At 47.5% G+C, this 64,487-nt stretch overlaps 2 protein-coding genes across 3 annotated transcripts; one reads left to right on the top strand and one right to left on the bottom strand.

Annotated features, from left to right (window-relative positions):
* Positions 1-5,080: 5,080 nt before the first annotated feature.
* Positions 5,081-14,810, bottom strand: GABARAPL2 (GABA type A receptor associated protein like 2). The gene is made up of 4 exons (XM_040409679.1): positions 14,686-14,810; positions 8,032-8,087; positions 7,500-7,672; positions 5,081-5,574 (listed from the first exon to the last, which is right to left on the bottom strand). The coding sequence occupies exons 1-4, from the start codon at positions 14,717-14,719 to the stop codon at positions 5,484-5,486; spliced, it is 354 nt and encodes a 117-aa protein (XP_040265613.1). The 5' UTR covers positions 14,720-14,810; the 3' UTR covers positions 5,081-5,483.
* A 3,858-nt stretch (positions 14,811-18,668) lies between these two features.
* Positions 18,669-33,819, top strand: TMEM231 (transmembrane protein 231). Of its 2 annotated transcripts, none has more exons than XM_040409677.1 (8): positions 18,669-18,745; positions 21,021-21,244; positions 21,329-21,495; positions 22,343-22,471; positions 26,082-26,225; positions 28,623-28,704; positions 30,938-31,043; positions 32,740-33,819. In XM_040409677.1, the coding sequence occupies exons 2-8, from the start codon at positions 21,106-21,108 to the stop codon at positions 32,909-32,911; spliced, it is 939 nt and encodes a 312-aa protein (XP_040265611.1). In that variant the 5' UTR covers positions 18,669-18,745; positions 21,021-21,105; the 3' UTR covers positions 32,912-33,819. The 2 variants fall into 2 exon arrangements, with proteins under 2 accessions (XP_040265611.1, XP_040265612.1); XM_040409678.1 differs by having other exon boundaries at positions 18,688-18,745; positions 21,024-21,244.
* The last annotated feature ends 30,668 nt before the right edge of the window (positions 33,820-64,487 follow it).

The raw sequence follows: 64,487 nt of genomic DNA, 5'->3' as shown, positions 1-64,487 counted from the left end.
CCGGCAGAGATCGCAGATTTGTTAGCAGAGGTGTCCAAAAGGGGGTTCAACGCTAAGTTCATATCTCCACCCACTATCAATAGACCTGAGGCAAAAATGGAAATCTTGTGAAGAATCTTGGATAGCCATTTGGGGGTATGGCTATTGGGGGCATATAGGTTGCAAAGGGTAACTTCAACGCCTCCCAAGGTACCCTTTAGAAGAAGAAATCTGCCTTCAGGGTCTGCTAATTCCGCTGTTACACATAGGGGGACATCTTTATGAATTCCGATGCTAACCCCTCTAGTAGCCGCAGAGGAATTACACGCGTGATACCAATGCTGAAAGGAGGAGCGTGCCAGGCTGGGAACCTGACCACTCCTGAAATGAGTCTCCTGCAGCATAGCTATCTGCGTCCTATTCGCCCTCAGCAATTGGAAGATGCGGCTCCTCTTAATAGGATTATTACCTCCGTTAACATTAAAGGTGGTCACATTAAGTTTTAGGTCAGACATCTATGATTTTAAAACTAGATCGCGGGCTGTCTGAAGTTTGCTCTATGATCCAACAAAAAATACAAACAAAAATCAACAGGAGCCTATTGGAACTTAGGCCCCGCTTAAGCGCATACCAGGTATACACACAGTCATGTGGGTTGGGGAGAACAACCATATGTAGCCTGATCTGCCCAAGCCTCGTGATCCAAGCCTGTGACAGAAAGAAGGCAAATGAACCAACATCATCATTGGAATAGTGAACAAGGAAAATACCAGAACATTTTGTTTGCAGGTCCTGATGGACTGCAAAAGGAAGACCGGAGCTGCAGGGTGCAAGGAATATGTGGAAAGTAAGGAAGGGAAGAAAGGGAAGAGGGCTGGAGGGGGTGGGGGGAGGGAGGGGGGGGGGAAGGAAAACACAGCTAGAATCAGACTAACTTAAAACAAGAGCAGCCGGTCACATTAGGTATCTGAAAAACAGGCACATCTAGGTGCCACATTCAGTAAAGTGAAAAAACATAAAATGGCTTATAGCTAAATCAATCATTAGCGTCCATCCTAGAGGGGCCTCCGTTTCTTCTGCTTCTTAACTGTAGACCATTTCGACGGGATCTGCAACGGTGGCAAATCTTCCTCTAATGGGATCGGCAACCATGAGGACAGGACCATAGGCTCCAGATTAAGTGGCATCCAAATCTGTCGGAGATCCTCTGGCGTGCGAATCGTAAAACGCTTATTCCCATGAGTGATGAGGAGGCCAAAGGGAAATAACCAGCGATAAGCAATTTTTGAGGAGCGCAGCGTGTCCGTGAGGGGTTTTAACTGCCGCCTCTTTTGCAGAGTAGAAGAGGCAATGTCCTGATATATCTGGACCTTTGAGCCCAGCAGTTGGATTTCTCCCATCGATCTGGCTTTCTGTAATATGGCCTCAGTATCTCTGAAGCTAAGTAGCCCGCAAATGACATCTCTGGGGTTTTCAGAGGGTGAGGGTTTTGCGCGCAGGGCTCTGTGGACTCTCTCCACTACCACGCTATTAGCCCTGTCAGAGCCGAGCAGAAGCTCAAAAAGGGACCCCATGACTTTAAATAAATCTTCAGTATCTGCAGATTCTGAAAAGTTCCTGATTCTCAGGTTTCTCCTTCGGCTCCTGTTCTCCTGGTCTTCCAGGAGCAGAAGGGAGTTATTTATTGCCGTGCGATGAGTGTCCAGAGTGACCCTAACTGCAGTATTAAATGTTAGCAGTGCGTCTTGGTTTTGCTCCAGGGTCTCCACTCTATCTCCAATATGGCGGACCTCCGCCTTGATGACCGTCAGGTCGGCAGCTATAGGGGCCAGAGCCTCGTCCAGATAGCTCCTAGTAAGGGTTGCAGGATCGCTCACCTCAGGGTGTAAGGGTTCCCTTGCATCAGTGGCGCCTGAGACCGGAGATTCAGAGCGAGGGAGCGGCGCTTCTTTCAGCTGAGGCGCCATCTTGGCAGCGCGCCCAGCCTGCTGCTGGGACTGACGGCTCACAAACTTCTCCATGCTCTGATGTGAGCTCTCCGAGGAAGGTGCCGTGTAGTCCAGAGAGTTCTTCGGCTGTATTTTCACCATACCGATGTGTTGGTGTGCAGGTAAATAGGCTTAGAAGAGGCTCGGTGGCGGGAGCTCAGCTCTCAAGCTTCCACCATCTAACGCGGTCAGGCTCCGCCCGTCTATGAGGAGGTTCTTGATGGGGTCACTTACTAATAATGTGAGGCACATGGAAATCTAAATTGATTAAAAACATATGTCTCATATTAAGAGTAACCCCGTCAACTACCTCGTCACATAATGGACACCGTGAGGCAAATGATGGGTTTATTTACCGTTAATTTGAGGCACAAGGTTTGGTCAATTTGGACCTCCATGTGCCTCACATTAAAGAGGTATTCTGGTTGTTTGAAGTTATCCCCTACCCACATGATAGGGGATAACTATTAGATTGGAAGGGGGTCCTACCGCTGAGACCCCCACCGATCACTAGAGTGGGGGCCCTGTACCCTCTGCAGCCCCCCCTGAAATGAATGGAGCTGGCCAGTCAGGCATGCGTGGGGACTGTCCATTAATTTCTATGGGAATTACAGAGATAAGGTGAACGCTGTACTCGGAACTCCCATAGAAATGAATGGAGCGGCCACGTGCATGTGCGGCCGGCCTCAACGTTCATTGCAGGGGGCACAGGACCCCATGTTGTCCATTATGTGAGGAGGTACATGGTTTTCAGTTTGGACCTCCATGTGCCCCATCACAATGAAATTCAATCAAAAAGGGAGAAACGCTGCTTGAATCAGTCACTGCCTCGTGTGTGAAGTGGATTGATCCAAGACGGGCAAAAACCTTCCAAAAATAAAGTTGTATTTACATGACTTTTCCATGGTTGGTCAGTCAAAGCTTTTATTTTTATTTTTTTAAATACAGTTATACTGAAAACCTCATTTGATTATACTGACAAATGGGCAAAAACAATTCTTCTGCACAATAAAGTCTATCTGTGTACATCTATGATGATCGCCTCATGTGTTCTCTTAACTCCTCCCACACACGTGACATCACCACAGGTCCTGTACCCACAATGTGCTGCCCTTGGGGAAGGCGATGTCAGTGAGGGGTGGGGCTTCTCTGGAGAAGGGCGGGGCTTCCTTTGCGCCGGACCTGCCAGGCTGCTGATACTGCACTCCAGACTAGAAAAAGACCATGCGTAAAAATATGCACGACTCTCTTTTTTTTTTTTTCCCCAGCAAGTAATATTGTCTGTGCAGGCGTCTGACGTTTGTACAGGCGTTACTGCGACCTCGGCCCCGGATATGAGCCGTGTATAATGTGATGTAGTTACTTTCTCTACATGATAAATGCCATTTGCTGTAGTGAGAGGACCCCTTTAACAGCACTTCAGAATAACGTCTCTCACATATCATGACTAGAGATGAGCAAATTTCAAAATATTAAATTCGTTCACGCTTCGTTTACTGGTAAAAGGTGAATTGCGTTATGGATTCCGTTACCACTGATCATAACGCAATTGTATTACGGAATGCCTTTAGAGGCATCCCATTATAATAAAAGTCTATGGGCTGCAAAACGGATCCGTCCTGTTTCCGTTATGCAGGGGAGTCCTCTCCTGATCCAGAGTCCTCTCCTGCATAACAGAAACGGGACGGATCTGTTTTGCAGCCCATAGACTTCTATTATGATGGAATGAATAACGCAATTCTGCTTTTACCAGTAAATGAAGCGTGAACAGAATTTCATAACCTGAAATCCACTCCTCTCTAATCATGACCATAGAAACCTCCCTGCCCGGTGGTCACAGCAGTCCGCAGCTTGTGCCACATATCCTGTGCAGTGTACGTTCTGTCATCCCCAGTTGATACCCCATTAGGGACATGTCACCACTGTGCACACCGCATCTGACTGATCATAAGATACTCGCCGAGTCATTGAAGTAATGTACTGAACGGTTTTATTTTTCTGAGTGTAAATGTGGATGTTACATACTGGGAATTACTGATACAATGTCAATCACTAATCAGTTGTGTTTTACAGCTATGGCCCCTTTCACACGGGCGACAATTCCGCGCGGGTGCAATGCGTGAGGTGAACGCATTGCACCCGCACTGAATCCGGACCCATTCACTTCAATGGGGTTGTGTACATGAGCGGTGATTTTCACGCATCACTTGTGCGTTGCGTGAAAATTGCAGCAAGCTGTAGATTGTGCGTTTTTCACGCAACGCAGGCCCCATAGAAGTGAATTGGGCTACGTGAAAATCGCAAGCAAGTGCGGATGCGGTGCGATTTTCACACATGGTTGCTAGGTGACTATCGGGATGGGGGAAAATAATAGCATTCTTAATACAGAATGCATAGTAAAATGTCCATTGAGGGGTTAAAAATAATAAACTAATTTAACTCCCCTCATCCACTTCATTGCGTAGCGGATCTCCTCCTTCAGGACCTGGCTAAAGGACCTTTGATGATGTCACTGAGCTCATCACATGCTCCATCACCATGGTGATGGACCATGTGATGAGTGCAGTGACGTCATCAAAGGTCCTTTAGCCAGGTCCTGAAGGAGGAGATCCGCTACGCAATGAAGTGGATGAGGGGAGTTAAATTAGTTTATTATTTTTAACCCCTCAATGGACATTTTACTATGCATTTTGTATTAAGAATGCTATTATTTTCCCTTATAACCATCATGTTATAAGGGAAAATAATACAATCTACACAACACCTAACCCAAACCTGAACCTCTGAAGAAGTCCGGGTTCGGGTACCAAACATGGCGATTTTTCTCACGCGGAAAAATCACACATTTTTCCGCAACGCACCCCATCTTGTCCGGCCCTCACACGCGACGCCCGTGTGAAAGAGGCCTAAGGGTCCATTCACACGTCCGTAGTGTATGCGGCTCCGCAATACACCCAGCCAGCACACAATTGCGGATAAGAATAGGACATGTTCTATTTTTTTCCGGAGCCGCGGACCGGAAGATCGGGTGCGCGCTCTGGAAATGCAGATAGCACACTGTGTGCTATCCGCATCCATTCCTGCCCCATAGAGAATAATTGGGTGCGCAATTTGCGGAACGGATGCGGACCCATTCCACGGACGTGTGAATGGACCCTAAATGTCAGCAAATTACATCATGTCTTCAAAATAATAAAAAAAAAATTCCATATGTATGATGAATGCTACTGGTGTGGTCACTGAACCCCACCTTCTATAGCTGTACTATTATTTAACCCCTTCATTGATGCCCACTACAATGCCAGTGCCTTTGGCAGGAAAAGTTGGTTCTTCACAAAGCACGAGAAATAAATTACGTTAAATAACTAGACTAAGACATAGATGAAGGACAAAACGTAGGTAAGTAAAAGAAAAGAACGCATCCAGTTAGTGTGCATCGGCCCTATAGGGTGGAGACGTATGCATCGTGTTAAAACCACCAACGGTATTTACAAGATTCACAAGTGGTCATTATAGCTAAACGCCAAACGTGTTCTCTCCGCTGTACGCCACGTACAAAAAGCCGTCTTCGTCTTTTTCTTTCTCGTACAGCTGTCCCATGGTTAGGCTGGAGGAGAGAGAAGGGGGACAATTAGTGGCCCAGAAAATTCACGCTTCACAATGTCAGAATTTCCGTTCCTTTGTGTTAGTGTTAACTGGTGTGTTCCTTAAATGGAGCGTTTAATACTGATGACCTGTCCTCAGGATCTGATCGGGGGGGGTCTGACTCCTGGTCCCCCTGCTGATCAGCTGTTTAAAGAGACCGTGGCCTCTTCCTAGTTCAGTCACATGGTCTGGGCACAGCTCAGCCCCACAGAAAGGAATGGGGCTTAGCTGCTAGACATCCCTTTTACCAATTCAAGACCAGGCGCTTTTTTTCTATATTTTTTCGGTGATACACAGGGCTTTTTTAAATTTTTTGCATCGAGGATTCGTTTGTGTCATGTGACCACGGAGCGGGAGTGAAGTGCTTGCTATTACTTACGCTCTGTGGTCACCCGCTGGCCCGCCCCGCACTTTCTTCCTGACACATAGTCAGGTCATAGTGCACATAAGCGCGCACTATGACCCGATGCTGTGTGACGTCAGGGCGACAGTGCAGCACGCGGAGAAGATGGAGCTGTGGAGCGGCGCCCCTACAGGAAAGGTAAGTACTGTCGCTGGGGACATGGCTAGGAGGGGGAGATGGTGGCACTAGGTGGCAGCCTGATGGCACTGGGGGAGCGGAGCTGGTGCACTTGGGCTGATTGCACAGGGGGGGAAGGGTGTTGGGGACTGATGGCAGGGGGTCTGATGAGTTTTTATAAATGAAAATAGTCTATTAATTAATTTTTTCTTATTAGATTACTCGATTAATCGTAAAAAATAATCGTTTACTGCAGCCCTAATTCATACACACACATTGGACATTACTGCTTGGATAGTGTCAGACCCTCTACTTAAAGAGGACCTTTCACTAGATTAAAAAATCTAAACTGACTATACAGACATGGAGAGCGGCGCCCAGGGATCCCCCTGCACTTACTATTATCTCTGGGTACCGCTCCATTCGCCGGTATAGCCTCCGGTATCTTCATATGTTAGGCTCCACCCAGTGGAACCTGCCGGCGTCTCTTTTTCTCCTATGCTGTAGCGCTGACCAATCGCAGCGCTCCGCTCATAGCCTGAGAGAAAAAAAAACTCAGGCTATAAGCTGAGCGCTGCGATTGGCCAGCGCTACAGCCTGGGAGAAGGAGACGCCGGCAGGTTCCACTGGGTGGAGCCTAACATGTGAAGATACCGGAGCCTATACCGGGAGAACGGAGCAGCGCCCAGAGATAATAGTGAGTGCAGGGGGGTCCCTGGGCGCCGCTCTCCATGTCTGTATACTTAGTTTAGATTTTTTAATCTAGTGAAAGGTCCTCCTTAACAACCAACACAGCACTTATCGCAGTAATTCATAGCTGACGGCCGAGGGGTGGAATTTTGCTGCAATCCAGCTGTGGATTTGCTGCAGACTTCACCCTGTGCATCGCATAGCGTGGTATCGGCAGCATAAACTGACACGCTGGGGATAGAAAAAGATCTTTTGTTGCAGCCTGTGGACGGGATTTGATAAAATTCCACCCACTTTGCTAGTACTATAAAACAGGCATTTGCTGCAGGCACGTGGAGGTGTCCGCACACTGCACCGTACCACGTGGAGGTGTCCGCACACTACACCGTACCACGTGGAGGTGTCCGCACACTACACCGTACCACGTGGAGGTGTCCGCACACTACACCGTACCACGTGGAGGTGTCCGCACACTACACCGTACCACGTGGAGGTGTCCGCACACTACACCGTACCACGTGGAGGTGTCCGCACACTACACCGTACCACGTGGAGGTGTCCGCACACTACACCGTACCACGTGGAGGTGTCCGCACACTACACCGTACCACGTGGAGGTGTCCGCACACTACACCGTACCACGTGGAGGTGTCCGCACACTACACCGCACCACTCACCTGGATTGAGGCACAGTCTTATCTACGAACAAGAAGATGGCTTTTTCTGAAGGCAGCTGGATGCGTTTTCTGATGATCCACATAAACTGAGCCACGGTGATATCAGAAGGGACCAAGTATTTTCGCTTGTCGATATCCACAATTTGTGAACCGGACACTTTCTCCACGATGACCTGGGACGTGGGGAAGGCTTATTAGTACTGTGGATATGGGGAGGATGCTGACCGCTACCATTACAGAGACCTCATCGCTGGAAACTGCCGGATTCCTGGTAAAGCTGGCGTCGCCTCAAAAAACAGAACGGACACCAACGGCTCCGGACAGACAACACTGCCTATAATGGGGTCTGTGTGGTTTCCATTAGGGTGTCCATCCTTCTGCGGACTATATCGCGCTGGACTGCGGGATTTTGCCTGTGACTATAACCCCCCCCAGTGTGCAGAGCTGAGCGGCTAATACAATCTGTATACGGCTCCATGTCGTCTCCGCTCTAATACAAAGAGCAGTAAATAATTGAGTGAGGAGAACTTACCGGAACACGGTCTGGATATTTGGCTCGGATTTTCGCCGACTCCACGCATCTGTGTTCTGAGAAAAGAATGAAAATCAGATATAAAAGGAGAGTGAAGATAATGAGCAGGAGATGACAGTGATGTCACCCGAGCCCTGAAAACAGGTGGGCGAGAAGAACCTGTGGAGCAACCGGTGACACAAAGGATTCTTTATGACGGAGACGGGTGTGATACAGGGCGCAGGTCCCGGAATGGAAGATATCGGATGTACGGGCCGCCGCCAAGCTTTCCCAGACAAACTGCAAATCCACAGCAGCTATCCCTGAGAAAACCCACTGTGTGAACATGTCCTTAGGATGGTGGACGAGCTGGGAGCTGCATTGCCCGACACAGCAGCTGGCTGTACACCACCTAATGCCAACCTGCGGCCCTCCAGCTGTTGCAAAACTCCCAGCATGCCCAGACTGCGTACAGCTATCAGCCTACAGCATGGTGGGAATTGTAGTTTTACAACAGCTGGAGAGCCGCAGGTCGGCCATCCTGGATCTAACGTGTATGGCCGTGTCCGGACTCTCCGACTGCAGATGTCGGGGGAGAGAAAGATCGCACTGTTGGATTTCAACATGGCCAATCCTGTTATCTGTCAGTGACTTTCACCCGCTTTACCTATCACAGGTAACGTGTTCGACAGCTGTCTAATGTGTATGGCCACTAATTGACAGCAGGTGAGGGGTGTCGGGGGGTAAGACAATGTCCGTTTTATGTTGCCGTGAACTCATCTCGGCTTCCTCTCCTCAGCCACATGATAGAACTCTGCTTCAGGCTGATTTTATTCTTAAAGGCAATGAGATGAGCATTCATTTTGATTATAATGTCATTAGATAAGGCCTCATGCACACGACAGTTGTTGTGTTCCGTTCCGCAAAATGGGGTTCCGTTGTTCCGTGATCAGTTTCCGTTTTTGTTTCCGTGTGTCTTCCTTTATTTTTAGAGGATCACCAGACATGAAGGAAAGTAAAAAAAAGTCTAAGTCAAGTTTGCCATGCAAATGATAGGAAAAAAACGGACGCGGACGACAATCTTGTGTGCCTCCGTGTTTTTTTACAGTCCCATTGACTTGAATAGGCCCGCAAACCGTTTTCCATGAAAAAAATAGGACAGGTTATATTTTTTTGACGGACTGGAACCACGGACGCGGATGACAAACGGTGCATTAGCCGAGTTTTCAACGCACCCATTGAAAGTCAATATATCCGCAGAAAATCCCGAAAAATGGAATAAAACAACGGTCGTGTGCATGAGGCCTAATATTGTATACGTAAGAAAATGCACAACGGGGGTCCGGCCGTCCTCCGCCTCCTGGACAGCGAATACCTCGCTTACTATTTTTTATTTTTGTGTGACTGTTTTTTAATCTCCAGAACCTTTTAATATGTCCTATTGGTGCATAAGGGAATCACAGAGTCCGGTCCTGATTGAGGGACCACCATAAGCCCCTCACACACGGTGGACTTCAGCTGTCAAATAGCTACGGTGCCAAGAGCCGGACGCCCCCAGTGAAGGCCATCAAACTTGGAATACCCCTTTAAGTTCTCCACAATACTGTAGACGCTTGACCCAGAACTAAGCTCTACCGTAATAACTGCCTCTGACCCGTAATAGCCCGAGGACTCCCCCCTCTATTTACTGCCTCTCATCTAAACCGCGGGGGCGCAGGGTGGGGGCTCTGCTGCTAGTGACCTGATACCATAAGCATGTGACAGTATTACTAGAAGGTAGTAAAATACTCTGGGGCGCACCATATAATCCATCCTGATCTACCAGGAGCACTTGTTTATCACACGACAGCTTTAAAATCTATAAAGATAAGATAAGAATAAAGGCCTGTCAGGTCTGCTACCAGAGAGCAGCGGTGACGGGAGCGGCTGATCTCACCGAAGAAAGACTGCTTCTTACCCCTAGTCGTATAGAAAGCCTGCGAGTCCTCCCCCCCCCCGTCATATAGAAAGCCTGTGATTCCTGCCCCCCCCCCCCCCCCCCGTCGTATAGAAAGCCTGTGATTCCTGCCCCCCCCGTCATATAGAAAGCCTGTGATTACTGCCCCCCCCCCCCCGTCGTATAGAAAGCCTGCGAGTCCTGCCCCCCCCCCCCCGTCATATAGAAAGCCTGTGATTCCTGCCTCCCCCCCGTCATATAGAAAGCCTGTGATTCCTGCCCCCCCCCGTCATATAGAAAGCCTGCGAGTCCCGCCCCCCCCGTCATATAGAAAGCCTGTGATTCCTCCCCCCCGTCATATAGAAAGCCTGTGATTCCTCCCCCCCGTCATATAGAAAGCCTGCGAGTCCCGCCCCCCCCGTCATATAGAAAGCCTGTGATTCCTCCCCCCCGTCATATAGAAAGCCTGTGATTCCTCCCCCCCGTCATATAGAAAGCCTGCGAGTCCCGCCCCCCCCGTCATATAGAAAGCCTGTGATTCCTCCCCCCCCCCCCGTCGTATAGAAAGCCTGTGATTCCTGCCCCCCCCGTCATATAGAAAGCCTGTGATTCCTGCCCCCCCGTCGTATAGAAAGCCTGCGAGTCCTGCCCCCCCCCCCCCGTCATATAGAAAGCCTGTGATTCCTGCTCCCCCCCACGTCATATAGAAAGCCTGTGATTCCTGCCCCCCCCCCGTCATATAGAAAGCCTGCGAGTCCTGCCCCCCCCCGTCATATAGAAAGCCTGTGATTCCTGCCCCCCCCCGTCATATAGAAAGCCTGTGAGTCCTGCCCCCCCCCGTCATATAGAAAGCCTGTGATTCCTGCCCCCCCCCCCCGTCATATAGAAAACCTGTGATTCCTGCCCCCCCCCCGTCATATAGAAAGCCTGTGAGTCCTGCCCCCCCCCGTCATATAGAAAGCCTGTGATTCCTGCCCCCCCCCCCCGTCATATAGAAAACCTGTGATTCCTGCTCCCCCCCCCGTCATATAGAAAGCCTGCGAGTCCCGCCCCCCCCCCCGTCATATAGAAAGCCTGTGATTCCTGCCCCCCCGTCATATAGAAAGCCTGTGATTCCTGCCCCCCCCCGTCATATAGAAAGCCTGTGATTCCTGCCCCCCCGTCATATAGAAAGCCTGTGATTCCTGCCCCCCCCCGTCATATAGAAAGCCTGTGATTCCTGCCCCCCCCGTCATATAGAAAGCCTGTGATTCCTGCCCCCCCCCGTCATATAGAAAGCCTGTGATTCCTGCCCCCCCCCCGTCATATAGAAAGCCTGTGATTCCTGCCCCCCCCCCCCCCCGTCATATAGAAAGCCTGTGATTCCTGCCCCCCCATCATATAGAAAGCCTGTGATTCCTGCCCCCCCCGTCATATAGAAAGCCTGTGATTCCTGCCCCCCCGTCATATAGAAAGCCTGTGATTCCTGCTCCCCCCCCCCCCTCATATAGAAAGCCTGTGATTCCTGCCCCCCCGTCATATACAAAGCCTGTGATTCCTGCCCCCCGTCATATAGAAAGCCTGTGATTCCTGCCCCCCCCCCGTCATATAGAAAGCCTGTGATTCCTGCCCCCCCCCCGTCATATAGAAAGCCTGTGATTCCTGCCCCCCCGTCATATAGAAAGCCTCTGATTCCTGCCCCCCCCCCCGTCGTATAGAAAGCCTGTGATTCCTGCCCCCCCGTCATATAGAAAGCCTGTGATTCCTGCCCCCCCCCCCCCCGTCGTATAGAAAGCCTGTGATTCCTGCCCCCCCCCCCGTCATATAGAAAGCCTGTGATTCCTGCCCCCCCCCCCGTCGTATAGAAAGCCTGTGATTCCTGCTCCCCCCCCCCGTCGTATAGAAAGCCTGTGATTCCTGCCCCCCCCCCGTCATATAGAAAGCCTGTGATTCCTGCCCCCCCCCCGTCATATAGAAAGCCTGTGATTCCTGCCCCTCCCGTCATATAGAAAGCCTGTGAGTCCTGTTTCCCCCCCCCCCCCCAAATTTTGTAGCAAGTGGCCTTTCTGCACCGCCCTCACCACTTTCTGATAAGAGGGCTAGACCAGCCTTTTCTACAGACCCATCTCCCCCCCTAGTGTAGCCGGACCCACTGTGGGACTTACCTGATCACCACCCCTGGGTTACAGCTCCATCGCTGTCCTGCAGGTTCCGGGTCTCCCTGCGTCAACATCCAGTTTGACACTGGCCACACAGATCACGTGTCACCCATGCATCAGCGAGACCCGGTGACATTATGCATGGGTGACACCTCTGCAGCCAATTACGTGACCAGCATTAAACCAGATGCTGGAGCGAGGACCTGAAGATCAGGTAGGATTACCACTGCGGGTCCTGCCACCCTGTGGGGGGCCTATAGAAAGGATCCCGGGGTGAACAACCCTATTCAAATCTACTGCAGCACCTTTAAAGGGGTTTTCTGAGGACAGGTCATCAGTATCTGATCGGCTGTGAGATCACATATGGTGGAGGGGGTAACGTATAGCGGGGGATGGGCAGCACATCATACAGCTGTGAGATCACATAGTGGAGGGGTAATGTATAGCGGGGGATGGGCAGCACATCATACAGCTGTGAGATCACATAGTGGAGGGGTAATGTATAGCGGGGGATGGGCAGCACATCATACAGCTGTGAGATCACATAGTGGAGGGGTAATGTATAGCGGGGGATGGGCAGCACATCATACAGCTGTGAGATCACATAGTGGAGGGGTAATGTATAGCAGGGGATGGGCAGCACATCATACAGCTGTGAGATCACATAGTGGAGGGGTAATGTATAGCGGGGGATGGGCAGCACATCATACAGCTGTGAGATCACATAGTGGAGGGGTAATGTATAGCAGGGGATGGGCAGCACATCATACAGCTGTGAGATCACATAGTGGAGGGGTAACGTATAGCGGGGGATGGGCAGCACATCATACAGCTGTGAGATCACATATAGTGGAGGGGTAATGTATAGCGGGGGATGGGCAGCACATCATACAGCTGTGAGATCACATAGTGGAGGGGTAATGTATAGCGGGGGATGGGCAGCACATCATACAGCTGTGAGATCACATAGTGGAGGGGTAACGTATAGCGGGGGATGGGCAGCACATCATACAGCTGTGAGATCACATATAGTGGAGGGGTAATGTATAGCGGGGGATGGGCAGCACATCATACAGCTGTGAGATCACATAGTGGAGGGGTAATGTATAGCGGGGGATGGGCAGCACATCATACAGCTGTGAGATCACATATGGTGGAGGGGGTAACGTATAGCGGGGGATGGGCAGCACATCATACAGCTGTGAGATCACATAGTGGAGGGGTAATGTATAGCGGGTGATGGGCAGCACATCATACAGCTGTGAGATCACATATGGTGGAGGGGGTAACGTATAGCGGGGGATGGGCAGCACATCATACAGCTGTGAGATCACATAGTGGAGGGGTAACGTATAGCGGGGGATGGGCAGCACATCATACAGCTGTGAGATCACATATAGTGGAGGGGTAATGTATAGCGGGGGATGGGCAGCACATCATACAGCTGTGAGATCACATATGGTGGAGGGGGTAACGTATAGCGGGGGATGGGCAGCACATCATACAGCTGTGAGATCACATAGTGGAGGGGTAATGTATAGCGGGGGGTGGGCAGCACATCATACAGCTGTGAGATCACATATAGTGGAGGGGTAATGTATAGCGGGGGATGGGCAGCACATCATACAGCTGTGAGATCACATATAGTGGAGGGGGTAACGTATAGCGGGGGATGGGCAGCACATACCCCCTCCACTATGTGATCTCACAGCTGTAACATATAGCGGGGGATGGGCAGCACATCATACAGCTGTGAGATCACATATAGTGGAGGGGTAATGTATAGCGGGGGATGGGCAGCACATCATACAGCTGTGAGATCACATATAGTGGAGGGGGTAACGTATAGCGGGGGATGGGCAGCACATACCCCCTCCACTATGTGATCTCACAGCTGTAACATATAGCGGGGGATGGGCAGCACATCATACAGCTGTGAGATCACATATAGTGGAGGGGTAATGTATAGCGGGGGATGGGCAGCACATCATACAGCTGTGAGATCACATCTAGTGGAGGGGGTAATGTATAGCGGGTGATGGGCAGCACATCATACAGCTGTGAGATCACATATAGTGGAGGGGGTAACATATAGCTGCCCCCCCCCCCCCCCCCATATATTTAGGAGATGGTCGACCCCTTTGAAGATGACAACTCTGGGTTTTATTTACTGGGAGTTGTAGTACTTCACAGAGGTCATTATAGTACTGTCAGGATACATATCGTGATTGGTGGTATACAGGAAGCACTCTCATATTTTCCATATAACTAGTGGTTTTACACTATCGTGATGAGAGATAGGGAAGACTATTGCGATATGTCACGATATAGTACATAGTGAAAGGAGGGGAGTCATTATGTGGCAAAGCAAAGAGGATGGAGGTGGGGAGAACTAGGACAGCAGGTGATGACAGGATATCGCGATACGACACGATATATAGGGGGGCTGGAGGGCAGACACACCGATGTGTAGGGGGATGGGAGCTTGTGGTAACGTGAAAGGCAGAGCTTACAGGAGAGGATAGGGCGGTATAGAGCGTATATGATGAGGCACGACTATCGTGACATGACACGGGCCCGGCCTCCCCCGGCCCCTCTCACCCAGTGCGTGGTCTTCCTTGAACATCCACTTCATGTTACCGAGCGGTGACAGCGACGACAACAACAACCGGGCGGGGCCTCCCTCTGACGTCACTTCCGGAGCACACCGCTTCCTGACTCCACCCACACATAAAGACGAAAAGTGGGCGGGGCGAACTGTCAGTTACTGCGTGACGTAGAGCGCCGATGACGTCATCCTGCAACAGAGGCTGTAAATACAGTCACGTCCTTAGTTTACATTGATCCTGTGTTATTCCGACACCTCGGCAGGAATGTTTGTTTGTTTTTTAAGGTTTTTATGCAATTAAAAAAAAGTCCAATGCACAGTTCCTCGCCATTACAAAACTGTTGCTTGTCAGTGAATAGCAACACATTTCGTTTACATTTTGAAGCTTGCGACCTCTGATCCTCAGCTGTGTCATGTGACCAGCACTCAGACTTTCCAAATAATGCCTCCTTAACACATCAGTGTTTGGTCAGTGATTTCTACCGGATGTCTGTGGAGGCTCCACTCCTGGTTCTGGCTCACAATCACTGACCCAGCATCTTATGTGTGGACCTATGTATTCCTATGGGAGCCTCAATGTCAGTCTCATCGGGATGAATAGAGAAGTAACCGACTTGGGAGATCAGAGAGTCGGTCACATGACACAGCTGAGGATCAGAAGGGAGGTTATAACCTAGATACAGCCCCTGGTAAGGAGATCACCTTCACTGCAGATTACATCATGGACCTTTCTAACAGGTCAGGGAATAACATTCTTTAAACAGCCCAAATCAGTACTTTCACACCCAACCCGGGAGATTATCCCCAGAACGCTCGCCCCCAGTAAGCCCACATCTGTGCACACCCTCAGGTCATCTAACCCGGGGCGGACTGGGAACGTACAGTCACCCTGCAATAAGAAGTAAGTCGTTCCATGTTGTAGGCGGTCCATAGTAAAGGAAGGTGGGGCCAGCAATACCGTAGTACAGCACAAAGTACCGCCCACGCAGAACCAGATACCACAGTGCAGCACAATATACCGCCCCAGCAGAACCAGATACCACAGTGCAGCACAATATACTGCCCCAGCAGAACCAGATACCACAGTGCAGCACAATATACCGCCCCAGCAGAACCAGATACCACAGTGCAGCACAATATACTGCCCCAGCAGAACCAGATACCACAGTGCAGCACAATATACCGCCCCGGCAGAACCAAATACCACAGTGCAGCACAAAATACTGCCCCAGCAGCACAATATACCGCCCCAGCAGAACCAGATACCACAGTGCAGCACAATATACCGCCCCAGCAGAACCAAATACCACAGTGCAGCACAATATACTGCCCCAGCAGAACCAAATACCACAGTGCAGCACAAAATACTGCCCCAGCAGAACCAGATACCACAGTGCAGCACAATATACTGCCCCAGCAGAACCAGATACCACAGTGCAGCACAATATACTGCCCCGGCAGAACCAAATACCACAGTGCAGCACAATATACTGCCCCAGCAGAACCAGATACCACAGTGCAGCACAATATACCGCCCCAGCAGAACCAGATACCACAATGCAGCACAATATACTGCCCCAGCAGAACCAGATACCACAGTGCAGCACAATATACCGCCCCAGCAGAACCAGATACCACAATGCAGCACAATATACTGCCCGAGCAGAACCAGATACCACAGGGCAGCACAATATACCGCCCCAGCAGAACCATATACCACAGTGCAGCACAATATACCGCCCCAGCAGAACCATATACCACAGTGCAGCACAATATACCGCCCCAGCAGAACCATATACCACAGTGCAGCACAATATACCGCCCCAGCAGAACCAGATACCACAGTGCAGCACAATATACCGCCCGAGCAGAACCAGATACCACAGTGCAGCACAATATACCGCCCCAGCAGAACCAGATACCACAGTGCAGCACAATATACCGCCCCAGCAGAACCAGATACCACAGTGCAGCACAATATACTGCCCCAGCAGAACCAAATACCACAGTGCAGCACAATATACCGCCCCAGCAGAACCAGATACCACAGTGCAGCACAATATACTGCCGCTCCTGCTGCAGTATTCAACTGTATCACAGTCCTGAGGAATTCAGGAGGGCCGGTCAGGTGCATAAGTACTTCATGCCCCTACTATTAACTAAAGGGGTTGTCTGGGTTTCCGAGCTGAACCAGAACATACCTCCATATTCACCCCGGCAGCCCTCCTGACTTGAGCATCTGAGCAGTTCATGCTCCAATGTCCTCCTTTGCCTTGCGCTGAATAGTGCAGGGCAAAGGCATTTTCTGGAGTTCTGGTGACGTACCGGGCTCTCCATGGGGCTGCCAGGCGGAGGCCTCCGCCCAGCAGTGAGCCCTGTGACGTCACTGGTACTGATGGGCGGGCTTTAGCGCTGCCCTTTCCTGTAAAACAGCTGGGGCAGCGCTAAAGCCCGCCCATCAGAGCTGGTGACGTCACCGAACACACTGCCCGGCAGTGTGTTATTGTAAATACAAGAGCCCGTACCCTGCGCGATCCAGCATGAAATGCTCCGATGCTAACATCAGGGGGGCTGTCTGGGTGATGCGAGGAGGGTTTGGGTGGGCATCGGCCCACTGGGAGATTTCCCTGTGGGGTTTGACCAGTCCACCCCTGTTCACACCTCGGTGGGACATGGACATGTGCAGCTCATGTTCTCCATGGACATGTCCCACCGTTTGCTTTTTGTTTGCTTTTTTTCAAGCCTGTGATAAACAGATGAGACATGGATGTAAAAAAACTGACATAACATGGGAGCGGTCCATTCACAGATGGAAAACAACATAGGCTTATGTATAAGGCTACATTCACACTGGCGTGTTGGCTTTCCGTTTGTGAGATCCGTTCAGGCCTCAGCGGTCCAAAACGGATCAGTTTTGCCCTAATGCATTCTGAATGGAAAAGGATCCGCTCAGAATGCATCAGTTTGCCTCCGTTCCGTCTCCATTCCGCTCTGGAGGCGGCCTGCAGCGTTCTGGTGTCCGCCTGACGAAACTGAGCCAAACGAATCCATCCTGACACACAATGTAAGTCAATAGGGAAGGATCCGTTTTCTATGACACAATCTGGCACAATAGAAAACGGATCCGTCATGGCTATGTTAAAGATAATACAAACGGATCCGTTCTGAACGGATGCAGACGGTCGTATTATCTGAACGGATCCGCACAAAACGCGAGTGTGAAAGTAGAGTAAGGCCTCATGCACACGACCAGATTTTTTTTTCTGCATTTTTTGGGGATCGGATGCAGACCCTTTCATTTCAATAGGGCTGCAAAATATGAGGACACCGAGTGCTGTCCACATCTGTATGGCCGTCCCGTAAAAAATAGAGCACGTCCCATTCTGGTCCGTTTTGCAGACAAGTATAGGAATTTTGACAATGGAGTCCGCGGAAAGTGTGGGATGCACATGGTTGGTATCCGTATTTTACAGATCGTGGACTGCAAAATACATACGGTCATGTGCACTAGGCCTAAGGCCTCAATCTGCGCGGCGCCCCTCGGCTGTAGGTGGGGCGCTTTCTCTGGCCTAGCAGTATCATCGGCTCCTTTTTAGGCTTAATTGATGTTCTAAGTGAAAGGTAAATGGTAAATGGCGTCTGAGGGCCCGGATGTAAGCTGTGCGGTCACCGTTACAGCTGTATTGTCCCCCTGGCAGGCGCAATGTCATCGCACAAGCTATGAGGCCATGTCATGTATGGGGGGCACTGACCCAGTGTGTGCTGTACTGCTCTGATATTTACCATACAGGAACGTCTGTGGCCCTCCAGCTGATGTGGGACTACAACTCCCAGCATTACTGACAACTGGTGAGCCACAGAGTCCTAGTCACTGACGTACAAGATCACACATCTGTGCCTATAATGTTACAGGGATACAGGCTGCCCACGATCACGTGCCCGGAAAACGCTTCTGGTGTGCTGCTTGTCATTACCTAGCATTTCCGGTTCATGGCGTCCGTTGCTATGGAGACACCAGAAGGGAGACCGCGCGTTTAGAGGCTCCTGTCTGAGGTAATCGCGGGTCCCGGGGTCCTCAGCTCCCGGTGCGGAACGGCGGCAGCCGCGGGGAGATGGAGGGGGGTATATATATATATAGAGGGACACAGGAGGGGGGTATATATAGAGGGACACAGGAGGGGGGGGAGTATATATAGAGGGACACAGGAGGGGGGCGAGTATATATAGAGGGACACAGGAGGGGGGAGTATATATAGGGGTACACAGGAGGGGGGAGTATATATAGAGGGACACAGGAGGGGGGAGTATATATAGAGGGACACAGGAGGGGGGAGTATATATAGGGGTACACAGGAGGGGGGAGTATATATAGGGGGACACAGGAGGGGGGAGTATATATAGGGGTACACAGGAGGGGGGAGTATATATAGAGGGACACAGGAGGGGGGTATATATAGAGGGACACAGGAGGGGGGGGAGTATATATAGAGGGACACAGGAGGGGGGCGAGTATATATAGAGGGACACAGGAGGGGGGCGTATATATAGGGGGACACAGGAGGGGGGAGTATATATAGGGGTACACAGGAGGGGGGAGTATATATAGAGGGACACAGGAGGGGGGAGTATATATAGAGGGACACAGGAGGGGGGAGTATATATAGGGGTACACAGGAGGGGGGAGTATATATAGAGGGACACAGGAGGGGGGGAGTATATATAGAGGGACACAGGAGGGGGGAGTATATATAGAGGGACACAGGAGGGGGGAGTATATACAGAGGTACACAGGAGGGGGGTATATATACAGAGGTACACAGGTGGGGGTATATATATATATATATATATAGAGGTACACAGGTGGGGGTATATATATATAGAGGTACACAGGAGGGGGTATATATATATATATATATAGGTACACAGGAGGGGGTATATATAGAGGTACACAGGAGGGGGTATATATAGAGGTACACAGGAGGGGGTATATATAGAGGTACACAGGAGGGGGTATATATAGAGGTACACAGGAGGGGGTATATATAGAGGTACACAGGAGGGGGGTATATATATATATATATATAGGTACACAGGAGGGGGTATATATAGAGGTACACAGGAGGGGGTATATATAGAGGTACACAGGAGGGGGTATATATAGAGGTACACAGGAGGGGGTATATATATATATATATATATATATATATAGGTACACAGGAGGGGGTATATATAGAGGTACACAGGAGGGGGGGAGTATATATAGAGGTACACAGGAGGGGGTATATATAGAGGTACACAGGAGGGGGTATATATACAGAGGTACACAGGTGGGGGTATATATATATATATATAGAGGTACACAGGTGGGGGTATATATATATAGGTACACAGGAGGGGGTATATATAGAGGTACACAGGAGGGGGTATATATATATATAGAGGTACACAGGAGGGGGTATATATATATAGGTACACAGGAGGGGGTATATATATATATAGAGGTACACAGGTGGGGGTATATATATATAGGTACACAGGAGGGGGTATATATAGAGGTACACAGGAGGGGGTATATATATATATAGGTACACAGGAGGGGGTATATATAGAGGTACACAGGAGGGGGTATATATACAGAGGTACACAGGAGGGGGGTATATATACAGAGGTACACAGGAGGGGGTATATATATATATATAGGTACACAGGAGGGGGTATATATATATATAGGTACACAGGAGGGGGTATATATATATATAGGTACACAGGAGGGGGTATATATAGAGGTACACTGGAGGGGGTATATATACAGAGGTACACAGGAGGGGGGTATATATACAGAGGTACACAGGTGGGGGTATATATATATATATATAGAGGTACGCAGGAGGGGATATATATATATGTACACAGGAGGGGGTATATATATATATATAGGTACACAGGAGGGGGTATATATATAGGTACACAGGAGGGGGTATATATATAGGTACACAGGAGGGGGTATATATATAGGTACACAGGAGGGGGTATATATATAGGTACACAGGAGGGGGTATATATAGAGGTACACAGGAGGGGGGTATATATATAGAGGTACACAGGAGGGGGTAAATACTGAGGTACGCAGGAGGGGGTATGTAGAGGAGGGGTACATGTAATAATGTAATTAAGAGACACCATATTTTTGGGGGAGTTTAGAGTATTTTCTCTACTTCCAGTTCTCCCATTATACCAGTTCTCCCATTATACCAGTTCTCCCATTATACCAGTTCTCCCATTATACCAGTTCTCCCATTATACCAGTTCTCCCATTATACCTGTACAGCAGGATCCATGTAAAGAGCAGCAGAGCGTTCGGACACGGCAACGAATTAACCCTTTGAAGGCGCGGACTCCCCGGCATCTCCACCATGGCGATCTATGAGGTCTACTCTCACCCGCTGCTGGTTAGATACAGAAGCAGCCTGTGCTCCAGAGCCTCGCTCTTCCTCCTGGTGGTGCTGGTGCTCACCTATATCCCCCCGCTCTTAGTTGCTTACCGCAGCCAGGGTGAGGCGCCCCCCTCTTACTACCTTCTATCAGTTTTAGCACCTTTTCTTTCTTTCTTTTAATCCATTTATCCATTTCTTCCAGGTTTTTGGTTGAAACAAAGCTCTTATGAAGAACAGCCCGATGTCCGTTTCCGCTATGAGGCGTTGCTGATCGCCCTCACCGGCAGCAGCGGGGGTTATGTCGCCTGGAGCACATTTCAAGGATTCAACAGCTTAGTGGGGGAGCGGCTCCGGATACCCCGAGTCTCAGTATGTGGCGTGTTCTGTAGTCTAAGGGCGCATTCACACGTCCGTAGTGCATGGCGGATCTGCAATAGAACTGCCTGTTCTTGTCTGCAATAAGAATAGGACATGTTCTATTTTTTTCCAGAGCGCGGACCGGAAGATCCGGGGCGCGCTCCGGAAATGAGGATGCACACAGCACACTGTGTGCTGTCCGCATCCATTCCGCCCCCATATAGAATGAATGGGTCCGCACCTGTTCCACACAATTGCGGACATGTGAATGGAGCCTAAGGGCGCGTTCACACACCCAAGCTGTGTTTTATGGATCCGCAAAACACGGATACCAGCCGCATGTGTTCCGCGGAATTTTGCGGAAAGCACAGGGCAAGCGCTATATAGAAAATGCGTATTCTTGTCCACGATCATGGTTAAGAATAGGACACGCTCAGGGGGAGACTGGTGTAAAGCAGAACTGGCTTAGCTGCCCCTAGCAACCGGTCCAAAGGGGCTCTGAAAAATGTAAGGTGGAATCTGATTGGTTGCTCGGGGCAGCTAAGCCAGTTTTACAGTTTCCTGCCATGATGTGTATACAGTTCCTAGGCCAACCTATGTGTTTCCATGGTTACAAACGACAAACCCTGTGTAGTGTGATCCTGCACCCCCTCTTCTATCATTGACAGGCATTAGGTCTGCGCTGGAGCTGTAGACCTAAAACGGTAGATAAGGAGGGGCCAGTCCAGGGACCGTACTGTACGGAGGGGCCAGTCCAGGGACCGTACTGTACGGCATGAATGGGAACAGAGCCTTATTTTACCTTGTTAACGGTTTGGTCCGGTCACATAGTAACGGGACTTTTATCTACGACTTGCAGGTTCGAGAAGAAGATAAAAACCAAGATGGAAAGATGGATCAGTTGAGTTTCCAGGTGGAGCTCCCGTTACTACCTGTGGAGGATGTGTACGGCGTCCAGCTTCTTCTCACCTTCTCCTACCAGCTGTATGTAAGTGCGGAGGACGTGCCGGGCGCTATGACGATAATCAATTACCCAATGACATCAATACTTAAAGGGGTTGTTCATCTTTGGTGTGCTGTTTTGCCACGTGATCCAAGTCAAACAGGATGCTGAGGACCTGGAATGAATCTGCGGCGGGGAGCAGGTAAGTACGCTTCTCTCCGCAAATCCGGCCACCTGGAGGGCTTTGGCAGAAAGGCTCCCCAAAGATGAACAATCCCTTTAAAGGATATGCTAACCAAATGTACATTCCCTATTAAGACCTACTAGGGTGGACTGGGAACTTAAAGTGGCCCTGGGAAAAAAAAGTACAAGTGGCCAGATATTGTAGGCGGGTCCAAACTGATAGAAGGTGGGGCAACACAAGTAGGCGGAGCCAGCAATACCACAGTGCAGCACAATATACCGCCCCAGCAGAACCAGATACCTCAGGGCAGCACAATATACCGCGCCAGCAGAACCAGATACCACAGTGCAGCACAATATACTGCCCCAGCAGAACCAGATACCACAGTGCAGCACAATATACTGCCCCAGCAGAACCAAATACCACAGTGCAGCACAATATACTGCCCCTGCAGAACCAGATACCACAGTGCAGCACAATATACTGCCCCAGCAGAACCAGATACCACAGTGCAGCACAATATACCGCCCCAGCAGAACCAGATACCACAGTGCAGCACAATATACTGCCCCAGCAGAACCAGATACCACAGTGCAGCACAATATACCGCCCCAGCAGAACCAGATACCACAGTGCAGCAGAATATACTGCCCCAGCAGAACCAAATACCACAGTGCAGCACAATATACTGCCCCAGCAGAACCAGATACCACAGTGCAGCACAATATACCGCCCCAGCAGAACCAAATACCACAGTGCAGCACAATATACTGCCCCAGCAGAACCAGATACCACAGTGCAGCACAATATACTGCCCCAGCAGAACCAGATACCACAGTGCAGCACAATATACTGCCCCAGCAGAACCAGATACCACAGTGCAGCACAATATACCGCCCCAGCAGAACCAGATACCTCAGGGCAGCACAATATACCGCGCCAGCAGAACCAGATACCACAGTGCAGCACAATATACTGCCCCAGCAGAACCAGATACCACAGTGCAGCACAATATACTGCCCCAGCAGAACCAAATACCACAGTGCAGCACAATATACTGCCCCTGCAGAACCAGATACCACAGTGCAGCACAATATACTGCCCCAGCAGAACCAGATACCACAGTGCAGCACAATATACCGCCCCAGCAGAACCAGATACCACAGTGCAGCACAATATACTGCCCCAGCAGAACCAGATACCACAGTGCAGCACAATATACCGCCCCAGCAGAACCAGATACCACAGTGCAGCAGAATATACTGCCCCAGCAGAACCAAATACCACAGTGCAGCACAATATACTGCCCCAGCAGAACCAGATACCACAGTGCAGCACAATATACCGCCCCAGCAGAACCAAATACCACAGTGCAGCACAATATACTGCCCCAGCAGAACCAGATACCACAGTGCAGCACAATATACTGCCCCAGCAGAACCAGATACCACAGTGCAGCACAATATACTGCCCCAGCAGAACCAGATACCACAGTGCAGCACAATATACTGCCCCAGCAGAACCAGATACCACAGTGCAGCACAATATACTGCCCCAGCAGAACCAGATACCACAGTGCAGCACAATATACTGCCCCAGCAGAACCAGATACCACAGTGCAGCACAAAATACTGCCCCAGCAGAACCAAATACCTCCCCAGAAGACGCCCCTCTAATGGTCAGAACCACCAACTATCCTCAGGGTGGCAATACAGTTGAATTCAGAAGTTGGGGGGGGGGCACCTGTAGCTGCCATCTAGGTACAGACCATTACTTACATTGCTGGTGGCCAAGAGGAGGGCTCAGGTGGCCCCTGGGCATGGGCCCACCGGGAAGTTTCCCTGTAGAGTCTATGGCCGGTCTGCACCTGAAGACCTATATCGGTATTATCAACCCAAAGGTGACTAGAAAAGCAGGAGGGGAGGGGGGTGGTCTTTCACAGACTGACAGATATGCCTTAAAGAGGATGTGCAATGGTGTAATATTGATGGCCTATCCTGAGGACAGGTGGTGGGGGTCCGATATCCAGGACCCCACTGCTCAGCTGATTGGAGGGGTCGTGGTGCACATGCAATCGCCACTTCTTTTTCAAAGTTTACTTGCGCAGTGTAATTACTACTGCACTGCTGCTACAGAGGAGATGCCATACAGGTAAACTCTGAAGCTGATCGGCAGTGGTGCCGATCTGACATTACGCCACTTGCACAACCCCTGTAAAGGATAGATCGTCAATGTGTTGGTCTCAGAAAACCACTTTGACTTAAAGGGATTGTCCACTTTCTGGTTACTGTTGACCAATGTATTTGTAAGATGATTATATGGCACTTACTAATATACCCTTTATTCTGTGCCGTTTCTATATTTCATAAGGTATGCCCCCTTGTTGGGCAAATCTTCTGTGCTGTCCGCATAGAGGTCCTGTCCGTACCGTGGCCACTGATGGAAGGTCATGTGACCAGGCAGATCACCTCCACGTGATGTCTCCTCCATTCAAACACACCGCACCTTCACTAAACTCCCAACCGAACAAGTAGGGATGGCGGCAGGTTCAGTGTATCTGAATGGAGGTGATCTGGTCACATGACCCTCCATCAGCGGCCATCTTATGAACGGCACAAAACCCTTACTAAACAAGGGGGCATACCTCATGAAATATAGAAAATGGTGCAGAATTTCAACAAAGGCCGTATTAGTAAGCGTCGTATAATCATCTTCCAAACACATTGGTCAACAGTAACCAGAAAGTGGACAACCCCTTTAAGTCCAGAAATTGGTATAGTTTATAGCACACATCTAGATTTGCTTGCTGGCACCTGGACGGTCAAAAGGTGCAGCAAATGTATTCATTTATTTAAATTTGCTGCACTGTACTCACTATAGTTTAAGACTGGAGTGTGGAATCCTAGCAAGTTCCCCGCAGCGTGTTTCCATGGTTACAGACTACAAACAACCCTGTGTAGTCTGATCCTGCAGTGATGTGTTACGCTCTTCCATCTGCCTTCTCTTCTACTGTCTATAGCAGGGGTCAGCAGCCTCTGGTGAATCTACAACTCCCAGCAGCAGTTCCAAGAACAACCAAGTAAGTGTACATGCTGGGAGTTGTAGCTGGAGGCGCAGTGGTTCCTGCACCCCGGTCTATAGGCTAGCAGGGAGTGAAGGCTTCTGGACTGGCCTACCTATGTGGTTTGTAATCCGTAACCATGGAGATACAGAGCTCTGCACGGGAGCTGTGGTCACACTACAGATGATAAATCAAGGGTATCTGGAACGTTGCTTTAATATTTTTTTTAATGTAAGATTCAATGAAGAAACCAAAAAGTGATTGCAAAAGTGGACATGCCCTTTAAGGACAGGAATACTTAGGGGCTTGTGGTGTGCAGGGGGTCTGATATTTCCAATTGTAGCAATGTATGATGCTTAACTAGAAGCTTGTAGACTGATCCGCCACGTATTCTATTTCTATATGTGCAGAGGATGTCCACGTTTGTTATGCAGAGCATGGCGTTCATCCAGTTCACCTCTCCTGTCCCTGGAGCCAAGCTTTACATCAATGGGGACCTGAGGCTTCAGCAGAGGCAACCGCTAAGTCACCAGGGACTGGACACCACCTACAATGTAAGAAGAACTCAATATTATTACCAATAGATAAAACAGGTTCAGTCTGATTGTTATCGGTGCCCTACACCTTCAATAGCTGAACCCTCGGACTCCCCCATACGCCTACCTGTATCTACACTGAACAAAAATATAAACGCAACACTTTCGGTTTTGCTCCCATTTTGCATGATCTGAACTCAAAGATCTGAAACATTTTCTACAGACACAAAAGACCCATTACTCCCAAACATTATTCACAAATCTGTCTAAATCTGTGTTAGTGAGCACTTCTCCTTTGCCGAGATAATCCATCCCACCTCACAGGTACGGCATATCAAGGTGCTGATTAGACAGCATGAATATTGCACAGGTGTGTCTTAGACTGCCCACAATAAAAGGCCACTCTGAAATGTGCAGTTTGATCACACAGCACAATGCCACAGATGTTGCAACGTTTGAGGGAGCGTGCAATTGGCATGCTGACTGCAGGAATCTCTACCAGAGCTATTGCCTGTGCAATGAATATTCATTTCTCTACCATAAGGCGTCTTCGAAGGTGTTTCAGAGAATTTGGCAGTACATCCAGCCTCACAACAGCAGACCACATGTAACCACACCAGCCAAGGACCTCCACATCCAGCATGTTCACCTCCATGATGGTCTGAGACCAGCCACCCGGAGAGCTGCAGCAACAATCGGTTTGCATAACCAAAGAATTTCTGCACAAACTGTCAGAAACCGTCTCAGGGAAGCTCATCTGCATGCTCGTCGTCCTCATCGGGGTCTGGACCTGACTGCAGTTCGTCGTCGTAACCGACTTGAATGGGCAAATGCTCACATTCGATGGCGTCTGGCACGTTGGAGAGGCGTCCTGTTCACGGATGAGTCCTGGTTTTCACTGTTCAGGGCAGATGGCAGACAGCGTGTGTGGCGTCGTGTGGGTGAGCGGTTTGCTGATGTCAACGTTGTGGATCGAGTGGCCCATGGTGGCGGTGGGGTTATGGTATGGGCAGGCATATGTTATGGACAACGAACACAGGTGCATTTTAATGATGGCATTTTGAATGCACAGAGATAACGTGACGAGATCCTGAGGCCATTGTTGTGTCATTCATCCACGACCATCACCTCATGTTGCAGAATGATAATGCCCGGCCCCATATTGCAAGGATCTGTACACAATTCCTGGAAGCTGAAAACATCCCAGTTCTTGCATGGCAGCATACTCACCGGACATGTCACCCATTGAGCAGGTTTGGGATGCTCTGGATCGGCGTATACGACAGCGTGTTCCAGTTCCTGCCAATATTCTGCAACTTCGCACAGTTATTGAGGAGGAGTGGACCAACATTCCACAGGCCACAATCAACAACCTGATCTACTCTATGCGACGGAGATGTGTTGCACTGCATGAGGGAAATGGTGACCACACCAGATACTGACTGGTTTTCTGACCCCCCCCCCCCCCCCCCCAGTAAGGAAAAACTGTGCACATTTCAGAGTGGCCTTTTATTGTGGGCAGTCAAAGGCACACCTGTGCAATATTCATGCTGTCTAATCAGCACCTTGATATGTCACACCTGTGAGGTGGGATGGATAACCTCGGTAAAGGAGAAGCGCTCAGTAACACAGATCTAGACAGATTTGTGAACAATATTTGGGAGTAATGGGTCTTTTGTGTCTGTAGAAAATGTTTCAGATCTTTGAGTTCAGCTCATGCAAAATGGGAGCAAAACTGAGAGTGTTGCGTTTATATCTTTGTTCAATGTATATCTCGCTGCTTTACATCAGGATACCTTTTCTCCAGTTGTATGGAATAGTGAAGATGGCTGTGCTATTCCATAAAAAGTCAACCCACAAAAAAAAATTGCACAGTATATGGTTTTTATTTTTTAAATGGCAGCTTGTAGGGAAGATGTGTGGCAGTGTATGTCAAAGGTGCCCATCACAGGTATACCTCCCTTAAAGTGCCCATACACCTTTTAATACTTGTTGGCCGAACAGCTATTCCCCTCGACTCCCCAGATGCTTAGCGGACTGTGCATGTGTTGTCACTGGGGAGAAGGTGCTGCCAGACTCCTTTGGCAGCAGCTTATCTTCCTTGACAACAATAGGATCGGATGTTAAAATTCAATACGCCTGATCCTTGTTTCCCTCTGATATCTGTCGGGGAGTCGGCACGCCTTCCTACACATAAGATGGTCGTCGGACTGTGATCCACCATTAGTTGGAAAGCATTGTGTAAAATACAAAAGGACAAAGACCCGCTAGGCCGCACACATGTGCCTCTATTCTCGTTCAGATGTCTTCTGTTTTTAGACTGCTGGTCAGGAATATGGAAATACGTTTGTGACCTATTCATAGAGGCCAGATGTGGGGAATGATGGTGTTTTTCTGATTGCCCTCACATATTAGGTGTCCGTCATCAATGGAACAAGCCCATTCGCAAGTTCTTATGATCTGACAAACATAATATCGGCTTATCAGGAGAGGAACGGTAAGTGCAAACCCGTCCAGCTACCTCCATAATCAGTTCTGATCTCTGGTGCCGGGATTCTCATTTACACACATCATACGGATTTCTGGGAATACCGGGGCCTGGATTATTTATGATTTGCTCGCTGATATTTCTCTGTTATTACAGACATATATATTATTTGTCCCAATAAGTGTTTGATGGGCAGGTCTCCAAACCGATCCCCAATATGGCCATATTCAGGATTCACAGTGATGTGTCCTTAAATTTTGTGATTACCTGCAGTCGTTGGGAAAATCGCTGCGTTCCTTTCAAGCCTGGCCGCAGGAACCAAGGCTACCGTAGCAACTGAAAGCCCCCACGACCCATTGGTCACTGAGAGTGCAGTGCTCCCGGTAATTGGCCGGTCAGATGCCATGGTCACAATTAACCATGGCTTCTGGGGGGGGGGGGGGGGGGGTTAAAAGTCCATGATCGGCGTTATTGACAATCATGTACTCTGCCGCTAAGTGTCTGCTGTGTAAAACAGCAAGCGATAGGTGGCTATGGCGTCTGCTCAGCTTCTGAGCGGGCGCTCACTTTAAAGTCCTGACATCCTCTGTACATGTATGGTGTATGTCGGGAAGGGGTTCAGGGGCAAAGCTCAAATTCTTTGTAATAAGTGTCCTAATTCCATAGATTGAGAGAGATTGATCTGAATGTTGTCTGCTGAGTTATTTAATGCCCCTGTTAACACCACAGCCTCAAGTACTAACACAATGGCGTTCAGTGACCCGTTATATCACAGAAGGGCAGAACACAATGGGAAATTACTTTCGGGCAGAAAAGCGGCGCTCAGGCTGTCAGCAGAGTTAATTTGTGGGAATTATATTACAGCTATAGAAGACAATTGTTGTAACACCGGAGGACATTTCTCAACCTAAACGACATGTATATTGCTTTAGTTGCATGTACGTGGTCATCAAAGAAAGCTTTAGACGGCCATATATCTTTAGATTGGGTGACTGCTCGTACAAACGCTGCCCCATACACATGCACGCTCCCTGGGGTGAGGGAAGTAAGTCACCACCAGACACATCGGCCTGGATTGGCATATTGAAATATAGCTGCCTGATCCTTATATTCTCCAACATCTGCCATCAGGAGGCGCAGTCGCCCAGATACACCCCCGACAAAATCAGCTTCTTACTTATATGCTCTTCCACGATGTTCTGTAGAAAGTGAAGGCCATTGCAACATGTCTCACCTGGCGAAGAGGACATCAGAAACTGTCTCCCAGCATTGAGGGGTTTGGTGGTTACAAATGTCATCTCTAGTCAACTATAAAAATTACGGTGGCCATATCCATTAGGTTAAAGGGCATCTGTCAGCAGTTTTGTACCTATGACACCGGCTGACCTGTTACATGTGCACTTGGCAGCTGAAGGCATCCGTGTTGGTCCCATGTTCATATGTGCCCGCATTACCGAGAAAAATGATGTTTTACTATATGCAAATGAGCCTCTAGGAGCAACGGGGGCGTTACCATTACACCTAGAGGCTCTGCTCTCTCTGCAACTGCTGCTCCCTCCGTCTTTGACAGGACCAGGCAGTGTAAATGTGATCAGACCTGGTACTGTCAATCAAAGTGGAGAGGGCCCAGCAATTGCAGAGAGAGCAGAGCCTCTAGGTGTAATGGTAACGCCCCCGTTGCTCCTAGAGGCTCATTTGCATATATTAAAACATCATTTTTCTCGGCAATGCGGGCACATATGAACATGGGACCAACACAGACGTCTTCAGCTGCCAAGTGCACATGTAACAGGTCAGCTGGTGTCATAGGGACAGAACTGCTGACAGATGGACTTTAAGGTCAGCTGAAGCTGACAATTTTGGTGAGACTGGCTGACCATCTCATGTGTTTGGGGGTGACTCAACTCCGTCTATTCCCAGAAGAAAGATCAGACAGGTCAGATTTCATCATGCCCAATCCTTTTGTTTTCGGGAGATAAGCTGCCAACAGAAGAGTCTGACAGTCGTTTATTCCCCTCTCCTTATTGAGAACAAGCCGAGTGTGTGTGTGTGTGTGTGTGTGTGGGAGGGGGAGGGGAAATAGCTGTCGGACAATCAAGTGTTTGACCTGCAGCTAGCCAAAGTGTATGACCAAAGTACGGGCTATCCCAAGTGTCGGGGACATATCTGCGATTATCTCCATCCACCCTGTATAGATATTACTGTGATTGTCATACGTGGTCATAACTTTGTGTCATTGCAGTGACTACCTTCTTGAACAATCCCAACCCAATATGGCTTGTGGGCAGAGGCACTTCTGACCCATTTGTGCTCCAAGCCGTCATCCGTTACCCTGTGGAGACCATTTCATATCCTTTGTTTGTTGCAGCCATTTTTAAGGAATCCTCGTTCAATTTTAGAAAAACAACAAGAAAGAAGGGGGGGGGGGGGCAATTTTCCACCCCTTTACGCAAGAAGACAGGTGCAAGAAAGTCGTAAAGTTTGGCGCATGCCTTGCTAGTGCAAAATTTTGAAACTTTTTGGGATTAACTTCAGAAATTGAGCCCAGAACGGAGACGATGAGGGTGGAGCTGGTGTAGTTTTCAGTTCTGACGCATGGACCTGCAGCGATGCGCCAAAATTATGAGACACTTTATAATTGTGGCGGATCTGACGCCAGTGGGGATAGGTTAAGGCTAGGTTCACACCTGAGCGTTTTACAGCGCGTTCCTACTCGCTGTAAAACGCTCAACAGCCAAAAACCAATGTTTCCCTATGGGCATGGTTCTCACCTGAGCGTTGTACAGCGCGTACGAACGCGCCGTAAAACGCCCTACGCCCCAAGAAGTACAGGAGCTTCTTCGGGGCGTATTGTCGCGCGTTCCCGCCTATAGACTTAATGGGCGTTTGCCTGTAAAAAGCGCTTATCGAATACGCTCAGGTGTGAACCCAGCCTAAGACTGCTTTCTTTATAAGTGTCCTTCAAAATCTTTACACTTTTGTTGTTCCCCCATTTGATTTATTACGGAGGGGCAGAATCGATGTTTTTAAGAAAGATAAGGGGAACAATGGGACTGTACCATCTGCAAACAGTTGTTATCATAGGGTGAGAATGGAAATGTTCCCTTCCGGAAATATCCTGGGTTCAGTGAACTTTTCGGTCAATAGCTGACACATTTCGGGGATGTTGAGTCAACATTATGTTGACATTGAAAGAACAGAAGACGTAGAAAAATCTAAAGTCTGTTTCAAGGTAAAGATCACAATTGAATAGTTACGAGAAGGGGCGGCTCGTCGTTACTTGCTGCGCCCCGAATGCTTCCAGCACGTTGTACGCTCTTCTCGTTGCTCTGCAGCTCCACTTACAGTGCAGTCGCCTTAGGCTGTATTAATACTATATCAAAAATGGTATGGGCAGTCATGGATGAGCCAAGATAAGCTGCAGCTCGCCCTCTGCCTACAGGCAGCTTGGTGGAGTTCTCCTTTAAAAGGGTACTCCATCTCCCACAGGATAGATACGATTCTCACCTCTGGAATGCGATCCTATATCCAGAATGGGGGTCCTTTGACCCCCCCACCCCCCCACATCTCCCAGACATGTACTGTATGGGTATCCTGTGAATTTGCCTTGAAGGTGGGTTTGCATTGTGGTCGCTGTGCGCAGTGAAGGTGCAGTCATGAGCAGTTATTCATGGCTGTACGTGGTCGTGTGGATGAGACCTATAGACATACTGCGAATGCATTCAGCTGCCCCTTTCCCATTCATTTCAGTTGGAGACTTTTACACCTTATTAACACTTTGTATAGGACAGTAAAACATACAGGCGTCCATGTGATTCTGGTGCGAGGAGGAAAGTTTTGCAGTTGGCGTATACACACGTTCACAAGGTGGCGGTCCACCGCCCCTGCTCCGTTTCATCTCCTGCTTCTGTTCACCAAATGTTTCATGAAACAAATGCAAATATTTCTTCCATTTCCCACTCATTTCCTTTCCTTCTTCTTCCCATTTCGTCTCATTTCCTGTGCTCCATCATCTTGTGTTTTGTCCTTAATAGTCGGCAGCACGTATCAGCCCGGCTTCTGGGAGATGATCAAATTCGCCTGGATCCAGTATGTCAGTGTCCTCCTCATCTTCCTGTGGGTCTTCGAGAGAGTGAAAATCTTTGTCTTTCAGAACCAGGTCTTCACGACGGTACCGGTGTCGCACTCCTCGTCCTCCAAGCTGCACCAAAGCTGATGGCGGTGCTGTGGTATCTGACCACACATCACACTGGGTTTGGGGGATATTGACAATTTAGGCATCACAAACACTTGGGTATTTTCTACAATCTGATTTTGTTTTTTACTTTTTATTGGTTATTCCCATGTTATACAGTCAGGACACAAGGATATGCCATCACTTTATGATCCATCGAGGTCTGGCTACCTGGTATCCTCATAATCTTGAAATGATGGGGAGCACGGAGAGTGAATGGTAGGTTAGCACTGCAGACTTTGAAAGGAAAGCAGCACTTAAAGGGGTTATCCAAGTTCTCAAACAGCCCCCTAACCCCCCCTTCCCATGTGCCGGGCCCCTCACAGGTAATATACTTACCCTGCTCCCAGCTCCGCTGCTTCTCCCTATACACGGATGGGGGGGGGGCAAAGATAGGTCATCAATATGAAAAGCTGGGACAACCTCCTTTAAGGCAACCAAGCAGTCTTAAAACGTGCCAGATTTATCATAGTGGTTCACACTATGCAGGAACCTATTCTGTCAATCTTGAATGGAGAGGGAGGGGCTGGCAGCAGAAGTAGGAGGAGCATGGGTGCACAGAGTGGCTTGGGCCCGCCCTCAGTGCACTTAACTGCATATTTTGCATATGGATTCAAAACCCCTTTTCTCTAGAAGGAAGCAATGGATCGCTAAGCGAAAGTTCTCATTACATTCAGATGAGCTAGTCCTACAAGGCACTGGTTTATCAGTGAATTTCCTGGTGACAGAATGCCTTTAATTTTTCACATATAACTTTTATATGGCGTGTTTTTGATTATTCTCTTTTTAAATTGATAGTATTTTGGTGATAAATGATGTAAATGGTGTTTAAATTGTTTGTAAGGAAATATTTTGTACCATTTTTTTTTATCAGTTTAATAAAAGATACAAACAGGACTTTCTATCTGCTATTTTTCTCCTCATGTTTCCGCCGCACACATACGGACATGGACGTCGGCCAAGATGTCTGCAGTGTGCGCTCTATTGGAGGTTATGGCGTTAGGATCAAGGCTCAAATAAACTCGCGCCACTTTACGGGGGGGGACAATCAGAAGAAGCGCATAGCCTGGGTCCCACGCCTCTCCCGACAGAGGTTGAAATCCACAGATGGAACGTGGATGACAAACCAAACGTAGGGTGCCTTTTATAACCCGGTTTAGGGAACTACTTCATCCCCTTCATCATACGTAAAAACATATAAAATAAAAACAGCAATATTACTAAGGGAAGGGTAATGCCAACATCTAACCTCATTTCTGTAGGTGAAACACAAGGAGGGATCTGAAAAGGGGCTCAGGAAACGGAAATAACGTGAGCGTTCCACCGTGGAACCCATGGATAGAAGATATACTATATAAACGGCCCAAATATATTATTAGGTATATACTGTATATATTAGTTTCACTCTTAGATCGCTCAAAAATATTGTACATAAAAAACGAATATTCGTAATACTACCAGTGGACGGAGTGTGACGATAATGCCACATTCTCCACGGACCACACGCGTACCCATTCATTTTAATTTGTGTATTCACACATCCGTGTTTTACCACGGCCTATGGTTTCAGCACGGAAGCATGCTCTATTTTCTCCATGTTCACGGATCCATCACGCCTATTATAGTCTATGGGTCCGTGAAAACCACGCATGCCATCAGTGTTTCACGGATCATGCTTTGAAAATAATTTTTCAGCTGCACAGTGTCCTTGAAACACGGATGGCACATGGGCAGCAAAAAACGGACACACTGATCCTTCACGGACGCATCACTGACCACCTTTACACGGATTTGAGCATGGACGTGTAATCCACGAACACAGACGTGTGAATGAGGCGTTAAGGCTGCCCTGGTCTAACATATATGTAGAACAGAAGCGGATATGTACGGTGCATTCAAACCTGGGACGTACCGCAACTAAAACAGGGGATACTGGATATTATTGGTGCCCTCCTCCCATCAATACGCTTGTATTATTAAAATACAAAAATATTTCTCCCATACAGCGAATGGTGTAACAGAAGAAAAATTCTAAATGGCCTATCACAGGTTTTTTTCCCCAATTCCACCCCATTTGTAATTTTTTTTTTTCAGCTTCCCACTAAACCCTATGCAATATTAACCGCCAAAAAACAAGTCTTCATATAGCGATGTGAGCGCAAAAATTAAGTTATGGCTCCTGGAGGGCAGGGAGAAAAAACTAAAACGCAAAAACAGAAAATTTCCTAGACTCTAAGGATTAACATGGCTCATCGGAAAGAGACCAAAGAAGAAACACCACTAGTGTCGAGCGAACTTGTGGTTTAAGTTTGGCGTCCAAAGCTCGAGTTCGGGTTTTTGAAGAATCCCGTTATGGATTCCAAATTCCATTATGATCCGTGGTAGCGGAATCCATTATTCTTCGAAACCCGAACTTTGGACGCAGAACTTAAAACACAAGTTCACTCAACACTAAACCCCACCTAGGATTGTGTTTTTGAATGGGCGCAGCGCTGTAGTAACCAGCGCCGTCCACTACATAGTGTATGGCGCTGTGCATCTCAACTAGAGAGAAGCTGAGCTGCAATACCAGACAAAACCTATGGACAAGGGTGGCACTGTTTCTGGATTTTTTATATATTTTTTCTAATACAACCCCTTTACAGGTGGCACAGTTTTGAAAAGCTGGGTAGCAACCCCTTTGGGTGACAAAATGGCCATCTTGGTTATCACTATTTTTCCTAAATGGCTGAATACAACTTGACAGAAGAGGGCAATGTAATGACATTTCGGATTTAATTTTTTATGTTTTTTATTACCTGTGGTGCACAGGGATGGGTGACGGCTCTAGGGATGAGCGAATTGACTTCAGATGAAACATCCGAAGTCGATTTGCATAAAAATTTGCTCCGTACAGTATTAGAATGTATTGGCTCCGATGAGCCGAAATTTTTGCTTTGTGAAGTCTTGCGAGACTTCGGGTAATAACTTCATAAATTAATTTGTACTATAAAAAAAAACATTTCCCGAACTCTGGTTCGGCTCCAAGTGGTACCTGAGTTCGGGAAAGGTTTTTTTACAATAGAAATCAATTTATGAAGGTATTACACAAAGTCTCGCAAGACTTCGTGAAGCAATAACTTCAGCTCATCAGAGCCAATACATTCTAATACTGTACGGAGCAAAGTTTTATGCGAATCGACTTCGAAGTCGATTCGCTCATCCCTAGCACTGAGGGCCATTCAAGGTGACTTATTTGCATCTCTGTTAATTCCTCTGCTTTATATTCAGCCCGAGCCGCCATACACGGTGCAAGTAATTTCCATCATAATAGACGCCTCTCCTCCGACCGACTCCGAACCTGAATTTAACATCTAAATGCCCTTTCCCACAGTGACTGCAGCATTGAGAATTAGGGGAGGCTCAGGGTTGCGGGGCCGCATGGCAGCGGCCATAGAATTCGCCTTCTGGATTATTTGTCGTCTCCTTTGAAGCAATTGAACTTTTCAAAGACTTATCTAAATGCAAGACGCCTTCTCGCCAATGTCTGCGATCGACCTGCACGTGACATTTCTTATTGCTAATTTGATGAAATTAGAGGTTTCCATCAATGTATGACATTTATAGGAAGGCGACTCAAGTATAAGAGTTTCTATGATAGACATTTAGGCTGGGGCCACATGGTGTTCTTGGAAGCGACACCTGTCATGTGATCAAAGATTGCGGTGTAGCCATTAGGGTATATCCGCGCAACTCGTCGCCACCACCACTCCACAATCGCAATAAATCCAGCAGTGTTCTGGGGTTGTGGCAACTTGAAGGGGTGAACCCATGATTAATGCAAAAACGGAAAATCGGACATCATGTAGTCCATGACTATCTCTAACAAAGCTAGAACCAGCCCTGTACCTCTCATGGATCCAGAGATCTCCCCATTCATTGCTCTGCTAGATTTCTATCAACCTGGCAGCTCAGGGGTGCGACCTTTCTTGGGGGGGTTCTTTATGCTGTAGCTCTGTAAATGCCACAGCTTCTAACAGTAGATATGATTGCAGTTGAAAATTTAAACTGAGCATGTGCGACCACCTCAGGGAGGAAAACAAAAAATAAGAAAAAGAACAAACAGCAGGTGGCGCTATACATATACATTTTATTGAATAACTCAGTGGCTATGCAAAATTTTTATTTGCATGCAATTACAAAAGTATTCAGATCCAGGGGCTGGTTTGAAAAATGTAGAATATTTTGTAACACATCCCCTTTAATGGTTGTGTTGCAACTCCCTTCATTTCAGATGATGCACAGAAATACGTGGTTGTGCAACTGGTGATGCTTCCAAGATCACATTGTGGCCTCATCCTTAGGTTTATCAGTAGAGCACATGCTGCTCCACCAGCAGGGGGAGCTATGACAGGGAGATCCTTATAAGGGGCAATACAATTTAAATAGTTGATGGAGAAGATATGTCAAGTCACAGGGTACCTCCTGTTATAAAACGTAGCCTTTAATAATAGTTACATATAAAATAACAAACTCCCACAGACAAACAAAACATAGAAATGAAAAGAAATAAAGAGACGACAGATCAGGGGTACATACTAGATATGCTCTGTGTCAATACTCCTATACCTCAGTTGTGATTTGAGGATATAGAGGTATAGGCAGGGTAGTCTCTTGTGATTTTGGGCCTATCCCTAGATATGGCCCTCTACTATATAATCCCTGCCTAAAAAACGGAATAGCTACCTCGATAGGGGCGATCCCGTATTCTGGAACCTCCTAATATGCCCTAGGCCAGTGGTGGCGAACCTATGGCACAGGTGCCAGAGGCGGCACTCAGAGCCCTCTCTGTGGGCACCCGCACCCTGGAAAAAGTCTATGGTGTACCAATATGCCTTTGACTTTTCCTGCCATTCATCAGCGCAGGCGCACTATCAACAGCTCAGGCAGCGCACTGAATGCAGGCAGGCTATTATAGCTAAGTGATAAAGTACATGGAAGATATATTATATGGGACTGTAGTATTCAGGGTAAACTGCTGTGTTGGCACTTTGTGATAAATAAGTGGGTTTTGGGTTGCAGCTTGGGCACTCAGTCTCTAAGAGGTTCACCATCACTGCCTGGCTGACCCTATTGTATTATAATAGGCAGAGCCGTATTGGATGTCCATTAATAAGTGGCCTAGTCTAGGTACAAAAAATAACAAAGTTGTCATACAAAGAGCAATAGAGCACCACGGCCGTGGATACCCTAGATGATGATAGGCAATCGCTCTTAATGTGTCGTCTAAACGATACCCAAGATGCACTATGTATGGTTATCTATATATACACTGCGTGCAGAATTATTAGGCAAATGAGTATTTTGACCACATCATCCTCTTTATGCATGTTGTCTTACTCCAAGCTGTATAGGCTCGAAAGCCTACTACCAATTAAGCATATTAGGTGATGTGCATCTCTGTAATGAGAAGGGGTGTGGTCTAATGACATCAACACCCTATATTAGGTGTGCATAATTATTAGGCAACTTCCTTTCCTTTGGCAAAATGGGTCAAAAGAAGGACTTGACAGGCTCAGAAAAGTCAAAAATAGTGAGATATCTTGCAGAGGGATGCAGCACTCTTAAAATTGCAAAGCTTCTGAAGCGTGATCATCGAACAATCAAGCGTTTCATTCAAAATAGTCAACAGGGTCGCAAGAAGCGTGTGGAAAAACCAAGGCGCAAAATAACTGCCCATGAACTGAGAAAAGTCAAGCGTGCAGCTGCCGAGATGCCACTTGCCACCAGTTTGGCCATATTTCAGAGCTGCAACATCACTGGAGTGCCCAAAAGCACAAGGTGTGCAATACTCAGAGACATGGCCAAGGTAAGAAAGGCTGAAAGACGACCACCACTGAACAAGACACACAAGCTGAAACGTCAAGACTGGGCCAAGAAATATCTCAAGACTGATTTTTCTAAGGTTTTATGGACTGATGAAATGAGAGTGAGTCTTGATGGGCCAGATGGATGGGCCCGTGGCTGGATTGGTAAAGGGCAGAGAGCTCCAGTCCGACTCAGACGCCAGCAAGGTGGAGGTGGAGTACTGGTTTGGGCTGGTATCATCAAAGATGAGCTTGTGGGGCCTTTTCGGGTTGAGGATGGAGTCAAGCTCAACTCCCAGTCCTACTGCCAGTTTCTGGAAGACACCTTCTTCAAGCAGTGGTACAGGAAGAAGTCTGCATCCTTCAAGAAAAACATGATTTTCATGCAGGACAATGCTCCATCACACGCGTCCAAGTACTCCACAGCGTGGCTGGCAAGAAAGGGTATAAAAGAAGAAAATCTAATGACATGGCCTCCTTGTTCACCTGATCTGAACCCCATTGAGAACCTGTGGTCCATCATCAAATGTGAGATTTACAAGGAGGGAAAACAGTACACCTCTCTGAACAGTGTCTGGGAGGCTGTGGTTGCTGCTGCACGCAATGTTGATGGTGAACAGATCAAAACACTGACATAATCCATGGATGGCAGGCTTTTGAGTGTCCTTGCAAAGAAAGGTGGCTATATTGGTCACTGATTTGTTTTTGTTTTGTTTTTGAATGTCAGAAATGTATATTTGTGAATGTTGAGATGTTATATTGGTTTCACTGGTAAAAATAAATTATTGAAATGGGTATATATTTGTTTTTTGTTAAGTTGCCTAATAATTATGCACAGTAATAGTCACCTGCACACACAGATATCCCCCTAAAATAGCTAAAACTAAAAACAAACTAAAAACTACTTCCAAAAATATTCAGCTTTGATATTAATGAGTTTTTTGGGTTCATTGAGAACATGGTTGTTGTTCAATAATAAAATTAATCCTCAAAAATACAACTTGCCTAATAATTCTGCACTCCCTGTACACTGCTCAAAAAAATAAAGGGAACACAAAAATAACACCTCCTAGATCTGAGTTAATTAAATATTCTTCTGAAATACTTTGTTCTTTACATAGTTGAATGTGCTGACAACAAAATCACACAAAAATAAAAAAATGGAAATCAAATTTTTTAACCCATGGAGGTCTGGATTTGGAGTCACACTCAAAATTAAAGTGGAAAAACACACTACAGGCTGATCCAACTTTGATGTAATGTCCTTAAAACAAGTCAAAATAAAGCTCAGTAGTGTGTGTGGCCTCCACGTGCCTGTATGACCTCCCTACAACGCCTGTGCATGCTCCTGATGAGGTGGCGGACGGTCTCCTGAGGGATCTCCTCCCAGACCTGGACTAAAGAATCTGCCAACTCCTGGACAGTCTGTGGTGCAACGTGACGTTGGTGGATAGAGCGAGACATGATGTCCCAGATGTGCTCAATTGGATTCAGGTCTGGGGAACGGGCGGGCCAGTCCATAGCAACAATGCCTTCGTCTTGCAGGAACTGCTGACACACTCCAGCCACATGAGGTCTAGCATTGTCTTGCATTAGGAGGAACCCAGGGCCAACCGCACCAGCATATGGTCTCACAAGGGGTCTGAGGATCTCATCTCGGTACCTAATGGCAGTCAGGCTACCTCTGGCGAGCACATGGAGGGCTGTGCGGCCCTCCAAAGAAATGCCACCCCACACCATTACTGACCCAATGCCAAACCGGTCATGCTGGAGGATGTTGCAGGCAGCAGAACGTTCTCCACGGCGTCTCCAGACTCTGTCACGTCTGTCACATGTGCTCAGTGTGAACCTGCTTTCATCTGTGAAGAGCACAGGGCGCCAGTGGCGAATTTTCCAATCTTGGTGTTCTCTGGCAAATGCCAAACGTCCTGCACGGTGTTGGGCTGTAAGCACAACCCCCACCTGTTGACGTCGGGCTCTCATATCACCCTCATGGAGTCTGTTTCTGACCGTTTGAGCAGACACATGCACATTTGTGGCCTGCTGGAGGTCATTTTGCAGGGCTCTGGCAGTGCTCCTCCTGTTCCTCCTTGCACAAAGGCGGAGGTAGCGGTCCTGCTGCTGGGTTGTTGCCCTCCTACGGCCTCCTCCACGTCTCCAGATGTACTGGCCTGTTCCTGGTAGCGCCTCCATGCTCTGGACACTACGCTGACAGACACAGCAAACCTTCTTGCCACAGCTCGCATTGATGTGCGATCCTGGATAAGCTGCACTACCTGAGCCACTTGTGTGGGTTGTAGACTCCGTCTCATGCTACCACTAGAGTGAAAGCACCGCCAGCATTCAAAAGTGACCAAAACATCAGCCAGGAAGCATAGGAACTGAGAAGTGGTCTGTGGTTACCACCTGCAGAACCACTCCTTTATTGGGGGTGTCTTGCTAATTGCCTATAATTTCCACCTGTTGTCTATCCCATTTGCACAACAGCATGTGAAATTGATTGTCACTCAGTGTTGCTTCCTAAGTGGACAGTTTGATTTCACAGAAGTGTGATTGACTTGGAGTTACATTGTGTTGTTTAAATGTTCCCTTTATTTTTTTGAGCAGTGTATATACCAAGACACCTACAGATATCTATGTATATAATTATATATTCAGATGCCAAACACATTTACTAGTATAAATATGATTTTTTTAATATATATTTTCTCATAAAAAGCGCCTGGAATCGCTGCCCTAGAGCAGCGGCATCCACCTAGGCACCTTAATTCCAACGCGTTTCACCCACATCAATGACCTGGGCTCTTCAGGGGACACTTAATTCAGTGTCGTGCTAGGCATCAACACTTAAGTAAAGATAGCAAAATTGTCAAAAACCATCAATCTTAATGACAATGCATTAAACATTCATGGTAGATAACCCTTTTAGATATGATATACTTGAATAGCTCGTCCTGTCAGACATGAGAACCACAGGACGCGCCTACACAAACATTCCCAGTGGAGATAATACGCACGGAGCGGAAGCCCATTAGGGTAAAGATACTCTAAGAATTCCACACCATGTTCAGATAAATAATCCTGATGATATACCACTAGACAACCAAATAGGGATGGTCACATATAATCGATAGTATGTGCCATCTCATGCAAGTTAGATAATGTTACTTGCGTGCCCAGACTAGGAATGGATGGTCCCATGCAGTCACTGAGATTTATGGCGTGCCCCCGGTGGTCCAATTTGGCCCATGAGCAATCTGTAGAAAAACCAGGGGAAAGATGGACATTGTTAGCCAGAGCCATCATCATGTCACTAACCTCCTTTCTATGGAGCCCGAATCCAGATCACTCCAACACACATGCACATGTGCCGGCGTCTCACTGGATCCTTGTGTGAGGTCGCCGGCTATTACCTCGAGAGCGATTTAAATAGCCTGCCCTGCTCGCTGGTGGGAGGGGCTAGTGTCGGCGTTCTCACCGTCGTCAGTATGAGTCTCTCTATGGATGGGCGAGAGCATGTGGCGTCATCGACTCTACGTCACCGCGTTTCTTAGTCACGCGACGGAACGTCACTACTCACGTGACATCACCGCGCCTCAGTGGGAGGTCGGGGCGCTTTGCGATGACGTGGTCCTCATACTGTGGAACTCAGGCACTATATGGTGACGTGATAGGTAAGTCATGGTCAGCTATAAAAAGCAAGAGAAATCGATGTTCTCATTTAATCCTAATGGTGACATAGTATCTAAAGGGAACCTGTCATGTGGATATTTGATTATAATCTAACTAATTATATACAATCATTAACTACTAAAAAGTACCTTAGATGTATTCACTTACTGGTGTGACAGGTGGTTACCTCATAATGTACACACAAAGATGCCGCATGCTAATGAGCTGATTTGAGTCCAGCGTGATGTCATTGAGTCCAGCGTATATTTAATTCAGAGCTCTAGCCACTCCCCTGCCCACCTGCTGCTGGTTCCTATGGAAACAAACTGTCACTCAGCAGCAGGTGGGCGGGGAGAGTCAGGAGCTCATGAATATTCAGGACTCATCATTATCAGCTGGAGCTTTTCAATACAAGATGTTGGCAGATTGACTCGGTCAATTAAAGAAAGTGACCCAGCATTTTGCTAAGAGAATCAGTCACTTATTTATGTTGCCCTTAGTTAGGACACCATAAAACTGCTGACAGGTTCCCTTTAACATATGAATCCACTTGGACTCTTTCTGTTTCAGAATAATATCTATCTCCCCTCCCCTGATAGAATGTTTGATCGTTTCTATCATGGAGAAGCGTAGTGTATTAGGATCTGCTCCATGTTGGAGTACAACGTGTCTAGACAGTGGTTTATCGCGTCTATGGCGAACGTCACCCACGTGCTCCAATATTCTCTTTTTAAAGGCCCTACAGGTTTTCCCAACATATCTCAGGCCACATCTGCATTGTGCCATATAGACCAAGCCAACGGTGTTGCAGTTCGCAAAGCTGCGGGCTGTGTATACGTAATCTTGCTTAGCGTAGAATTCCCTAGCTCAATAAAAGAGCAGGCCTTACACCTGCCACATTTACAGGTGCCACTCCTCCTATCCACAAGCCAGGTATTTGGCGCGGGGGACGCCTCAAAATGGCTATGTACTAGCTGATCTCCTATGCTTCGGCCACGTCTAAAGGTGATAGATGGACGCTCAGGGAGGAGATCAGTCAGGTCCGGATCAGACTTTAGTAGTGACCAGTAGCGTCCTATTATTTCACGGACCTGCTTGGATTCAGTGTCATAGGTGCCAATAATCCTTATGACATCTTGTGATGTTCTATTTTTCCCTTCAGAGTGAATTGATACAGATCTGTCTACAGACCCAGCATGGTTCCAGGCCTCATATAGACAATCGTCAGAGTAGCCTCCCTAGCTTGAAGCGATGAAACAATATAGTGGCTTGTCTACTCAAATCAGTCTGATCTGAGCAGTTTCTGCGTATTCGCAGGAACTGCCCTTTGGGGATGCCCCGTTTCAGTGGCTTGGGATGGAAGCTTTCCCATCTAAGCAAGCTGTTTGTTGAGGTTTGCTTTCGGAATAGTGTAGTCGTTAGGGTATTGTTAACACGCCTACTAATTTGTAAATCCAAGACGCTTATAGTCTGATGCTGGAACTCATACGTGAAAAAAAAACCAATATGGTTTATATTTAAATCCCGCATAAAACATCTGAAGTCATCCGGAGTAACAGAATATCGTCGATAAATCTCAACCAAAATGTTATGTATCTGGTCCATTTAGTCATCTCCTCCGTAAAAACAATGGTGTCCTCCCACCAGCCCAGGAGAAAATTTGTGTAAGTCGGGGCACATGGGCTCCCCATCGCTGTGCCCCTGAGCTGGTGGTAGAAGCGACCATTGAACACAAAATAGTTGTGGTTCAGTGCAAAATCTAACAGCCTAATCACAAAATGGTTGTGGTTCTTTAAGTCAATAGATCTTCTAGAGTCTAGAAAGTATTTTATTGCCGCCAGACCTTTATTGTGCAACCTGCAGCCCTCCAGCATGCTCTCATAGCTGTAGGCTGTCCAGGCATGTTGGGAGTTGTAGTTTTGCAATAGCTGAGGGCCGCAGGTTGAGCATCCCTAGGCTAGGCCATACATTCATGTTATGTCTATAGACGGAGGAGGGTCTGGCGGCTGCAAGAAGTCTCTATCGCTATTCATCTCCTGGAGGCGGAATCAAGATCAGCAGAAACAAAATCTCCAACAACCCAATGCCATTGTGACCCAAGAAACCCATCAAGGTGTGTCAGCAGCTATACATATACCTTAAGGCCTCATACACACGACTGTATTTTGCAACCGTGTCCAATCTGCATTTTTTGAAGACATATTCATTTCTATCGGTCCGCAAAAAACGGACAGCACGCGGATGTCATCTGCGTGCTGTCCACCTCCATACGTCTGTTCCGTAAATTATAGAACATGCCCTATTCTTGGCCGTGTTGCGGACCAGAATAGTCACGTCTAAAAATGTGGATTGCACACAGAAGGGGTCTGTATTTGTCGGATCCGTAGTAGGCCTAAAGCATCAACCGTTCCCGCCACTTGAATCTGCTGCCAATGCTCCCCTGTGCCACGTTACATCTCTAAACTTTGCTGGGGAAAAAATTAATCCATTTTGTATTGAAGGGCTGGAGGTTGCAGAGCATGGCACATAATACTGTAGATATGTTCAGAAAGAGGAGGCTTTAAAGGGTTTGGTCAGAGCAACTTTCAAACCCCTATTTGGCGCTTTGGGCGGTTGGGTCCCAATAATTTATCCCCACATAAAAGGTGCCAGCGCTTTGGGTAAAGCTTCTTAAGGTCCCTTTAGATGGGACAATTCACCAGGCAATTGTCAGGAAGGAACCGTTCCTGCTCGTCAGTGAAGGAGACGCGTCAATTTTGACGTAAATTTGTTTTCCCTTAGTCCTAATAGCAGCACAAGTGGGGGATTTGCCCCTGTGAAGCTGGTCAGGACAGGCGGAATTTTATTGAAACAAAAAATTTCTGCCAAGTAATCTAATTAATTAATTAATTGATGCCCGCCCCTATATAATCCGCCCCCTGTCTGGACGGGGTCGCTTTCCTTAACAAGTAATCAACCACATCTCCCAGAGGGTGGTAAATTTGTGTGCTGCTGTTAGGACTAAGGGAAAACAAATTTACGTCAAAATTTACGCTTCCCTTTCGTCCTAACCAGCAGCACAAGTGGGGAAGTAACAAGGACCTTACACAAATTGGGAGGGCAGAAAAGATCTTAGTGTAAGCAGATATATCTACATATAACCTCCCAGCCCCCTTTTTTTTATTTTTTTTATGGGAGAGCAGCACTTAGAATAGAGTGTCCAAAGGCAGCTCCCTCTGCTCGCCTTGCGTCTAGACGATAATGTGTAATGAAAGTGTTCTGGGAACTCCAAGAGGCAGCAGTGCAAATTTGGTCTAAAGGAATTAATTTCCTTTCGGCATAAGACGTGGATACTGCCCTGGTCGAATGGACACAAAAGACGGAGGCGACAAGTTTTGGGACAGAAAGGCCAGACGGATAGCTTCTTTGATCCACCTACTCAAAGTGGGCTTGGAGGCTTTAAGCCCTCCGTTTTTTCCCGAGTAGGCTAGAAGGAGATTCTCTGATCTTCTGAAATCCGCTGTTCTGTCCAAATACACCTTTAGAACCCTTAGGATGTCCAGGGTGAGTAACCTTTCCTCTTCTGGAGAAGTTGGAGCAGGGGAAAACTTTGGTAGTGTTATCATCTGATTAATATTTGAAAATGACGGAACCTTTGGTAAAAAGGTTGGAAGGAATCTCAACAGGACCCTGTCCTGGAGAAATGTTTAGTACGGCTCTGCTGCTCCTAGAGCTTGAAGTTCCCCAATTCTTTTAGCCGAGGTAATAGCTAATAGAAAGGTGACTTTGAGAGATAGGGATCTCAAGTCTACCTCCTCTAAAGGCTCAAAGGGGGGGGGGAACACAACCCCCTTAGAACTATTGCTAGATCCCATTCAGGGGTCAGTCTCAGGATGCTAGGTTTAAGTCTCTCTGAGCTCCTTTCCGGAACCTCCTGATTTCTTGAGAAATCGGCCTACCAATACATGCCGACAAGGCAGAGACGTGAGCTCTGAGCGTAGATGGGCTTAGACCCTTGTCTAGACCATCCTGAAGGAACTGTAGAATTGCAGAGAGAGGAGGATCTGAGGGAACTACCTCTCTATCAGTACATCATAGAAGGAATATCTTGTATATCCTAGAGTATTTCCTGTTTGTGGACTCTGCCCTGGAGTGAGAGATTGTTCTCCAGACCTCCGCAGATAACCCTCTAGCATCTAGAAGGGACCTGTCAATCTCCAGGCTGTCAGACTGAGCCTCCTAAGATCTAGACAGGGACATGTGTCCTGATACACTAGGTCCTGTATTAGGGGAAGTCTCCAATATGTGCCCTGACTCATCTGCATGAGCTGGGTGAACCAAGACCTCTTTGGCCAGAATGGTATGATGGCTACCACTGAGGTGTGGTCTTGCTTGATCTTTATCAATACCCTTGGTATCATGGAAATTGGAGGAAATACATAAGCCAGCTTGAACCTCCAAGTTATGGACAGAGCGTCTATCGCTACAGGATTGTCCTCCTTGTAAAGGGAGCAGAACCTGTTCACTTTGGCATTCAATCGAGTTGCCATCAGATCGATCTCTGGAGTACCCCAGCGCTGGACAATCCTGGAAAAAATGTTCTCGTTCAATGACCATTCCCCTGGAACGGGAAGGCCCCGACTTAGGCGATCTGCCACTATATTGAGGTCTCCTCTGATATGAACCGCCACTAAGTGGGATAGGTTGGTCTCTGCCCAAGAGAGAATTAGTCCCACCTCCCTCAGGAGAGTCTGGGATTTCGTTCCTCCCTGTCTGTTTAGGTAAGCGACCACTGTTGTGTTGTCGGTCCGGACTCTCACCGCCTGACTGCGGATGAGAAGAGCAAAATGATTAAGGGCTAGTCTGACCGCTCTCAACTCCCTCAAATTGGAAGAGAGGAGTCTCTCCCGAGGACTCCATGTACCTTGTACTGGATTGTCCTCCAGATGGGCTCCCCAACCTAGAAGGGAGGCGTCTGTGGTCAACGTAATCCACCGGGGTTGGATCAAGGACCTCCCATCTGTTAGGTTCCTCCACCACCTGAGTGAAGAACGGACTTTTACAGACAGGGAGTGCATCCGGTCCAAGTCCTTTGTCTTGCGACTCCAAACCGTTAAAACTTCTTCCTGAAGTGGGCGTAGATGCCATAAGGCCCACGGAACTGCCTTCGCAGATGCTGACATGCGGCCTAACATCCTCCAGAGAACCCTGATAGACACCCATCTGGGTGGAAGTAGAAACTCTGCAGCTTTTATTACCCTGACTCTCCTCTGTGGAGACAGGAACAGGGTCATTCGCTGTGAGTCGATCACAAACCCTAGGAACGTTCTCGTGGTAGATGGGATCAACTGTGACTTGTCCCAGTTTATGAGCAAACCTAAATTCTGCAGAGTGTGGAGAGCTTGCTGAAGCTGAGTCTGCAGGACGACTGCAAAGGCGGCTTTTAGATAGGGAACGACTTCTAACCCTAGAAGTCTTAAATGCGCGACAACAGGAGCCGCCACCTTTGTAAAGGTGTGCAGAGGAGATGCCGAAGGGCAACACAGCAAATTGGTAGTGCTTCACTACTCCTTCTATGGTCACAGCAACTCTGAGATATTTTCTGTGTGCTGGATGGATGGGAACATGAAGGTAAGCATCCTTCAGATCTATAGTCACCATCATATCTCCTGGGTTCAGGATGTTTAGAACTGATCGAATGGTTTTCATCCGGAAACGCTTCTTCCTGATGAAACGATTGGCTACTTTCACACTAGCGTTCGGGTGTCCGCTCGTGCGCTCCGTTTGAAGGGGCTCACGAGCGGTCCCGAACGCATCCGTCTGGCCCCAATGCATTCTCAGTGGAGGCGGATCCACTGAGAATGCATCCGCCTGCCAGCGTTCAGCCTCCGCTCCGCTCAGTGAGCGGACACCTGAACGCTGCTTGCAGCGTTCGGGTGTCCGCCTGGCCGTGCGGAGGTGAGCGGATCCGTCCAGACTTACAATGTAAGTCAATGGGGGCGGATCCGCTTGAAGATGACACCATATGGCTCAATCTTCAAGCGGATCCGTTCCCCATTGACATACAATGTAAAGTCTGAACGGATCCGCTCAGGCTACTTTCACACTTAGAAAATTTTCTAAGTTTTAATGCAGACGCATCCGTTCTGAACGGATGCGAACGTCTGCATTATCGGAGCGGATCCGTCTGATGAAACATCAGACGGATCCGCTCCGAACGCTAGTGTGAAAGTAGCCTAAGATAGCGTAGGTTGATAATCATACGGCAATCCCCTGATGGCTATGGGACCAGAAAAATGGGAGAATAAACTCCCCGACCTTGCTCGCGAGGAGGAAGTTCCTCCAACGCCCCCTTTTGTATGTACTGCCGTACCGAGTCCTCCAGGACTAACTGTCTGATGGGAATTAAACCCCTCGTCAGGATGAACCTCTCCTGAGGTAGGGAAATAAAATCGATTTTGTACCCCGATGTTATCACCTCTAACACCCATGGGTCCGGAATTTTTTGATTCCAAAAAACTTTGTACAAACTTAAATGACCTCTGACTGGAGGATTGAAACAAGGGTTTTGGACTGGAACAGGGAAGGGAGCAGAGGTTAAATTTTGATGTATTGTCTGCTGCCCATGGCTTCAGCCAAAGAGGACGCCTGCTGGCCGAAGAGAGCGCCATAGATTTGGCAGCTAATTTTAGCTGCTGCTGGGACGAATCGGACAGAAAATCTATCCCTAGCAAAAGCGTTTTAAACTGGTCCAGAATATCGTCTCTGGCAACCCCAGAATCCAGATCAGACTGGATTTTGAGTGTGCGGGCGCGGACAAAATTAGAGACCTCACTGCAGGCTATAGCCGCAGAGGCGGCTGCAGCAGAGTAATTGCGTCTGAGCGAACATTCTGCTTGTCTGTCTAGGGGGTCTTTTAAGTTACTGCCGTCGTCAGAGGGAACTAAGGTTCTCCTAGAGAGTTTGGATATCGTCATATCCACTTTAGGAGGCGGAAACCAACCCTGCGAATCTCCTTCCTGCAGGGGAAACATTAATTAAAACCTTTTTGTCAGAACCGGACCTTTCTCCGGGTGTTTCCATTCTATCGCCATTAGCTTTTTCAGAGACTCGTTCACTGCTTTTTCAGAGACTCGTCCACTTTAAAGGCCCTTGGCCCCCTAGAGGTAGACTGTGGAGCTTCCCCCTGCTCAACATCCTGGTCCCTTGACCATTCCGATGAACGCTCGATTCGCGACCCGTGTAAAGGGCCCTTTACTTTCTCGTAACAGGTATTGTATGGTCTTATTAAATGTAAGGTGGGAACATTACGACAAGGAGCAGTAACTCCACCAAACCCTACGGCAAGAGCAACCATCTTATTGGAACGGCTGAACTGAGCTTCAACATTGTTAACTTGAAGGCATCTGCATGGGACAACAAGCATCAGCACATCCAACACACGGCATGGTGGATGCACCAACATGGAGACCGTCCAGAAAATTGAATGGCCCTTTGACATGGACCAAGGATTGGCATCAGACAAGATGCTCATTTGTTGGGTGATTGCATCTAAATTCCTCTTTTCGCCTTGTGTAGAGAGGAATGTGCTGCTGACAACCTGCAAATAACACGTGAAAGACCCTTTAAATGAGCGCAGATCAACTTATATATCGTTGGCCCGTGTAACTGGACCCTTAGACGTTGTGTGGGTTAACAGTCATAGGTGGTGAGTGCCCAAGATGAATAATAAATACATTGAAATGGTTCTCGGGGACTTTTATATTAATGGTCTCTCTCCTTAGGATAGGTGATTGATATCAGGTCGGCAGGGGTCCAACTCCCCACTCCCCCGACGATCAGCTGTTCTGCACTAGCTTTGACCACAGCAGCATTGCTCCCGTTCACCTGAATCCTGCAGTAACCAGCTCTGTCCAGTGTATGGAGCTGTGACGTTCCAGGCGCATGTTTCTGGTGTGGGCGGGGGTGCTAAACTCTCGCCAATCTAATATTGATGATCTATCCTGAGGATAAGCCATAGTATTAAAGTCCGACATTCATCTCAGTTTTACAGGTAATTAAAATTCACAATTGGCTCTTCTACAAAAACTGACAGTAAAAAACTGACCAAACGCATTAGATGTCAGTCGACCAAGTCTGTTGATTTCTTCAGGACCGGCCAACCATCTAATGTTGTATGAGGGCCTCCCAACTCTCCCGTGATGACAGTTGTCAGGGAGAATAAGGATGGGGCTGTTAGATTTCAACATGGCTGATCCTTTTGTTTTCGTTGCGTTAAGCAGCTGTTAGAGGTGACTGGTAACGGATTTCTCCACTGTCCCTCGAGAACACATGTACGCTCGGCCAAGCCCTGTGTGCATGTGTGAGTACAAAATTGTGTAAGGTGTATGGCCGGCCTAACTGTACATCTAAGGAGTCTTGTTTGCTACATGGCTGGGGCTGTATTTCCAAAAGTTCTGCAGACCCAAACTCTCACCATTTATTAATGTAGGAGCCCCATGAACTTATTCGGTATCCAACCATAGACGTCCATAGAGAGGAAGAAGGTTCAGTAGGGACTAGGCATTTCTATGAAGTCTCGGTCACTAAAAGATAAACCCGCAGCTCCTGAAATGGAGGAATTGGCTACACAAGGAAACTCCGCAGAGCAGGTCGACAGAGAAAGATCATAAAACCAACAAAAATAGGTCTCCGGGCAGCTAAGCTTTGACTTTACACAAAAATGTTTATATATTTTTTTCATTCTTTCTTCTTCATTTTTTGGAGCTGCAACCAAAATAATAGTAGTATAGCCTTCACTTTAAGCAGTCTCTTATTATGAAGGTCAGACAGAAAAAGAGCTCTCTAATTTTGGAAACCAAAAGAGAACCCCATGACTCAGATGTGCATTCTACAGGACCACACCCAACCTCATGTGTACACTGTGCGAGGGTTTGGTGTTCTTGGAGGGCTTTTTATACTTCACTTCCCAACACTGAACGTGCAACACCAAAAAGGAACAGTCGTGGAATTATGGAAATCATAGGATCGATTGACAGGTAAATCACTTCATTACCGGACCTTCCTTACCAGGCCAGTTTTTTAGTTGCAGCAATGGGCCTATCTAACTGCAAATAACTGATTCATTTCTGAGCCATTTCATATTATTTTTAATGGGACGCCTTAGACTTACTTTTCTTTTCTGCCATTAAATGATGGATATAATATTTAAAAATATATATATTTAAGGAAAAACTGTGAAAATTCTGAAAAACTTTTTTTTTTTCCCCTTTCTTATTCTTTTTTCTAACTATTACAAAAGGTTTAAAGACAAAACCTTAGTAAAACCATTCCCGTCTGCTTGTACCCTGAAAATGGACGCTATTTATGTAGTTTATCTACTGGCTGGCCCCGCCACAAGACTTCATAGGACTGGAGCGCATTTTGGAATTGGGCCGCCTATTTTTCTATTGCTGGTTTTATAGCACTGCACTGCCAGAAAACTGTTGTACGGCGCCAAAACGTTACAAGCCCCTTCAAAGTGACTTTTTTAAATGTTATTCGCCTAAGGGGCATCCTGTGGAAATCTGGACATTTTAAGGGTTTTTATTTTTATTTTTTTTCACATTTTTGCGTGCATTTGTATATTTTACACAGAAAAAAAAGCCTGCTATACAAAATATAGCTAAAACAAATACCTACAGTGCTGCCCATAATTATTTATACCCCTGGCAAATTTTGACTTAAAGTTACTTTTATTCAACCAGCAAGTAATTTTTGGACGGGAAAAGACATAGGTGTCTCCCAAAAGATAATAAGACGATGTACAAGAGGCATTATTGTAGGGAAAAAACATTTCTCAGCTGTTATTTACATTTGAGCAAAAAGTGTCCAGTCCAAAATTATTCATACCCTTCACAAACTGTCACAGTCTGTGGGAAAATCAAAAGTTCTATACCATTCCAAATAGTCCAAGCTGTTCTAAAGCATCCTAATTACCCTGATTAATTGGGAACAGCTGTTTTAATCAACTCAACAGGTGAAAAGCAGCAGCTCTCTGCAGTTGGTTTGTGGACAGTCATGGCTAAGACACAGGAGCTCAGTGAGGACCTGCCGCTGCGCATTGTGGCTGCTCACAAGTCAGGAAAGGGCTACAAGGCCATTTCTAAATGTTTTCAGGTTCCAGTGGCTACAGTGCAAAGTATTATTAAAAAATACAAGATGTTCCGCACTGTGGAAAATCTCAGAGGACGTGGTCGGAAGCCAAAAGTGACACCTGTGCTGGCCAGGAGGATAGTTAGAGAGGTGAAAAAGAATCCAAGGATCACCACCAAGGCCATCCTGGTGAATCTGGGCTCTGCTGGTGGCAATGTCTCAAGGCAGACAATCCAACGGACACTGCAGACCAAGGAGGACGCCACTTCTCCAGATAAGGCACACAAAAGCTCGCTTGGCCTTTGCAAAAGCTCATCTGGACAAAGAAGAAGACTTCTGGTCTTCTGTGTTATGGTCAGATGGAACAAAAATGTAATTGTTTGGTCACAATGATGTTTCCTTCATTTGGCGTAAAAAAAGGAGAAGCCTTCAACCCAAAGAACACCATCTCCACTGTCAAACATGGTGGTGGGAACCTAATGCTTTGGGGGTGTTTTTCAGCCAATGGACCAGGGAACCAAATCACAGTAAACGGCACCATGAAAAGAGCAATACATGAGGATTCTCACCGACAACATCAGGCCGTCTGCAGAGAAACGTGGCCTTGGGCACCAGTGGACATTTCAGCATGACAATGACCCAAAACACACAGCAAAAGTGCTGAAGAAACGGTTAGACAACAACATTAACGTTTTGGAGCGGCCCAGCCAGAGTCCAGACTGGAATCCAATTGAGAATCTGTGGAGGGAGCTAAAGATCAGGGTGATGGCAAGAAGACCCTCCAACCGGAAAGATTTGGAGCTAATTGCTAAAGATGAACGGGCAAAAATACCTGTGGAGACCTGCAAAAAGCTGGTCCGCGATTATAGGAAGCGTTTGATTGCTGTAATAGCCAATAAAGGCTTTTCTATTGATTATTGAGAAGGGTATGAATAATTTCGAACTGGACACTTTTTGCTCAAATGTAAATAAAAGCTGAGAAATGTTTTCTTTTCCACAATAATGCCTCTTGTACATTGTCTTATTATCTTTTGGGAGACACGTCATTTCCCGTCAAAAAATTACTTGCTGGTTGAATAAAAGTAACTTTAAGTCAAAATTTGCCAGGGGTATAAATAATTATGGGCAGCACTGTAGATTCTTAAAATAAACAAATGTGTGTATGTTTGTATATGTAACACATACAAATTCCTCTATACTATTGCTAAAACAAATAAATATATACCGGTATATAAATATAATAAATATATATTTTTTATGAATGAAAAAGTTGCAGGATGTTTGTATGGGTGTGTACGTAGTCTAATTACTAATGCTAAAACTATTGCTTAATCATAAAAAAAAAAATATATCATTTTTTTTTTTACTTTTTTAAGTGAATTAACCCCTTTCTGCCACAGTCAAGGCAGGAAGAGGTTAATTCCATCTTAAAGCCAGCAGGTGGCACTCTTACAAAAGAAAAAGCGCTCCCTGACAGCTTCCAGCTTCTTCAATGTAATACACGCTTGTAGCAGAGTGCTACAAGAGTATATTACAACCAGACCGTTCCAGCTGGCTTCCGGACTTCTCCCTGTGACTGCAGCTGTCTAATGATGGCACGTCCACAGCGATCTGGCATCACGGGCCGCCGGCAGATCGTGATATAACCTGACGCTTTTATATGTTGGGTTACAGATAAGAGCCTACCGCCGCGACTTAGAAAGTCGTGCAGTGGTAGGCAAATGGATAAATATATGCAAAACATCTCAATTTATTCAGTATCGAGCATGAGCGCCACCTGCAGAAATTCACGCACTTACACGCTTTGGCATGTTATCAGTGAGGTTATTAATGGTTGTCTGAGGAATGTTCTGCCATAGTGAATGCACTTGGGCACACAGATCATCAAGATCAGGTGCTGGCAGCTCCCATCGCAATTGCCAACTATTGCTATCTCAGAAGTGCTTGAAGGGAGACAAGTCCAGAGGCCATGGTAGCATGTTTAGGCCACGCAGAGTGGTCACAGTAGCACAAGCAACATGTGGCCTGGTGTTGTCCTGTTGATAAAAAGTTTTTTCCTAACCCAGACAATGGGGGGCATACCTGTATCGCTAGGATATAATAATAACCTCTAAACAGGTCACAGATAGGGTGGCCAGACGTCCGTTTTTTAGACTCCTGGCCCTCTGTCCGGCACAAGGCCAGGACAGACGGCCAGAAGTCCTCCTTTTTTGTGGTTAAGTGTGACAGCCGGCAAGTCCAGCTCAGACATGGTCACTTTAAGTATCCCCAACAGGAGGCAAGTCCTGGCAGCACGTCCGGATCACAGTGCGCTGTATCATGACGTCACAACGTCATCAGCGCCGCAGCTGCTGCACCAGCCAATTCAGTTTTTTACGGTGGGAACAGAGGAGTGCGGGACGCCTGGAGGGAGGGATCGCGGATGCCGCCACGCTGTCCAGTCTCTATCTACAGAGTGGCTAGAGTACAGTCTCAGACACTCACCTGAGCCCCAACCGTTGAAACCACCCGAGCTTCGCTCTCTCTCTCTGACTGCCAGAGACTGTGTCAGCCAGCCAGGTCCAGGCAGCACTCAGGCACTCAGCTCAGCCAGCCTCCCTCGATTCAGCCAGCCCACACTGAGCTCAGCCAGCCTCCCTCGACTCAGCCAGCCCACACTGAGCTCAGCCAGCCCACACTGAGCTCAGCCTGCCTCCCTCCACTCAGCCAGCCTCCCTCGACTCAGCCAGCCCACACTGAGCTCAGCCAGCCTCCCTCAACTCAGCCAGCCCACACTGAGCTCAGCCTGCCTCCCTCCACTCAGCCAGCCTCCCTTGACTCAGCCAGCCTCCCTCCACTCAGCCAGCCCACACTGAGCTCAGCCAGCCTCCCTCAACTCAGCCAGCCCACACTGAGCTCAGCCAGCCCACACTGAGCTCAGCCAGCCTCCCTCAACTCAGCCAGCCCACACTGAGCTCAGCCAGCCTTCCTCCACTCAGCCAGCCCACACTGAGCTCAGCCAGCCTCCAGCACAGTAGCCAACCCACACAGTGCACAGACAGTCCACTAGGCATTATTAGGCCCAGGTATTACTATTTGTTACTATCTGGCCTTGGTATCTACTGTATATGATTATGTATATGAGCTGGTATAAGTTATACATCTTCTGGTACCAGAAGATGTATAACCTATACCAGCTGTACATATATAATTATATACAGGAGATGCCCAGGTTATACCAGCATGCTCCATATCACTATATACAAGATGTATAACCTATACCAGCTGTACATATATAATTATATACAGGAGATGCCCAGGTTATACCAGCATACTCCATATCACTATATACAAGAAGATGTATAACTTATACCAGCTGTATATATTTAATTATGTACAGGAGATACCCAGGTTATACCAGCATGCTCCATATCACTATATACAAGAAGATGTATAACTTATACCAGCTGTACATATATAATTATATACAGGAGATACCCAGGTTATACCAGCTGTACATATATAATTATATACAGGAGATACCCAGGTTATACCAGCATGGTCCATATCACTATATACAAGAAGATGTATAACTTATACCAGTTGTACATATATAATTATATACAGGAGATGCCCAGGTTATACCAGCATGGTCCATATCACTATATACAAGAAGATGTATAACTTATACCAGCTGTACATATATAATTATATACAGGAGATGCCTAGGTTATACCAGCATGCTCCATGTAAAAGGGGATATTAATTATTGATATTTTGGGTAATCTCAATAATTAATATTCATAAATAGGCGTTAGTCGTCTAGTGATGACTCCGCCTATTTATACAATAAATATAATACACTCTCTGTTGCCTCACTCTACACTGATCTAAACAGAGGCGGCTCTAGACTTTGTGAGGCCCCCACGAAGATTGTTGGGATGCCCGTGATCTTCCGTACGGCGCCCCGGCTCAGTCCTCAAGAAATTAGCTGTGTCAACCACCGCACGGAGCAGTGGTGTGGTCAACACTCCCCCTTCATGTATCTCTATGGAAGACTCGGAGATACACAAGTGCTGTATCTGTGGATCTCCCATAGATACATGGAGGGGGAGTGTTGACCACCGCTCCGGGCGCAAGGAGATCCGGAGTACTATACAGGAGATCGTGGGGGATCCCATCGGCCAGAGCCCCCCGGTCAGACACTTATCTCCTATCCTTTGGATAGGGGATTTATTTTCTAATCCCAGGGTCTCCCTTTAATATGCAGTGACATCACAGTAAAGGGTTAATATGCACAGTGACAACACAGTACAGGGCTTATATTCACAGTGCATATTAACACTTTGCATTAACCCTGGCTATACTGAGATGTCACAGTGCATATTAACCCTGTACTGTGATGTCACATTGCATTAACCCTGGTCCCTGGCTGTACTGTATGTGACATCACTGTGCATATCAACCCTGTACTGTGACTAACAGTACAGGGTTAACATGCACAGTGAGTGACATCACAGTACAGGGTATACACAGTGATGTCACAGTCAGGGTTAAGCAGCTGCATGCTTGCAGCACATTGTACAGGGTGATCTTGTACCTTGGGCTTATATTCACTGGTCGGGCACCACTGTCTGTGGGCGGCAGCCAGACACGGACTGAGGTGTGGGCCCTGGCTCCTTCTTCTTCTCTTCTGCGTGGCTGCGCATCACTCTGGGGGCGGAGCTGGCAACGTTCAGAAGACGTGCCTGTGCGGCGGCACGCTCCGAGCCCCGCTGTGGCTTTTCCATTCCATAAGTCCGCTTAGGCCCCCCGGCAGGCGGCAGCGGAAGCCAATAATTGTACTCAGGGGCGTTGCTAGGGTCTCAGAAGATCCGGGGCCCAAGCCCCAATGAATATGGCCCAGTTGTCTAAATCAACCCTCCCCCCGCATTTTGCTGTACTTGCTATACAGCAGCACATACCTCTCACATCCAGGGCCTTCGGGTGACGTCTCCTCTGATGTAGATCTTCTTCTCCATTTGGTCCGGACACTTCTCTCAGCCGCCTCATCTCTGCAGAGTGTGACACACGGACATCTTAGGCCTCTTTCACACAGGGGTGGCTCATGTGACGGACCATGTGATGAGCGCAGTGACGTCACCACAGGTCCTTTTCCTGTGCACAGCAAAGATGAAGACAGAAGAGATGCCGGCTGCGCGAACAAGTGGATTGTTAAATTATTTATTTATTTTAACCCCTCCAGCCCCATTGTACTATGCATTCTGTATTCAGAATGCTATTATTTTCCCTTATAACCATGTTATAAGGGAAAATAATAATGATCGGGTCCCCATCCCGATCGTCTCCTAGCAACCGTGCGTGAAAATTGCACCGCATCCGCACTTGTTTGCGGATGCTTGCAATTTTCACGCAGCCCCATTCACTTCTATGGGGCCTGAAAAACGCACAAAGCAGAGCATGCTGCGATTTTCACGCAACGCACAAGTGATGCGTGAAAATCACCGCTCATGTGCACAGCCCCATAAAAATGAATGGGTCCGGATTCAGTGCGGGTGCAATGCGTTCACCTCACGCATTGCACCCGCGCGGAAAACTCGCCCGTGTGAAAGGGGCCTAAGTGTCCTCACTTTTCTATTATCATTCCCCAACCTGGAGTCCCCCCAGTGTTATCCTGCTGCTCGCCGTGGCCCGGCCCCAATACCACAAATACTATTCTGAAGAAATAATAGTGCTCCTCATTGTCCCACCAATAGTAATTCCCTTCTAGAATGCCCTCATTAGTAATACTGCCCCCCACTATGTAATTTGCCCCCCACACTGCCCCACATTATGTAATTTGCCCCCCACACTGCCCCACATTATGTAATTTGCCCCCCACACTGCCCCACATTATGTAATTTGCCCCCCACACTGCCTCACATTATGTAATTTGCCCCCCACACTGCCTCACATTATGTAATTTGCCCCCACACTGCCCCACATTATGTAATTTGCCCCTCACACTGCCCCCATTAAGTCATTTGCCCCCACACTGCCTCACATTATGTAATTTGCCCCCCACACTGCCTCACATTATGTAATTTGCCCCCCACACTGCCCCACATTATGTAATTTGCCCCTCACACTGCCCCCATTAAGTCATTTGCCCCCACACTGCCTCACATTATGTAATTTCCCCCCCCCCACACTGCCTCACATTATGTAATTTCCCCCCCACACTGCCCCACATTATGTAATTCCCCCCCCCCCCCCACACTGCCTCACATTATGTAATTTCCCCCCCACACTGCCCCACATTATGTAATTTGCCCCCACACTGCCCCACATTATGTAATTTGCCCCCACACTGCCTCACATTATGTAATTTCCCCCCCACACTGCCCCACATTATGTAATTTGCCCCCACACTGCCCCACATTATGTAATTTGCCCCTCACACTGCCCCCATTAATTAATTTGCCCCCCACACTGCCTCACATTATGTAATTCCCCCCCCACACACTGCTCCACATTATGTAATTTGCCCCCCACACTGCCCCACATTATGTAATTTGCCCCCCACACTGCCCCACATTATGTAATTTGCCCCCACACTGCCCACATTATGTAATTTGCCCACCACACTGCCCACATTATGTAATTTGCCCACCACACTGCCCCACATTATGTAATTTTCCCCCCACACGGCCCTACATTATGTAATTTGGCACCACACTGCCCCACATTATGTAATTTTCCCCCCACACGGCCCTACATTATGTAATTTGGCCCCACACTAAGTAATTTGCCCCCCACACTGCCCCAATTAAGTAATTTGCCCCCCACACTGCCTCACATTATGTAATTTGCCCCCACACTGCCCCACATTATGTAATTTGCCCCCACACTGCCCCACATTATGTAATTTGCCCCTCACACTGCCCCCCATTATGTAATTTGCCCCCCACACTGCCCCACATTATGTAATTTGCCCCCCACACTGCCTCACATTATGTAATTTGCCCCCCACACTATGTAATTTGCCCCCCACACTGCCCCACATTATGTAATTTACCCCCCACACTGCCCCACATTATGTAATTTGCCCCCCACACTGCCCCACATTATGTAATTGGCCCCCCACTGCCCCACATTATGTAATTTGCCCCCCACACTATGTAATTTGCCCCCCTCACTGCCCCACATTATGTGATTTGCCCCCCACACTGCCTCACATTATGTAATTTGCCCCCGACACTGCCTTACATTATGTAATTTGCCCCCCACATTATGTAATTTGCCCCTCACACTGCCCCACATTATTTGATTTGCCCCCCACCATGCCTCACATTATGTAATTTGCCCCCTACACTGCCCCACATTATGTAATTGCCCCCCCACTGCCCCACATTATGTAATATGCCCCCCACACTATGTAATTTGCCCCCCACACTGCCCCACATTATGTGATTTGCCCCCGACACTGCCTTACATTATGTAATTTGCCCCCACACTGCCCCACATTATGTGATTTGCCCCCGACACTGCCTCACATTATGTAATTTGCCCCCGACACTGCCTTACATTATGTAATTTGCCCCCCACACTATGTAATTTGCCCCCACACTGCCCCACATTATGTAATTTGCCCCCCACACTATGTAATTTGCCCCCCACAATGCCCCACATTATGTGATTTGCCCCCCACAATGCCCCACATTATGTGATTTGCCCCCCCACAATGCCCCACATTATGTGATTTGCCCCCCACACTGCCCCACATTAAGTAATTTGGCCCCCACACTGCCCCACATTATGTAATTTGGCCCCCACACTGCCCCACATTATGTAAATTGGCCCCCACACTTCCCCACATTATGTAATTCCCCCCCCCCCCCACCTTGTACTTGTTCCGTTGATCTGCTAGGCTGCTGCGCGGGCATGAGTTCAGTCACTTCAGAGCGCGAACCCGTCCTGCGGCACGTAATCCTGCAAGACCCGTGACCTCCCGCGGCAGGTCTCGCAGGATCATGCGCCGCAGGATGGGATTGCGCTCCGAAGTGACTAAATTCATGAGCGCGCAGCCCGCAAGAAGCGGATCAGCGGAAAAAGTACAAAGGAGGTGGGGAATAGCATTCGGGGCACTGGACAAAACATCCCGAATGTTTTGACCTAACGACGCCCCTGATTGTACTTGCGGCTGTGTCGGGTGGGAGCCAGAGTGAGGCCTTAGGCGGCGGCCTAAGTGGCCTAATGGAAGAGCCGCCTCTGGAGCAAGCGGCTGCCTTAGGGCGCACCCTGGGGGAGGGTGGAAAAATGTGACATGAAGCCAGCTGCTGCAGACGGGACCAGGGCCAGGTGAGCTGCGAGGAGGGGGGGGGGGGCCAAAATGTAGCTTCGCTTGTGTTGGCAAAAATCCTTGCACCGGCCCTGCGAATTACTACTGCTACTACGGCGGATACAACAAAAGACTATACACTGTATGTTATGAATAAAGAAATATTTATTACACAATGAAAATACAGTCTATTACGCTATATCTATATATATTCATATATCAATGGTTATAAATATATATACACATAGACGCACACACCACAGTACAGTAATAGCACTACAATGAACACCTAGCTACACTACACACAGTACAATATAATACACAATTCCACCCCACAAATCTACCTAAACATTACACTTACATACACACAAACTTAAACCAGCAGCCCACCCAACCTGTCTACACACTCTGTCCCTACAGGGTAAACACAATAGTGGCACTGCAAGGGTTAATATACAATGCAGGCCAGGGGTGAATAGGGGTAAATCAGGGCAGGGGTATTAGGGGTACCTCATGGGTTAATATTGGTGGCAGCAGTAAAGGGGTTAATTGCAGACACAGGGTATGTGGCACTGCAATGCAGGAGGTAAAGGGTTACTCAGCCATCTCTAGGGGCACGTGGGGCTGCTCAGTCCATCTCTTTCTCTCTGTGTTCCAGTCCCAAGAAAAAGAGCCCCCCCCCACCCCCCAATGCTGGACTATTTATCTACCATAAGTAGGGGGAGGGGGGGGGGGTGTTTTGGCCATGGGGCACAGGTGTGGATAACCCATGCTATAAAAACAGGTTTAGCATGTCTTGTCTGGGGTCTGACCAAAGGTGCCAGATAGTCTGCAGTCTCCTGTCCTGAGGTGACCAGCAAACGGGCCCATCCTCGTTAACATCTCTGTCAGGGGCGTAGCTAGAAATGCATGGGCCCCATAGCAAAAAAAAATTATGGGCCCCCACATATCTATCGGGCCTCCCACCACACCTTTCAGAGCTCCCACCCAAGCACCCATCCTAAACCTCCCACCGCCATGAGCATAGAAAAGTCAGAGGAAAAACAAATAAGTATATGAACCTTTTAATTCAAAATTGAAAACCATTCAGTAACTGATAAAGTGGCCAATCTGAAACATGAAGAATTGAAAAAAATAAATAAATTAGTAATTGTGTTTTAACGTAAAGTGTGTGTGTGGTGGGGGGCGGGGGGATATTAGACTTACAGTTGCAAGAAAAAGTATGTGAACCCTTTGGAATGATATGGATTTCTACACAAATTGGTCATAAAATGTGATCTGATCTTCATCTAAGTCACAACAATAGACAATCACAGTCCGCTTAAACTAATAACACACAAAGAATTAAATGTTACCATGTTTTTATTGAACACACCATGTAAACATTCACAGTGCAGGTGGAAAAAGTATGTGAACCCTTGGATTTAATAACTGGTTGAACCTCCTTTGGCAGCAATAACTTCAACCAAACGTTTCCTGTAGTTGCAGATCAGACGTGCTCAACGGTCAGGAGTAATTCTTGACCATTCCTCTTTACAGAACTGTTTCAGTTCAGCAATATTCTTGGGATGTCTGGTGTGAATCGCTTTCTTGAGGTCATGCCACAGCATCTCAATCGGGTTGAGGTCAGGACTCTGACTGGGCCACTCCAGAAGGCGTATTTTCTTCTGGTTAAGCCATTCTGTTGTTGATTTACTTCTATGCTTTGGGTCGTTGTTCTGTTGCAACACCCATCTTCTGTTGAGCTTCAGCTGGTGGACAGATGGCCTCAAGTTCTCCTGCAAAATGTCTTGATAAACTTGGGAATTCATTTTTCCTTCGATTATAGCAATCCGTCCAGGCCCTGACTCAGCAAAGCAGCCCCAAACCATGACGCCCCCACCACCATACTTCACAGTTGGGATGAGGTTTTGATGTTGGTGTGCTGTGCCTCTTTTTCTCCACACATAGTGTTGTGTGTTTCTTCCAAACAACTCATCTGTCCACAGAATATTTTGCCAGTACTGCTGTGGAACATCCAGGTGCTCTTGTGCAAACTGTAAACGTGCAGCAATGTTTTTTTTGGACAGCGGTGGATTCCTCTGTGGTATCCTCCCATGAAATCCATTCTTGTTTAGTGTTTTACGTATCGTAGATTCGCTAACAGGGATGTTAGCATATGCCAGAGACTTTTGTAAGTCTCTAGCTGACACTCTAGGATTCTTCTTCACCTCACTGAGCAGTCTGCTCTGTGCTCTTGCAGTCATCTTTACAGGACGGCCACTCCTAGGGAGAGTAGCAGCAGTGCTGAACTTTCTCCATTTATAGACTATTTGTCCTACCGTGGACTGATGAACAGCAAGGCTTTTGGAGATACTTTTATAACCCTTTCCAGCTTTATGCAAGTCAACAATTCTTAATCGTAGGTCTTCTGAGAGCTCTTTTGTGTGAAGCATCATTCACATCAGGAAATGCTTCTAGTGAAAAGCAAACCCAGAACTGGTGTGTGTTTTTTATAGGGCAGGGCAGCTGTAACCAACACCTCCAATCTCATCTCATTGATTGGACTCCAGTTGGCTGGCACCTCACTCCAATTAGCTCTTGGAGATGTCATTAGTCTAGGGGTTCACATACTTTTTCCACCTGCACTGTGAATGTTTACATGGTGTGTTCAATAAAAACATAGTAACAATTAATTCTTTGTGTGTTATTAGTTTAAGCAGACTGTGATTGTCTATTGTTGTGACTTAGATGAAGATCAGATCACATTTTATGACCAATTTGTGCAGAAATCCATATAATTCCAAAGGGTTCACATACTTTTTCTTGCAACTGTACTTGTAAGACCTGTTTGTTCACTAGTTGTGAAGTGTCCTCTTCGTAGGCTTTTTTTTTTACTTCCTGGTGTGTCATCATTAAATGTTACCTGTAAAGGAGAGGGGAAAGGGGAAAGCTTTAGGCCTCCTGCACACGGCCGTTTTTTTTTCCCGTTCACTGGCCGTTTTTTGCGTTCCGTATACGGAACCATTCATTTCAATGGTTCCGCAAAAAAAACGGAATGTACTCCGTATGCATTCCGTTTCCGTATTTCCGTTCCGTTTTAACATAGAACATGTCCTATTATTGCCCGCAAATCACGTTCCGTGGCTCCATTCAAGTCAATTGGTCCGCAAAAAAAACGGAACACATACGGAAATGCATCCGTATGTCTTCCGTTTCTGTTCAGTTTTTTGCTGAACCATCTATTGAAAAAGTTATGCCCAGCCCAATTTTATCTATGTAATTACTGTATACTGTATATGCCATACGGAAAAACGGAACAAAAACGGAAACACAATGGAAACAAAAAACGGAACAACGGATCCAGTGAAAAACGGACCGCAAAACACTGAAAAAGCCATACGGTCGTGTGCAATAGGCCTTAGGCTTCCTGCACACGGGCGTTTTTTTTCCCGTTTACTGGCCGTTTTTTGCGTTCTGTATACGGTCCGTATACGGAACCATTCATTTCAATGGTTCCGCAAAAAAAACGGAATGTACTCTGTATGCATTCCGTTTCCGTATTTCCGTTTTTCCGTTCCGTTTTAACATAGAACATGTCTTATTATTGCCCGCAAATCACTTTTAGTGGCTCCATTCAAGTCAATGG

This window comes from Bufo bufo, chromosome 10, assembly GCF_905171765.1.
Source record: "Bufo bufo chromosome 10, aBufBuf1.1, whole genome shotgun sequence".
Classification (NCBI taxonomy): Eukaryota; Metazoa; Chordata; class Amphibia; order Anura; family Bufonidae; genus Bufo; species Bufo bufo.
This window is presented reverse-complemented; position numbering and strand designations above follow the sequence as displayed.

Coding starts and splice junctions, on each gene's coding strand:
- TMEM231 (XM_040409677.1), top strand. CDS start 21,106: ATGGCGATCTATGAGGTCTACTCTCACCCGCTGCTGGTTAGATACAGA. Junction 21,496..22,342: donor TCCGGATACCCCGAGTCTCA/GTATGTGGCGTG, acceptor TACGACTTGCAG/GTTCGAGAAGAAGATAAAAA. Junction 26,226..28,622: donor GACTGGACACCACCTACAAT/GTAAGAAGAACT, acceptor CTCACATATTAG/GTGTCCGTCATCAATGGAAC.
- GABARAPL2 (XM_040409679.1), bottom strand. CDS start 14,719: ATGAAGTGGATGTTCAAGGAAGACCACGCACTGG. Junction 8,088..14,685: donor CAAGGAAGACCACGCACTGG/GTGAGAGGGGCC, acceptor TTCTTTTCTCAG/AACACAGATGCGTGGAGTCG. Junction 7,673..8,031: donor AATATCCAGACCGTGTTCCG/GTAAGTTCTCCT, acceptor CCCACGTCCCAG/GTCATCGTGGAGAAAGTGTC.